The sequence below is a fragment of the Coffea eugenioides genome, chromosome 11, assembly GCF_003713205.1.
Source record: "Coffea eugenioides isolate CCC68of chromosome 11, Ceug_1.0, whole genome shotgun sequence".
In the NCBI taxonomy this organism is placed as follows: Eukaryota; Viridiplantae; Streptophyta; class Magnoliopsida; order Gentianales; family Rubiaceae; genus Coffea; species Coffea eugenioides.
In genome coordinates, this window is record NC_040045.1 from 25,742,692 (window position 1) to 25,812,884 (window position 70,193).

Sequence of the window (70,193 nt, forward strand, 5' to 3'; positions counted from 1 at the left end):
TGCCTGATTTCAATATGCAATAGCTTCATGACTAAAGGGCCAGAGAAGAAAATTGGATAAATGGAAGTCATAAGGTAAAACACTCTATGCTTAAAGGTCTCAACTGAATCAACAGCTCACCTCAGCACATGCCTTGGGAAGAACCAGACGACCAATCCGGCCAGCATCACTAGCACTGAGAACTTTCTCAAACAACGGTACAACAGTGGATTTCAAACTTCAACAGAAGAGTTAAAGTAAAACTACATGTCGCATGCATAATAGCAAGATAATAAGGAAGCTATCATCATTTTTACTTTCACTTCATAGAGGTGCTAATCGATTTCAGAGAGGAAAAACAGTGCATTAAATTAAAAGAAAAAGGATACTCCCCAGATATCTGCTGCAATTCTTGGTCTGTGATCCTGGGCCAATAGCGAGGAAGCAACTGACTGCGACCTCGCCCTTCAGCAGGAGGCCTGGCAATGCGTGTTTGAGAACCCATTCCTTTAGTGTTCTCAGAGCCTACACTGGAGCCAGGTTTGGGGGGTTTGGGCAGAATCTGGCGTGCCCTTTGTCCTTGCTGGGCGGTAGAAACTCTGTTCTGTTCGCTTCCTTCAACAATCCCTTCAGAAATGGGCAGGGCTGAGCCTGAAGCACATAGAGCGTTGCTCAATGAGAAATTTACAGATGGCTGAGCTAGAGATTCAGCCATGTCTTTAAACCCTTGATTTTGTCTACTGATCTCTGGTTTGACAAACATGGATGATCCAACAGATTGGGGGGTGAAATTGGGGGAGCTTGTGTTGACTTGCTCAAAAGGAAGCGCGGTTCCTTCACCTTTCTTCTGCCCAAGAGATGCATTAGTTCCAACTCTATGAGGCTTAAACATTTTTTTGGAACCATTTACTTCCACATTATTGCAGAGTTGGAGCAGACTGTCGAAACTTCTATGACCTATTGTACCATTGGGAATTTCATCTCCGAGGATCTATAAAACAAACAGTAGAAGCATCCACAAGTCAAAACATATATAAGAAAAACTTTCGCCTGCTTTCTCACTAAACTTTCTCATAGAAAGACTTTAAATGTATAGACAATAAAAGCTCACAGAGAGTAACCAAGCATCCAATGTCAGAAAAATTTATGCAAAAGAACAAAACTAAAATGAGACAAATCCACCTGAGGGAGAGAAAGATCAGCATTCTTTTTTAAGAGATTAAAAACATTGGGTCTACCTTGTCCTCACATATAATCATGCATGTTCAAATAAAATAAAAATCGCAACTCACCTATCATGATGGTTCAAAAAATGCCATTTTTGTAAGTCAAAATGGAGAAGCTTGTTCGAAAAATGCATGTTCAAACAAAATCATGCATGTTGATGCATGGAGAAGCTTAACTGACTGATACTTCTGATAACTTAGTACAACTGTTTTAGTCTCCTACGTTTTAGTGACCACAACTAGATAAGGATGAATTAAAAGACGTTTTTTGCATCTTGTCATGGTTACTACGTAGAAATGCTAAATACATTGCAAATCATTGAAAGGATGATAACTATCCAATTGTCATCAGGTTTTGCAAGTCAGTGAAAGAGCGAAAACTTGAAGATGGCATGTATTAAGCTTGCCTTTATCATGAAGGCATTCCAGAATAACTCGAAGTACAACAGAAGCAATTACTCTACCCAGGTTGTTTTCAGCAGATTCATCAGATGATGAATTACCTTAACCGTTCTCAATGAAGGAGTATCCATTTGCTTGACACACGTTATACAACCCACACCTCCGAAATCCAAGAACTCATGCAACATTTTTGAAGCGACACACCCACAATGGATTCGCTGCACATTACTGTCTTCTTAGCTAACAGTACTCAAGAAAAAACGAAGAAGAAGACGAAATAAGGGCAATAGACAGTTGTATCACCTTTCTGCATATTTTGCATTCCCTCCAACCATCCTCATCCAGGTGGAATTTCTCACAGAAAACTAGATTTTCATAAGCAGTTCTGCAGAGCGTGTGTCAGGCAAGCCACCACAACAACAACAACGTCGTTGTTAGTCCTCAATCAATAATTTAAGACAACACATAACATTCTAGATGGATCAAACAAGTCGTGGACAAAATACCAAAGAAACTGAAAATTCTAATTTTTACTTAAGATTGGAAGTATACGAGTTTTAGCAAAGACACCACAGAGCCAAGAAGCAATCCCTTTTGCCCTCATTTCTTCTGCGTAAGATTGTATACTTTTTATTTCATGAAAGACAAAATTAATGCCGAATTAATAACCAAGATAATGGATAGTCATCGCATTAATCTCATTCGGACTTGTATTCTTTGACCTATGCCAACTGAAAAAACCTAGTACCAGCTAGTGTAATTCGGCCCTCAGAACAAAAAACACGGGTGATTTAATTGGAGAAAAAAAGGCTTATTGGACGCCCAACTTTTACGTGTATGCATGCAAGAACTCTATGCCAATTATTAACCCCTGTACGGAAAAATCGTTTTTTGACATGAGCACGGCTGCATGAATGCCAATCTCACCAACACTCTTAATACAAATGGCAGTTGTAATTTTTGCATAATACATCTCCCAAGCCACATTGACAACATTTTGAAAAATAAAATTTAAAAAGAAAATAAGAAAGAAGTAATTAATGAGAATTTCGGATGTGTATCCCGGAAAAAATTGGATTGCGGAAAAATTGGCGAATAATTGGAAATCGAAGATATAGGGGAAAACATATCTAAAATGCCATCAAAACAGAGAATTAAGCGGCGGGGAGTTATTTTAGGGATCCCATAATCAGCATCCCCAAACTGCCCCTAAGAGAACAAAATCAAATCAAAAAAATTTTGAGAGATACAGGCGAAAATTGAAATCAAGAATTTACCAAGAAAAGGGATAGAATTGGGAATCAAGAAAAGATTTTTTTTTTTTTTACCCGCAGCTGGAGCAGAGCGTGGCGAATCCACCCGATTTCAATCCCCAACCTTGCTTCCACTCAGGCGACGTCGTTAAACGGCACGCCTCGTTCATGCAAATCTTGGACCCCATCTTTTTCTCTCTGCCCAAATGCTACGAATCAAAAATCCTACATCCCATGTACGAGGAACCAAAATCCTCGTCAAAAACAGAATTCAGACAGTCCAACAAAACCTAATAAACACACGAGGAAAACATTTTGACCCAGATCAAACACACGCAAAAGAAATCAACGACCAAAACAACCAAAACCAATACACCTCACCTAGTTTAAATAAATAAAATGCCACGTCCACATGTGACACTCGAAATTGAGCAGCTGAAAAACAACCCCAAGTAATTCGACCCAAAAAATCATGAACTAAATCTAAAATAAGAGAAGAAGGAAACTGGGTTGCGAGTCAAACAGGGGTGGGATGAAAGAGGTGGAATGAGATGGGTAACGGCGGATGCAGCGGTGGAGATGGATTGTTTGGATGAGGTAGCTAAGGGGGAATTCTACGAAATCAACAATAATATTATGTATGTTGGCATAGCAGCAGAGATCATATATATATATAGAGAGAGAGAGAGAGAGGGACAGAGAAGGGGGTGGGCGGGGTAGAGAGAAGAGAGAGAAAGCGTGTATGCATGCAAATGCAAAGGAAAACAGATGCACAAAATGCATGCACGACACTTGAAGCCACCGCGACCTCCTCTCTCTCTCTCTCTATCTCTAGTCTCTTTCTTGTATGTATCTAACACCTTGGCCAAATAGCACCTCACAGCCCCCAACCATTTTTTCTTAAATTTTGGCCCCAACTAAAGTTTGGACTTTGGGACTAGTGTCTTTAGTCATGGGTATCTTCCCTTTTTTTTATTTAATCTTTTTTCTATCTTGCTTCTGGCTTGCGGGTTTAGTTGTTTATTAGGACAGTAAAACTATCTGACTTTTTTTAAGTTAGCGGAGGCTGGAAACGATGAAATGAGAAAACTACCAGTACAGTAAAGCTAAAGCAGCTGCAGTAGTTTTTGGCGAAGGCTTTATTTAGCTACTAGAAGAATCCCACGAGGATGAGGGGAATTTGGAGTTTGAGGAATTTAAAGTTAAAAGTGGGTCATGTGAGAGGAGATGTCAAATTAGCGCCACCCAACCCCAAGTACCACACGTACGTACTACAAATACTACTACTACTAGTACCAAATTGTAGTGGAAGGAAGCGGTTAGTGTTAGATACTACTCTACTTCTTCCTAGATTTCATTTCACAGTTCACAACTGCTGTCTTCTTCACTTGTTTGCTAACTGTACACTTACACAAGTCAAAGCTTTTAGGATATCCCCTGCTGTTACTATTACATATGGTGCTACTTATCCAGATTTTTCTCTTCCCTTTTCTCGCCAAAACTCTCTTTTTTCCTTCTGCTTCCTCTTCGTTTTTTTTACAATCTGGCACTTCATGTCAAAATATAGTATAGTAGAAATTTTTATATGTGGATAATATCCACATACGTCTACGTTTTAGATAAATTAATAAGTTACACGCGTAAATGAGACGTGAGCCATGAGATTTTTTTTTTTTTTTGGTGGCATTGGTTAAATTACTGGGTTTTATCTCTCTCTCTATTTGCTCTTCTCAGAACAGTTAATATTATTCTTTAGCTTATCGTACGTTACATTTTTCTTAAACAACATGCATGCGTACAAATTTTTTACGTCTTAGAGTATAGCATAAAGGATATCAAAATTCCCCCCTCTTTGCGGCAGCGTATGTCGTATATCAATGGTGATATATATATATAGACACACACAGTGCCATATATGCTCCTTACCGCAAAGTTGTCAAATTTATTGTGCCTTTAACTGACTCCCAAAAAATTAATGGAAAATATTTTCTCCAAGTCCTGTCCAGGGAGGATGAAGGAGGATCCTAACCAGCTACCAAGTCAATGCATTAAATAGAAAAGATAGTGTAATAGCTAGCAATCCTACATATGCCACGTACTTTATCTTTATGAAAATTATTGCACCAAACGTGACATCATATCATGCATTTCCTCCCTACCAAAAACAAAACAAAAAAGACCTCATCTGCATGTTCATACTTGCTTACCAACAACCGTATACGTACGCTAATATCAGAATTGTATAATTTCTTATTATTACATAAAAATTAGGTCATAGAATATGCTTTTAAACGTCGAAAAAAGCAGAAGAGGAACAACGTCAACATGGACTTATAACCCGTTTTAATAAATTCAAAATCCGGGCATCATTAGTTCGTATTGCTATTTGTTAAGTCAACCTTATTGACTCGAAAATAAACGATCAAAAAAGTATTATATAATTTTCTGGGCCTTTTTTCCCTTGCTTTCTGGTGAAATTATAATGTAAGTGTATGCTGTCTGAAATCAAGCTGACGGCCTTCCCATGTGGATGGATCGATGTATGTGTGTGTGTATGTATATATCCACCTGTTCACACGCATATATATATATATATATATGTTTCAATTTGCAATAATTTTGGACTTTTGGGACAAAGACGATAAAGTAAATAAGCCTACAACCAGTGGATTGCTTGCGGGCATATTTTAGTTTTTACGTTAAATTAACCAGCAGTGAGAATTTAGAAGCCTGCGTTTTGCACGAACGACGCCTTTCAACCATATTAACCGAATCTTAGCCGGCCCCAAGCCCCGAGGATTTGGCTTCAAAATACGTACGAATACATTCCCCAACCTTTTGTAATACATTAGTGCTAATTAATTAACTAGGTAATTATTAAGTGACGAGGCTAACAATTAACTCCCACAACGTCAATAGTCTGAGCTTGATTCTTCTTCTATCAAGAAAAGCGTTTATTCAATTTCTAGCTAGTGGACGAATCGAAATTAAGATTTTTTTATGCAAAAAAAAAAAAAAAAAAAAGTTTTCCAGACTGACTACTTTCATTATCTACCTCAAATTCAGAACTTCCAATTCCTACTTCATGAACATGAGAAAAGAAAACAGAAGGACATCGAGTGCAAATCCTCCAAAATTTCTACCTTCATCCCCAAAGATAGTAGTGTTAAGAAATTAAGGCAGACTTACAAGTTTGTAATAATAATATCAACAACTAATCCTTCGTTGACAAAAAGAGAAAAAAAACCCATGGCCTACTATTCACCACAACTTGATCTCCAACAAAATCAAAAAAAAAAAAAAATTAGAAGAAAAAGGGAAGCATACAACAGTCAATACTGGACTCTAATGGACGAAACCCGTGGTCCTCCATTTCTGGGCCTACATCGACTTGAGCATATATCTGTAGAAACCATATCAACGGCAACTCGTATTTGGGAAGAACGTCGCGGATTGATAACCATATAGTATCATAGAGAACCATACATATAATAGGTCATCTTGAATGAGTAGATAATTAGTCAGATTGTGCTGCATTTCCCGTGTATGCCTCTAATGATGTGACAGATAAAATTTATTAGTGCTAGGCAAATATGTGTCAATGCAACATTACCGCTCTGGCTCGCCGCTGCTTATAAGCTTGAACATGGCTGATGAGGCTCATCTTCTTCTTTTTTTGTGATTTTCTTGACCTTGCATATATCAACAATGGCCCAGAAAACCAAGGCAAGCACACTAGTATCCGAAATGGCATCAGATTCCTGCAGCAGGTTTGCTATGTTAATTGATTAGCTTGAATAACTACAGATTTCCTGGTTCAGCTACAATAAAACTCGCTTTTCATCAAGAACTATCACATTATGTATCCCATTTTTCACGCTAGAGAGAACCTCCTAATTCTGCGACGTTCATTTGGTTTCTCTTTCATTAATAATGGATATGACCAGGAGGACTAGCTAGCGTGTAAATATAAGCAACAAACTATCCCCCTATCTGCGTATCTCTTTCAATTCCTAATATGTCGTTAATTACCTCAATACAAACCAAAGGCAGAAGACCACCTTATTAGAAAGACTGTTTGACCTGGAAGAAGAGACTACTATTTTCATTAGATCTAACCCTGTTCACAAACCAAATGAGCAATTATAAAATGCTAAGTTTTTTTGTTTATTTCAGACAAAACGAGTCAGATTTCCATATCCAGCCAAAAAAAAAAAGTAACGGCGCGACAGGTCAGAATAGCAATATTTATGAATTAAGCATAACTTTGGCGTAAAATTAGGGTATACGTGTATGAACTTCTTAGTTTAGATTGTGATGTGTAAAAATCGAACACAAAAAGGTTCTCGCTGAATTGTCGTCCCCAATCAAGCGAATACAAACTGACTCACAAGATGTAATCAATCAACGTCTTCTGAGGTATGCGTGACTGTTTCAAGAACTGTATTATGTACAATGTCTCCTACTTAAAGCGTAAACAATTAAATATATATACTTTCATTATGAGCACTGAGATCTGTATTAAAATCTTTCGGGTACATTCTCCTCAAGATATACATGCATGCGTTTAAATCTTCTTTTTTCAATTCTATTTTTTAAATTTCATTCCTCTCATGCTAAAAAAAGTATACATGCATGCCAATTTTTTTATACATAAAAGCATCTGATCAAAGTATGTATCCCAAAATTTCTTTTTCTAAAGTTTTGCGATATAACTAAGGTGGGAGAATTTAATTAACTCTTTGATCAAGTTAATTGAATTGGCTGGACAATATACTAATAGTATGATCCCTTTTTTTTTTTTATACTGAAAGCTAATTATTATGTCTTTCAAATCATAGTTATTAAACCCGACGAAAGAGGTGAGGTGAACTGGTTTCTGGTTCAACCAGTGGATGAGTGGTTCAACCGGTGGGTCACTAAATATATTTAAATGTTATGTTTCATAATTGTTGATATAGTTAAAACTATAATAAATTATGTCATAGTAATGCTCAATTAGTCTAATTTATTATAGTATCATTAATTATTATAAGAATTAACAAAACCTAAATTCAATTAGTAATCCATCAAATTTCAAGTATAAAATTTTATCTAAGTATAATTATCTAGTTTATTTATGAAATTTAAATGCAAAAGATTATTAGGAACGATATTTGCCTTTAGAATGAATTGTGTGATATGTTATTTTTTAAATTCATTTAATAATTTATAGAGTTTGGGGAGTAATAAATTTTATTAAAAGATTTCAAATAAATTTTGTTTACAAGTGAGTTGTTGGTGTAGCAGTTGTTGCATTTCCTTAAATACAAGAGGTCGCAAGTTCAAAGCGTCACTTTAGTATCTTTAACATTTTTAATATGCAAACCGGGTTGATCGGTCGAATCGCACGGACCGAATCGAGTTTAATAATTATGCTTCAAATACGAAATTTAATGTCGTACCTAAATTTCATCTCTTATATATATATATATATATATATCTATATATATACATTTAAATGCACACCTAGATTTCCCTATTCTTTTTTTTTCCAATTTCTCTTTGGTTAAACATGTAGATCGGGGCCGGGCTGCAGAATGAAATGATAGACCAAGATTTGATGGAGGCTTTTGCAGAAAGATAATGCATCAAAAGATTCTGGGCTCTGACTGGCGATACGTTTACCAATTTCCTATGGACCAGCAAATTAGACAGGGAACGCCAAGTTCGGCAGCCTCTATATGCCCCCCCTTCTTTATCGACTGCCCTTCTTTCAGCTGCCGCCCTTATGATTATGGGGCAGGCATCTTGCTCGGTGACTTACAGGTCAACGATTAGATTGACAAGTGCCTGCCTGCCTGGTTAATTGTTTAAGCATTTTGCAATTGTTAAATATTTTCTGCAGAAAGTTAAAAAGGATCCCTTTTTTCTTCAATTCTTTATCGAATGATCATGTCTTCTAAGGTTCATTCAGATTATTATTGTTGCCCAATTTGTGAAACTTCTTTTAAGTCCGGCAAAGAAATTTTAAGTCCCAATTTGTAAAACCTGACAAGTACCAATTCAATGCACTTGAGATTAGGGGCATTTGCTTTTTCGGATTGGTGAAGATAGGGGGGCGCCTCCAATTTTAAAACAAACAGGGTTAACAACAAATTGTCCACTAGAAAATTACTACATGTTCTTACTTTGCTCTCTTCTTGTCGAATTAAATCAATTTGCTCTATGGAAAATTGAGTTCCTTTTTTTCCTTCGATTCTATTAAATCAAGAGGATTTCGTAATGTAACATGTTTATGTTGAAGGAAAAGGACAAATATTCGATTAATTAATCAATAATGAGAGTAATTGTTCGTGTGGACAAATACACCTTAAACTTCACGTGTGTGTTTGTGTGCATATATATATATATATATTTTTGTCCTAGTTCACAATTTGCTGTGGGTGTATTTGGTCTTTCTACATGTGCGAAAAACACTTGTTTGCCCAATTGATTGAGCTCGTTGAAATTCCAAAGTGCACTTGACTTTTGTTCGTAACATGTCATGCATCACAAGACACAATGATGTTATATTAGATTTGATGTTGCATTTGTGGATTGCTTCCCATTTAACAATGAGGTAAGGATGTTAGATGTGTTGTTTGAGAGTACATTTTCAAATTAACCATACAAATACCCTCAGCATGTCAAGTCGCACGCAATTTTGAATCGACGAAAGTTTTGGTTGGTCTCAACTCTCATAGACACGGTGACATGAAAAAAAAAAAAAAAAAAAACAGCGAAAGAGCATCAAATTTGCAAGCAAAGATAAAATTCAGCAGTAAAACAGCTAGATTTCTGAATAGATAATTGCCTAGATATCCTCAGTAAACCAGGTGTTGCTGCATTTTATTGATTGCAGCAAGAATATATCATATACTATTGAGTTTGTGAACTAAAGAGTAAAAGCTCTCTTTACTCTTTGGCACAATTTCCATGTCAACCGTCCTAAAGAACTTCACAAGTTGTAGTATACTATCATCTGTTGAAAATAAAAAGCGTTACATTCTGGAGGAAATGTACGCTTCCACTAAAATAGTAGTGCTTGTTAAACGCTGATATGGATGGATGCACATTAAAGATTACCCACCGAAGAAAGACATGCACATGATATTGGTAGAATAATATATCAACATCTTGCAAATGCGAGTTTTATGCAACCCTTGAAATGTCAATTTCTCATTCATTTAGAGGCCAAGCCGCTCCATGCAGATTGAAGATATGGTAATAAATATATGCAGGGTTTTTGACAATCCAAAAGCCGCTGATATAATATTGTTGGTTTTCTGCTAGTATTACTTTTTTTTTTTTTTTTGCCAGCAAAAATACATTGTATAACCTACTCTGTCCTAATCTAGGGGGAGAGGGAGCCTAAGGAGACTTGTGTTAGGAGTTAGTAGGTGTACAGACCCAACTAAATCAAGAAAGTGTCATGACACTACCTTAGATTTTTTTTTTACTGTACGTAAGATTTGAACTCTCACTTACCGTCGTCCAAGGGGGGACTTAAGTCTCTTTTTGAGTGGATTTTCTGCTAGTATTACGGTTTATTGAATTTTGTTTTTCTTTTGGAACTCTGGGCTGATGTACACTCTGGATTAAGCAGTTGTTCGAATGTTGAGTTGCCACTGTACAAATTTTAGTAGTGTATGTTTCCTTGTTTACAGCTAGCATCTGATGCATTTTCATTCAATAATGTGAAGCGTAAAAAGTCAAGCCTACTATTTACAGGTTTTAGTCACCTTCTGTACTCGTACTGTACGTAGATGCGCATGCTAATTGTACTTGCGGTATCAATAAGACTGTCACGGAGGTATTAGTTTGCACCCATAATTTCACGTGCCACAATTCCGTCTCCTCTGTCATCATCGATTACAAGAGTCATATCAATATACAAATTTTAATGAAAAAATACACGAAGAATTATTACATACAATCGGATATATATATATATATATATATAAATAAATATGTGTGTGTGTAAAACGAAGATTCATATATCATAATCGATTGACAGACCTCAAATTATTTTTTTATTTTAAATTTTTACAAATAACAACGCCTATACTATACTTTTAAGGGACAACTGAATTATGTTATGATAGGAATTGGAAAAACAAGGCTTTGATTGAAGAGGGAAACCCAACTAAATTATATCTCCAATGAAAGGGAAAAATTCAATTAGACGATACAAAGAGTGTAATGATACATTTGCGATCAAATTATTATTATCTCTTTAACAAGTTGGTTAGTGACCCAAAAAAATCATACATACCATCTTCTTGTTTCGTATCTGCTCAAAATCAACGTGAAAAATTCATATCTCGTTTCAGACTTTTTCTTGCTGCAGGGCTGGTCAGATTCGTACAATCAAGCAAAATTTGCACAAGCAGATTCTCTAATTGCTCTTCTAACATAAGCATTAGGAAACTTCCAACTTTCTCCCCCTATTCTGAAAATTACGATGCCGTATTAGGCACATATTCGGACATGAATTGATGGTTCAGATCTATTCCACAGTCAACTTGGATTTCTCATTCTCCCATATGGTGACGTCTTTTTTCTGCCAAATCAAATATTCAAGCAAGGAAAGTATAATTATCATCTACCGCGTTTGTTCTGAAGGTCAACAAGATGAATAGCCATACAAATTCGACGTGATGCGAATTTAATCCCTTTTTTGGGTTCTTTTTTCTTAACAAAAGTTAATAAAAGAAAGGGAAATTTGTCAAATTGGTCCCTAACATTTACCAAAAACACTTTTTTAGTCCTTTACATATAAAATCAGCCAAAATGGTCCTTCACATTTAAATTGTGAGCCAATGTGGTCCTATTGCTCGTTTTTGCTCATTTCTCCGGCTAAAAATAGCACGCCTCTCTCACGTGGTCATATTTTTAGGGGCAAAACCGGAAACACATTTCATTACCTGTTAAAAGTAAAAGGTGTGGACAACCACCAAAATACACATTTCACCTTTGACCCTCAAAGTTTCAAGAAACCTGAATTGCATCCCCGAATGGTGGCGAAAATTATTTTGTAATTCTCCTGTATAAGTGATGTGCTTGATGAATCCATAGATCTGGTTCTTGTTTACTTATATCCGAAAGTCCTAACCTTTCCATTCTAAGTGAGAGTCTAACAAGTCCAGGACATTTGTGCAACATCGATCCCACAAATCCAATTTGGGCCTTAGCTGGAACCCTAAGCCTCAGCTCCTCCGCCGCCCGCCAAAGCCGCTTACTCGTGTCCCTCCATCCTTTGCAAACCCTGGCCGCCGACAACAGTGTTGGAGGCGGGAGCCTCCTCAACACCTCCCACAGACAACTCATCGGCAGCTTCTCGGACACGGCAAGATCCGATTCGGGGCTCCAGCTCGAGAAGCTCCTCCTCGTCCTCCTGGTGCTCTTCCTCATTCTCTCCCTCGTCTTGCGAGTCCCTCACATCAATATCATCGTCGAAGGAGAGAACTTGCCGGAGGTTGGAGAAATGCTGGCGATGAGGAGGGGGAGGGGGAGGACGGACAGTGGAGAGAGGAAAAGGGATAGCGAGGGAGGAGGCGGCTGAGTCAGTTGAGGGCGTGGCGGTGGGATGCAATTTAGGGTTTCTTGAAACTTTGAGGGCCAAAGGTGAAATGTGTATTTTGGTGGTTGTCCACACCTTTTACTTTTAACAGGTAATGAAATGTGTTTCCGGTTTTGCCCCTAAAAATATGACCACGTGAGAGAGGCGTGCTATTTTTAGCCGGAGAAATGAGCAAAAACGAGCAATAGGACCACATTGGCTCACAATTTAAATGTGAAGGACCATTTTGGCTGATTTTATATGTAAAGGACTAAAAAAGTGTTTTTGGTAAATGTTAGGGATCAATTTGGCAAATTTCCCTAAAAGAAACCAACAAATTCTCTGTTGATTTTGTTTGTTCACGTAATAATAGTCAGGAAAATAAGTAGTAGTACTAAAGTTGACGGGCTTTTTAACGCTGGCTTAGAGAATAATAAAGAATGGAAGAATAGAATACAGTAACATGACCAGTATTACACAGAATCAACCCACGGATGGGCCATGGGGCATGCCATGATGGAGTAGCCTTTTGCCAAAATGAGACAAATTCGTCCTTAATCCTCTACTCCCGTGTGAATGGAAGGGCATGCAGTGCATCTCGAGAACAAAAAAGGCAGGAATCAGTACTGAGCTGGAAGGATCTCTGTCTAAAGATGAAGAGGATATAATGGAAGAGGAAGATATATTACTGCTACCGCGTAGGATAGGAATCGGGAAGGGAGGAAATACTCTCTACTAAAAAGACTTTGAAAGAGGGACTCGAAAAAAGAAGACCGATGCATTTTCTCTTTGTTTTTCCTCTCTCTCCTCTGTTGCCATGTCTGCAACCTTGTCCCAGAAACCCAAAAAGATCACGTAATATCTGTGACTTGATTTTATCACGATTCCACAAGTTTTTCCCCTCCCTACATATGCATTTGCGTATCGAAAAGAGATTTAGTACCCACATTATTGTCTTAATAATAAGGGGATCCTCTTCTTTCCAGTTTCCCCTATAAGTATTAGTGGCAATTGCCATTCCCCTTTCCCCCCCACCATAAGTTAAAATCCTCTGCTCGTCAGTTGGTCGTTTAGCGTTCAGAAGAAGACATATAATTAATGAGTGTCTTGGTCCTCTCACAAGAGCCTTTGTCGGTTGCTTTTTGTTGGGTTCTATAGCTAGCAGCTATGGCATCTTCTTCAAGAGGTCGAGAATCGGATGAGAGACCCCATGTTTTAGCAGTGGACGATAGTTTAGTAGATCGCAGACTCATTGAGAAGCTCCTCACCAGCTCTGCATGCAAAGGTAATGAACCATTCATTTGTTCATTCCTTCCCCTTTTTTTTTTTCACAGGTTCTCAGGCTTCTTCTTGCTCTCTCTCTTTCTGTATAATTCACTCGCTCAAGCCACTACCCTTTTGAAAAAAAAAAAAGAAGATGTTTGGCAAGTGGCAACCAAGCCTAAAAATCTCTTCAAACCTCACAAGTAAAGTCAGTATAGAAACGAGGATGGACAATGGATCGTGGGCGACGTTGTCAGAGTAGTGTTTGTGGTTATCCTTTACTCACCATCCGACCCGACCCCAGCCCCAACCCCAACCCCAACCCCAACCCCACCAGTTACGCCGCTTAAATGATGCCATAGCTTCGGGAAGATTAGTCCGGGTGGCAGTAGTACGGTATATCTATCGCTTTTAACAACATCACGCCTTGTGCATGTTTCTAATCTGGCAGAAAATTGTGGGCTTGATTGAGGTGACGGCTTGCGTATCTTTAACCAACCATTTTTGACAAATTGACATCAGTCCTTCCTAATACTCTGCTTGGTTATTTACTGCTTGACATGTCACATGTAGTAGTAATTAATTGTTGGCTCATTTTCCTGTAATAGTAGATACTAGTAGTAGTAGTTTATGTCGAATGTCACGGGGTGTGATGCTTCCTAACCCCAATTTCTGGAAAGAACAATAATTTTGTTTTGGTTCACTGAAAAATCCTCCTCAACAAGATCTTCAAGATTCATGCCAACTAATCCTGAAAATCACAACTGCAAGGGCCGAAAATGGTTTATTGTTGGGCATCAAATGAGTTGAGGGCAAGAAGCGAGCTTAAAAAATGCCAATTTCTAGTAGAAAAAAATATACACTTGTATTTCAAATGCCAATTTCGCACCATGTAGATCGTACAATAATTCTGCGCTGAATTGGTCCCCGGTATTTTATGTGGTAGTTACGACTGCAGAGAACGGGCAAAGGGCTCTCGAGGTCTTAGGCTTGGGAGATGGACAACACGCCAACAACTGTGTAAGTAGAAAACTCCTATAACCTTGCTTTTAAGTTGATAAATAGGTGAATGAAATCTGCAGCTCTTAATAAGCAAGTTATACGCTTCAATCTTTTCGTCAATGCTACAACTTTTTTTTTTTGGTTGATATGGACTATTACTTTATATTTTTCTAGCTCATTTTTTTCTGATGACTGCAATTGATTGATACATTTTGCAGGTGTCAGAGATAAACTTGATAATTACCGATTACTGCATGCCAGGGATGACAGGGTATGAGCTATTGAAGAAGGTCAAGGTGAGCCATATTTCACTTTATGCATTTTCAAAGCAAGCAACCAGATAATTGGTTGCTCTCCTCTCGTTTTTATAGATTGGCAAATTCATGACGAATGTCTTAACATGTTTCGTTACTGAACAGGAATCATCCAGACTCAGAGAGATACCAGTTGTCATAGTATCATCTGAGAACGTCCCAACCCGGATTAAGGAGTAATAATCAGGCTGCAAATTCTACTAATTTTAATCTAAGTGGCACATGAGGCAAATTTAATAGCGTTAAAAGTTTATGCTTAGAAAGAAACCCAGAAATATACGTGAAATCAACTCTGACATGCCTCAATTCTTGTTAATTCAAATTAGGTGCTTGGAAGAAGGAGCTCAAGAATTCATGCTAAAGCCTCTCAATCAATCAGATGTAATGAAATTGAGATGTTATATGATGAAATTAAGCTACCCATCCAAAGGACAGCTCTGCATTGGGAGATAAAAGTTAGCAACTCTGAAATGATGGATTTGATAGAAAGAAAGGTATTAGGTAGGCAGAGATTTGTATCAACATCAAACTTGTTATCAGTTGAACAATCCTCTTTTGTATGTTCATATTTTGTTCCATTAATATCTAAAGAAATTTTAATTTAAGAAAATGTTCCAAAGCAATCTCATGAGGCCCCAAAAAAAAAGGGAAAAAGAAATAAATTCTGCTTGCGGCCCATTCCTTTTCCATTCACTTCACACTAATCAAAGAACTGCCAGTCAAGCAAGAGAGTAGTATTGTGGACAAAGCAAAGTCATGCCAAATAATCTGAGGTCTAATTGCTCGTAAATATCCCTTGACAAACTTTTAGCAGAAGAAAAAGTTGTAGGGGCAATGCAGGACAAGCCAAGGAATTCAATATGCTCAAAGCTTCAAGCCTTCTTCCCCGTTACCTTAGCAGATGCTTCCTTCAGTACCTGAATGCAAAGAAGTTGCAGGACACAGCTATCAAGCGTCATCACCTGGCATGTTGACTCAATACTACTTTTCTCCTCACTTCCTGTCCTTTCTTCATGCCCAAATCCTTCTTCCAGATTTGCTAGTTGGGAAGAACAAAAGACAGCTGATTAGCAGTCTCTGCAGATTCGACTCTTGCCAATAACACAACATACAATAATAAGTCAGTTCAAAGATAAAAAAAAAAATAGTAGATTTTACTTACCTCCGGATCCAGTTTGATGCAAAAAAGAGCTCTGAGCAGTAAGCTGACATCTAACCACAATGAAGAATTAATTAGGCTAATTTAACGTACTCTTTTTCCTGCGAAAGAACAAGATTCTGAAGGTACAAAACAGATTTTATGCTATTCACGTACTTAGCATCTACATGGGACGAATTGCCATCAATACTTGAAGTAGCCCCAGATGGTGATGCATCTTCATCTTGGAGACAATCCGTTTCTTTCACATTCTCTCCGGCTTTTGAAGTCCCATTAGTGAATTCCTTGCAATTATTAGACTTGTCTTCCTCATCAGGCGTACAAGTACACTTCCGACATCCTGAGGATAATTTTGAAGCCTCAGTAGTGGATTCCTTGCAATCACTAGACTTGTCTTCCACATCAGCTACATAGATAAACTTCCCACATCCTGAGAATAAGCTTTTTCTGCAGCGGGAACGTTCTCTCCAATGCTCCAGTTTTCCATGTTCAGATACAGGGAGATCAGAATGTTCATCTTCCTCCCTGGTAATGCTTTGCAGTTCTGATTCTGGAAAACTGTGACCATGCATTGACTTCTGAGGTTTATACCCCCTATTGCAGTGCTCAGAAAAATTTAGCATACTTGACACTGGCGTAACTTTTTCCAACTTACGTTGGTGGGAATCATGTTCTTCTGATGTCAGGTTGCAACAAGGTGAGCAATCAGCATGCACATTGGTACCTCCGGATGTGCCAAAGAGATCTTCAATCCAAAGTCTGGAGCTTGGATTTGTATCATATGTCCTGGGATAAGGATTATGACGTGAAATTGTCTTGCCAGGATCATATGCTCCCTCAAACAATCGGCCATTCTCTGATTTCAACCTCTTCTCAGAAGTCATTTTTGAGTTATCAGCTGGTTGCGATCTTGATGAATTTGAAATCCTTGTAAGCTTTCCTTGCTCATTTGTGTTGTCCCCTTGCTGGTTAATCTCCAACTTATTGCAGGTTTTTACTCTGCCATGCATAATGTTTTCACCACAGATGTTCTCTGAGCTACCAAAATCAGCACTTTTCGGTGTCTGTTTCTCAGTTGAGTTCAATGTGCCTTTCTTCGATACACCCCCCACTGAAAAGAGAATCAAAAGGTATGTATAGTGTATTTTGTAGGGTGATAATTAAGCCAAATATCTACTGCACCACTAAATATGACCTGCGCTCGACGAGCATGACTCCTCACTGTCAAGAAATTAATCGAGATGAAATTAGTTTATAGAGAAACAGAGGCATATATGACATTTCCAGACAAGAACAGCCAGGTATAATGACCTCAGCAAACTCAAATTGTCTCTTGTATCTTCAGTTTTGAAGCATGACCATGTGGGTTGGTAATCAATATCACCAACATCATGGTCTCTGTGAACTGGAGATCTCCTGCCAATATAAAAGTTATGGAGTTTAGTAGAAACGAGCATGCTGGTGGAGATGGGCTATGTTATTGAACTTTCTTACCATGTCATCTCCGGAATTGTGGAATCATGAAAGTTCTCTGAGTTCTGGCGCTTCACATATAGCTCAGGTGAATCTGAAAAAGAATAAATAAATAAAGAGAGTAATAAAGAAAAGAATAAAAAAGGACATAAAACATGGAGGGGCGATCACTAACTGATAAACATGCAAGTTTCTGGTATGATCTAAACAGTAGAGGAAATGAAGACAACAGAACAACAGACTCCAAAATCACTGAAGGAAGACTGAGAACAAAAATTAGAAAACTTGAGAATGAACTCCATAGCTGAGAATAATAAAGCACCTAATAAAGAAAAGCAGCCAGCAGCTGAGGAAGTGCAGAATAGCTAAATCAGAATTAACAAATACAATAAAGACAACCAAAGAATGGGACTGAAAAGCACCTCTATGTCCGAGTCTCTTTGATTTTCTCATTGTAGTCCTACACAAACGCAGTAAGACGATTAATCTATATCAGATGGTACTATATGCTTTAGTCAAATATAGGTCAATTCCTGTATGTAAAACCTGCTCTTCTGTCGATAAGAGCCTTGAAAAGTAAATTCTTCACTCCTGCAGTCCATGGTATAATAATCATCAGAAGCATCTTCTTGATCCATCCAAATGTTGCAAGATGAACCAAAAGCACTCTCGTCAAGAATTTTGCCAGTTACAGGCCTACAGGTTGCTGGATGACATTAAATAAATAGTAAATTAAAATTTATTACATTAGAAGAGCCTGAACATGAAGCAAATGGGGATGCCAAACAAACAATGAAGCGCATGGTACAGCATGTTCAATAAATATTTAGACCACAAACCCAATTTTTTTACTTCTGTATATAGGTGTTTCAAAACTCTAATCAAGACTAGCTAATACATCTCCCATCTCCCCCAAAAAAACAGTTTGCATTAAGAATGACAATGCTTCTTCAAACTGATGTTAATAGCTCCCAAACTAAAGATTGACCTTAAAGTCCTTCCAAAAAAAGATGCAGAAATATGCATTACCATCCCAACTGTGCCTATTTCTCTCTGTTTTGTGGAAGAATGGTTCATCATTCTGAAAAAGATCAGTAAAACCATTATCATTGTCATCAAATATTGAGAATTCTCTGGTGTCCAACAAATCTTGCTTTGGCTTGCTGAAAGAACCCAAAATAAATGTCCTTTGATAACAGAAAGAGGCTACCACAAACTTTTAATAAGGCACATTCAAACTTCCTTGCATCATAGGATCCTTAATTTATCCAAAATTCAAAATACTTACTCCATGATATCAATAATTACAAGGAATGCTGGAGTCAATAACAAACGAAACATCAAGAGCCATACATGTGGAGGCAGAATGCTGAAAAAAGCATGTAACTCCTTTTAGCAACAATTTTCAGAGCTACCATAATGTCATATCAAGGCACCTATATATAGCTCTTTGTTTTAAAATCAACAGGTATTAAATCACAAAGACCAACACAGATAGAAGTCAGCAACAAAGATCAAATGCAATAAAAGATGTTTATAAGTTTTTCTCTATTGTGATACTAGGCACAGATAGCACCCGTTAGTTTCACAGATAAGCAAGAGTACAACATAATAAGATGCTCCTTTTAGTTTCCTTACTGTAAAAGCATGATCATATGTAAAATTGAATAAAAGAAATCCCGTCCAGGCACTCTAATTGAGAATTGGTAAGAAAAGCTCCAGTAAAGAAATTTAAAACTGTTGATAAGATTTAGATTATATATTCACACAGATAAATTTAAATTTCAGACAAACATCACTGCTAAATTTAAGTTTCAGATGAACATCAAGAAAGAATAGAACATTAGAAACCTTTGCGAGGGATTAATGACTAGAACTTGACACTTCAAGAGGGAATTTGATATGAAAATGAAGCATTGACTCTTTTGACAACGAGATACCATGTTACTGAATATAGATTTCAATACATAGTTGACGAAGCAACCTTTTGACAGTAGAAATTAGGCATAAGCATTTGCCTTACCAATTCAAATTCAAGGTTAACCAGCTCGCTGTTAAGGTTGAACGAGTCAGCAGGCCTCATAGCTTTTGATGGTGGAGAGCAACCATGCAAGAAGTTTCTGCAGTCAAACAGCACAAACTCACTCTTCACACAATGCTTCAACTGTGGCTCTTGAGAGATTAACTATAAAAATGAGAATAAACCTATAACTCAATGATGCTTATGAAGAGGAAGTTCTGAATGCAGAGGCGGAAACTGAAGTATTTATGACAGCAAATGGTGAAACAGGAAGGGTTTTTCTAATGATGGATTTTGATAAGCAAGAATATATTTGATGGCATGACAATGGCATCCTCTACTAAAGAAACTATTATGAATGCAATTCCATTAACCATCCATAAGGGCTTGTGGATGCCTAAGCAAAGAGAAAGCATACAAAAGATAAACATCAAAGCAATACATTGATTTAAAATATCAAAGCATACATTAGTTGAAATCCTTAAGCAATGCTAGTTATATGAAAGCTACATGAGTTAAGCTCTGCCCCCTTTCTTTTCTTCTCTCTCCTCATTCACCACACTTTTTCAGAGTCTTCCCACCCCCTCCTCCAGTGCACCTCCCCCCTCTCCTATCCATCTTTCCTCTATTTGCTGCTATCATGTTTGGCGGTTGCTGATCAAGATGACCTCTGCATTGATGGGTTATTTGCCAGTGTTTACTGGGACTTGGCAGACAAGATAATGAAAAAGAAAATGAAGTATTGGAAGGAAAAGGTGGTCACATTGATGTGTTGTGTTAGCGTATATTCTACCAAGACTCTATATCATTTTTCTGATGATGAAATATTATCCTTAAAAATGAAGTAGATAAAAATAAGATTCTCCAAAAGCAAGATTATAGGAAGATACTGTAAACCATTGCATCACTTAACATGATTTGACCACATGACACATGACAAAACGAGGAATTTTAATACCTCAGGTATGTACTAGGGCCACATAAATACATTGGCTTAGTATTAAGAGTTGACTCAGAAGTACTCCACTTTAAGCTAAAGTATTTGATCTAATGATTGAGCTCCAACAAGCCACTAAGTTAGTACAATATCCAGGTTGTCAGAATTTGGCATAATATGTGGGAAGATATTCAACTGAATTAATGCCAAAAGTTTGTCAGACTTTGTTTGCATGGGATTTAGATCTAACACCACCACTACAAGTCAGATTAGTTTGTCACTGGGTCCAAATTTAGTCTGCACCAATTTTAGTCACTTCTCAAAAGATTGTTCTCTGTATCACACTAAAGATATCTTACCTGCCATGCACCTCTGGTGCACGAACTGGCGTATGAACTGGAGTCTCCATTTCCACTCTACCAACACCTGATAACCAAGTGCACATTCAGTTACATTGGTGCATCATGCATCATGTATGTTCATAGAGATCATAAATGCTCAATATGTGGATAAATCTATTGAACAAAGTAACGAGAGTGACACTGATCTCAAGTGACAGTGGGTAGTAAAAGATTAAAGCAAGCATTAATCCTTTCCAATTCTGAACTATCATTAATTTTAGCCAAAACACGCCTGTTTGCTGAGAAAATTTTCTTTTACTTCTAATCACATGCGTCTGCAAATACTCAACTAAGCCAGACACGTATAGAACTCAAAAGAAAATTTGACAAGCAGCACAAACTGGAAGCTTACAATCTTGGTACTGAAAAATGTAGTTTCTGTTTCCTTGTTGAACAATTAAACTTATTAGGGAATTGCATTTTCACAAATAAGGATAAGAGAAAAGTAGAATTATCTGATCAGGTTGTACATTGTACCTTCAATTGAAAATGCAGCATGAGCTTCACGTTCTAAACTTGAACCAGTATGGAGATTTGGTTCATCATCTCCAAGTATGTCCATCATACCTAGTTCTGTAAACAGTTCAGGAAAGGAAATTACATAATTAATGCAAAGATACGAGATCCATATAGCTCTTTACTTGAAAACAACGATTGGATGGTTTTGACTCCAAATTTTGCTTCTGGCATCCCTTCTTTCTTTTCTGACATTCAGTATACCAGTGCAGATTGTAAATGTAACTTCATAAAATGATATATATTCAACCAAACTTTTGTTACCTTGATACCCTGGGACCATTTTTATATGATTCATCTTGTCATCATCTGAGTTGAAAGTTCTTGCATCTTTACCAGAAGTGCTAACCAACATCCTGATAGCATTGCAGGTGTTAATTATGCTCAAGACTTTCCAAAAAAAAAAAATCAGCAAGCATGAAGATCAATAACTGCTTAAACTTGGCAGTCCAGAGTGGAGAACAAGTATATCAATGACTACTCAATAGCCAGCCAAGATTATTTTGTGATGCTGAATAATCACTTCAGAATACTACCAGTTGAAAGAATACTTGTGAATGCGAATTTTAAGATATAATTGACTATTTGTAGTTTTAATTACTAAACATTATTTTGTGAATATACTTACGTCTTTGCGTATGAACTGCCTGGTTGATAGCTTGATGAAAGTCCTATAACAACACAAATTTGGGTACTATTATCTCCAGCCCTCAGATTAGCAGACAAGCAGAGAAACTTGATCAAAAGAAAAAAAATTTAATTAATTTGAGCAGCATACTTGCTTCCTCAGCTTCAGAGGGGCCGGAAGGTGTGAATTTGTTAGCTTGAAAACATTGTATTGATTGTGGACACTTGAGTGCTTGATAGTTCAGAGCATGGTGCTCTGTTTCATCGTTTCCTTGCATGGTAAAGAAAGGACTCAGGAAGCATACACAGACATGTCAATTTCATCAAGGCATTAGGCAACTTAAGCATGAGACGTCCAGATCAGACACATAGGATGACCACAGCACCCAACAAGCAATAATGAAGTAGAGCACTCCTGAAGTTTTCAAGTCTAACAACTTTATATTCAATGATAGTAATTAACAGGTTCTAGATATAATGATGCAAATGATTTGCTGCTCTAGTAGATTCACTACCAACTGATGGACTTCAGTCATGCTAAGTCTCATCAGCAGAATTAAGTACAGGTGTAAGCACCCAAAGGGATAGAAGTCATTAGCTATACTCATTTAAAGTCACTAACCCAACTACTTCTCACAGTAGCACAAAAATTGTAGTTTACTAGCATGCAGTATTTTATATTTAAGGAGGAAAAGTAAAACAATAAAAAGATCTGTTGAAGTTTAACCGAATCTGACAGTTGACCAGGATCTCCTATCCTGGGAAATGGAACTGTTAGGTAAAAGAAATAAAAATGCAAGCATGCCCCATCATTGTTTCCCATAAAGTAGCTCAAAGGGAGAAAAAAAAAGGCAGCCCGTAACCCTTTAAGAGTTGGACTAGGAAAAAAAACAAACAAACCTAAAGGGTAATTTGACTTGTTCTGTTGCACAACAGTTGATAAGTTCTGAAAACTTAGAATATCCAGAGATCTACTATTTTCAGCATGCTGCCCATGGATATTGTGCTCCTCAGAATCTTTCCTCCCTCCGGTCGCTTGCTGTTGCCGCCTTTTCTGCTCAAAGTAGTGTTTTTGCCTGTAATATTAAAGAATATGTAGCCTATATTACTAATCACCCAATAAAATCCTTCAAAGTTCTTGACAAGCCATGACATGAGCAGAATGTACATTTGACAAGGGCTTAAAACTGTTTAAAAACAGTAAGAACCATAATTTCTAATTACCTTTTCTGCGTTGACATTCTTGTCTGAAATTTCAGCACGCCCCAGAATCAGAAGGTTTTATTCACCCATATATGAAATGGAGAGGAGGACAAAAAGATTAACATGTTGAACTGCACATAAAAAAGCTCAAAGATGTTCCACCTTGTCAATCTATATAAGTGATGTTATAGTACAATCATATAGGACTTTCAATATCTTAGATGCAAGCAATTGTTTCAAAAACTTTTCATCTTTTTAAATTTTTTGTTATTAAAAGTGCAAAGTTGTGGAATGGTTAACAAATTTTAAACGCAATCTGACTTGTTGAATGCAACTTCACTCGAAAGTGCAATATTTTTCAAGCAATACAGCTTCATGATCTTGTTTTACATGTTTGTGCTCATGCATGTCTCACCCTTTTTACTTTCTAGAAACAAAACTGAAATGATTTCCTAATCGAGAATTTTTAACAGGAAACAGTGGCAGAAATTTTGACCGTTTTTCAAGATTAATCTAACGTTTACAATTCAAAAAAATAAAGAAAAGAAATTTTCACTAAGAATTAACAAAATAAAATCTAATACGACATCAGACTTACGGAAGTCACTTTCCGCCGAGATCCGCCCATCCATTGCAACATTTTTGAATATTCAAATATCTTTCTAAAGCCACAACCTATACAAACACCCAAAAGCTGGAAAAAATAAGTAAACCAAGACAATGAGACTAGCTACGGGGAAATAACTTAATACCAGCAACTCTGGCAATAGCACCATATATAATTAAGCTCTGAGTTCAAATTCAAACACAAAGCTTGCCAAAATGTGAAATTAGTAATTTAAAAAAATTAGTCAGCTACACTAGCTTATTAACGAAAATAACAGATAGGCATCATTTCTACTTCTTGTGTTCACGAATCGAAATTCTGTATCAATGCAAGCAGTTGAAATCAAACGGGAACTAGTATACAGTAAATTTACTTGGGTCCTTGATTGTTACAATAACAAACTTGGTGATGTAAAATCAGGATATTCTCTAAAACCTAACGAATCACTGGTTAGCTATTTCGCTTTTAGGAACTTAATTACTTCAATTCCATAGGTATCGATCACAATCCGGAAGCAATCACGTAGACGCGAGTATGTAGCGGGGAAGGTCTCGGTAGTAGTTAAACAGAATTTGAGGGAGGTTTCCGGAGTCGTAAATTACCTAGGCGGTGATTTCACCGCCAAATAGAAACCGAAATGCAGGACAGCAGGAGATCGACCGGAGAGATTATGCCGCTTTCTATCAAAATGCCGGCGGAGAGAAGTATCAGTTTGTACTCCTTGTTTAAGTGAGAGGGGACGCGGGAGTTATTTCGTGCTGAACGTTTCCAATTACTATGACGTATTGAAGTGTTTTATTCTTTTGAGCAGCTACCACTCGACGTATTGTTTGCAACAAAAATAAAATAAAACTTCTAACAATTTCATTGATTAAAAAAAAAACTTTTTCCCCTTAATTTGTACATCCATAGGGTGTGCTTTTTCCATTAATATAAACTAAATTTTGTTAACTAATCACTTTACTTTAGCACAACTAAGTTATGATTATATTTTGTTTGATTAGTTAGTGAATTTTAAGGAGACAAACTTGGCTTCTTAAGTATTGAGTAACTTGGCATATATTTCAATTCCGCAGGTCAAGGATAAATAAGTCTTACAAATTCTATGATGTTTTTTTTTTTTGGAGAATAATTCTATGAAGTTCATTGTGTATGTCGATAGAGTTTCCATGAACCTTTTTTTGCCACATTTACCCATAAAATGGCCAAGCTATTCATGAACGATGTAAAATTTTGTGATCAAATTGTAATTCGTTATTAACTACTTGTATAGTTTCGTAACAATAATTGAATATCATTTATGGTATTCACATGAACAGTAATTGAATTCACACTACTATTGTGAAGTTGTGCAAATAAATAATAATGAATAATGAACTATAACTTGGTTCATAAATAGTTGTATTCTGCCATTTTTTCCAATTATACATGTTATGAGATTATTTTTCTTGCTAACAATTAGGATTGTTAATGAGGTCGGTGAGGATGGCCCTTTCGGCCGGGGTAGCCCGAAGGCTAACCTCGGCCGAAATCACCCCGGCTGTCCTCCGTGGGCTTGAAGCCCCACTATCTCATCACCTCGGTTAACATTATAGCCGAAGTGATCCCTAGATCTCCGATGTCAGTGCAAATGCTGGATGTGACCCCTGACACTTCTGACGCCTGGCAGAAAGCTGCCCTGACACGCCGCCTGGACCGGACGAACATCCCGTCATGTCTTGTCATAAAGACCGGTCAAGTCCACCAGATGCACTGACCATACCAGATCTCTAGGGACCTGTGATGGTGGTTCTTCTCTCCCATCTGTCCCCTATAAATATGGAACGCCTCTACTGACAAGGACGACGGCCAAATTTCTGGTAAAGGCATATTAGCTTTCTTTATATTCATTACTCTTTCATTCCCGAACTGATTTAAGCTTCGGAGTTACACCGGGGACTTTAGTCCCTCCTACAACTTGAGCAGGTGACCACGCCGCAGTGACTCATCTGAGATAGGAACTTCCCTCAATCCGGAGGACCCACTCCAGCAGGTCAGAATTTACCTCTTCAATTGGCGCCGTCTGTGGGAACGCAAAGACATTAGAAAATGAAGCCTGCGCGTTCTAAGAGCAGAAAAGCTCTCACTATAGAGGCTGAGCAAAGCAATGCAGCTCAACCAGAGAATATTTCTGAAGAACAGGGGCCCCCGAGGGCTCCGCCCGCGAACGAAGAAGCCATAACCCGTATAGCCGAGTTCGTAACTGAGAATCCCAATATTTTCGAGGAATTGGGAAGATACCTTAAGAGGCAAGGCAAGCAGAAGGTCGAATCCTCCAAAAGGAAGTCGGACGGATCTCCTGAAGACTCATCCGAAGAAGGGTCAGATGGGAGGCGCCTGAGCCGAAGCGCGTCGAAACGGGCTTTCTCTAAGGCCACCTCTAAGGTAGCCTCTATTACTAAGGCCTTCTCTCGAGGGCTCTTAGGGAGACGACCCGCGGAAGAGCCTCGGCCCTTGGGAAGACCTGGGGTGGATTACATGAGAGCCCCACCCTTCACTGACGATATTAATGAGGAAAGGCTTCCTCCAAATTTCAAACTTCCATCGATACAATCTTATGATGGCCGAGGTGATCCCGAGGATCACATTCATGCCTTTATCTCCGCCTTCCGTCTGTACTGCATTCCTGATCCCGTCATCTGCCGGGCTTTCCCCGTATTCCTTCAGGGCACGGCTCGAAAATGGTTCGCAAGTTTGGAACCTAGGAGCATTTCGACCCTGGGGGAATTAGTGGAGAGATTTCTTCACCGGTTCATCTCTTCTCGACCTACAACTAGGACCTCGGCCTACCTGTTGAGTATGCAGCAGAACCCCGGGGAGTCACTTCGGTCGTACGTCCAGAGGTTCAATGAGGAAAGTGTACAAATACCTGACCCTAGCGAGCAGGTTACCATAGCCGCCTTCACCCATGGGCTCGTGTCCGGGGTATTCAACACGGGAATTCATAAAAAATATCCCCGCACCCTTCACGAGCTGTGGTCAAAGGTGGAGAAGGGCATACAAGCCGAAGACCTCAACCGCATGAAGAAGGAGGTCCAAGCGGCGCGCCCGAGAGTTGACGCCAGGAAAGGGAATGACTTCGGCCGAAGTGACGCGAAAGCGGGAGGTGGTTTCCAAAGTCCTGGCCGGGACCGCCGCAGCGTGTTCGATAGGATCTCCAAGGGGAAAGCCCCCATCCCTGAGTCTGACCTGACCCCCTTGAACACCTCCCGGTCTCAGGTACTCTCCGTCATGGAGCAACACAACCTCAGGAAGGCACCTCCCAAGATGTACGGTAGCCGGGATAAGAGGAACTCGAACCTCTACTGCCTGTATCACCGGGACATCGGGCATGAGACTGAGGATTGTAACGACCTAAAGAGGGAGATCGAGAACCTCATCCGTCAAGGTCATTTAAAGCAGTTCATTCGCCGAGGTGACCAACGCCGAGACAACCGCCGTGACGGACGGGGTGACCAGCGCCGAGACGAACGGCGGACTTCACGGAGCAGTTGCCGACCTCCTGAGGATCTTAGGGAGGCCAAGAGGCCTCCCCGAGACGGATCATCAGGTCAGGGGTTGGGCTACGGACCAACTATCGCCGGGGTGATCAACACTATTGCCGGGGGTCCGACGGGGGGGGATAGTCAAAACTCCCGGAAGAGGACCTACAGGCAAGCCCATCCGGAACAGGCCGAGTCAAGCTCTCGCCTGGCCGAGGTTATTACCTACGGGCCTAGTGACCCCGTTCCAGCTGCCTCCAGTAGTCACGAGGCCTTGGTGATTGAAGTTCTCACCAACAACTATATTGTGAAAAAGGTCTACATTGACCCGGGGAGTTCAGTGGACGTCATGTACCTGCGCACCTTCGAGAGCCTCAAGTTGGCCAGGGAGAGTATGACCCCGGTGAGAACCCCCCTTGTAGGGTTCGGGGGACACATTGTGCACCCTGAAGGGATGGTGACGCTGACAGTAACTGTGGGGCGTCATCCCCGCTGCAGAACCATCCCCGTTAACTTCGTGATAGTTAAAGCTGATTCGCCTTACAACCTACTCTTGGGACGCCCTACACTTAATGTTTTGCGAGCAGTGTATTCCACCTATCACCTAAGCTTTAAATTTCTCACTCCTGCTGGGGTAGCCGAAGTCAGCAGCGACGTCTGCGCTGCCCGAGAATGCTACCTCGCCACCCTCCAGGCAGCTTCCCCATCAACTTCCGAAGTAGGGACTGAAAAGAGGTCAAATGTCCTCTCGATAGACAGCATCGATCCACGGCGAGCTGAGGAGGTGCCGAGGCTGGAGACGGGGGATGAGGTAGAAGAATTCTCTTTGGACCCCACAAAGCCGGAACAAACGGTTCGTGTCGGCACCCGATTACCCAGCCTTGTCAAGAAAGGCATGTTGGACCTTCTCAGAGATTTCCGGGACGTCTTTGCTTGGAACTCGGAGGAGGTCCAAGGGGTCCCACATCACCTCATAGTACATGAGCTGAATGTCGACCCCCAAATCCGCCCGGTCAAACAGAAAAGAAGGCACCTCGGCCCTGAGCGTAGCCGAGCTGTTAGTGAAGAGGTGGACAAGCTCCTCCCGGCGAAGATTATTCGGGAGGTCCAGTATCCAACCTGGCTGTCCAACCCGGTCATGGTAAAGAAGGACACTGGGGCCTGGAGAATGTGTGTCGACTTCACTGACCTCAACAAAGCCTGTCCTAAGGACTGCTATCCATTACCCAAGGTGGACACCTTAGTGGACTCAGCAATGGGTTTTGAGATCCTCTGCTTTTTTGATGCCTTTAAGGGGTATCACCAGATTGGAATGAGCCCGGAGGATCAGGAGAAGACTGCCTTTTACACCGATCAAGGCACGTACTGTTACACTACCATGCCTTTCGGATTGAAGAACGCCGGAGCCACGTATCAGCGCTTGGTTAACCAAGCTTTCAAATCTCAGATCGGCCGGACTGTCGAGGCTTACGTGGATGATATCCTTCTCAAAAGTCGAACCACCTCCACATTCCTTGCCGACCTGAAAGAAGTTCTGGAAGTCCTTCGGAGGACACGAATGATGTTAAACCCCAAGAAGTGTGTCCTGGGGGTCACATCGGGGAAGTTTTTGGGCTACCTCGTCTCTAGGCGAGGCATTGAAGCGAATCCAGATAAGGTGAAAGCAATTCAAGAAATGTCTCCACCTCGGTGTGTTCGCGATGTTCAAAGACTGACCGGTCGGTTGGCCGCCCTAAACCGGTTCCTATCCCAGTCGGCCTCTAAGGCCCTGCCCTTCTTTAAAGTCCTCAAAAAGGCCGACAGCTTCTCCTGGACTGAAGAGTGTAAGCGGGCGTTCGAGCAGCTCAAGGAATACCTTAACCACCTCCCAACACTCACCTCACCTCGCCCCGGGGACAAATTATTTTTGTACTTGTCCGCTGCAGCCGAAGCAGTGAGTGCTGTGCTAATAAGGGAAGAAGGTGTCCAAACACCTGTGTACTATGTCAGTCGGGTTCTCCGAGGTCCGGAAACCAGATACACTCAAGCAGAGAAGCTTGTGCTGGCCTTGATCCACGCGGCTCGAAGGCTCAAGCCCTACTTCTTGGCTCACCACGTCTGCTTGAGGACAGACCAGCCACTCCGGCAAGTCTTGTCGCGACCGGAAGCCTCTGGGCGCCTCACCAAGTGGGCCATTGAGCTGGGAGAATACGACTTATCATATGAACCGCGTAAGGCGATCAAGGCTCAGGCCCTCGCAGATTTCCTGGCTGAGCTTACTTTCGACGAGGTGCACGTGGCCACCTCGGCTACTACCCAGGCGCCCACTCCGACCACCCCCGAGATTCAGCGCTGGACCTTACATGTGGACGGCTCGTCCAATAGTGGGGGAAGTGGAGCCGGGCTGCTCCTCGAAGATCCCCAGGGAGAGGTATGCTCGTACGCCCTCAGATTCGACTTCGCAGCCTCAAATAACGAGGCTGAGTATGAAGCGGTCATAGCCGGGCTGCAGTTGGCTCGTAGGCTCGGGGCTGCACACATCCTGGTCTACAGTGATTCTCAGCTCGTCGTGTGCCAAATACTAGGCGAGTACGGAGCCAAGGAAGAGGTAATGCAACGTTACCTCTCTAAGGTCCTCCAGCTAGTGGCATACTTTGAGTCCTTCGAGATCCAAAGAATCCCGCGGTCGCAAAACAGGAGAGCTGACGCTCTCTCCCGGCTCGCTTCAACCTCTTTCGCCGACCTAAACAAGACGGTTCTCGTGGAAGTCTTGGCCGAGCCGGGGTATAGAGAAGACATGGTATACCCCATTTGCCCTGGAGACACCTGGATGGGACCATTAGTCCGATTTCTTAACCAAGGTGAGCTCCCTGAAGACCGTGCCGAGTCACGAAAGCTTCAACGTAAAGCAGCCCGGTATACCCTCCGACAGGGCCTCCTGTACAAAAGGTCCTACCTCGGCCCCTGGCTACGGTGCATTACTCCGGAAGAAGGCAACAGAATTCTTCAGGACATTCACGAGGGACTCTGTGGTGCTCACGTCGGCTTCAGGATGCTCGTGAAAAAAGCTCTCCTACTCGGGTATTTCTGGCCCACTATGAGGATGGATGCCCAAGTTATGGTTCTCTGTTGCCCTTCTTGTCAACATCACGCCCCCGAGCACCACCAACCGACTAATCTAATGATCCCGATTACCTCGCCATGGCCATTTGAGCAGTGGGGAACTGACATAATCGGTCCATTCCCCAGGGCTCCGGGCAATTATGCCTATGTGGTGGTAGCGGTGGATTACTTCACCAAGTGGGTCGAAGCCGAGCCTCTGAAAAATATCACTGGTTCGGCGGTCCAAAAATTCTTCTGGAAGAATGTGGTTTGTCGCTTCGGCCTACCCCGGGTGGTCATCTCAGATAACGGCCGGCAGTTCGCCGACAATCCTTTTAAGGCCTGGTGTGAAGAGCTCGGGATCAAACAACATTTCACCTCGGTCGGACACCCCCAAGCTAACGGACAAGCCGAAAATTTCAATCGAACCCTCCTCCATGGCCTTAAGACCAGGCTCCACCGGGCTGGATCGTCGTGGATGGAAGAGCTTCCTAGTGTGCTGTGGTCATACAGAACCACGCCGAGGTCAGCCACCCAAGAAACTCCCTTTTCCCTGACTTATGGATCTGAGGCTGTCGTTCCGGCTGAGTTTATTACACCCAGCCCACGGATGGCCGCGTACGCTGCTGAAGTCAACGAGGAGGAGCGACGAGTTGACCTCGATCTTGCCGAAGAAAAACGCGATGTGACCGCAGCCAAGGTTGCTACCTATAAAAATATCCTAGCCAGCTATTACAACGCTCGGGTCAAACACCTAAGGTTCAGCCCGGGAGACCTCGTACTCCGGAAGAACTCGGTTAGCCGAGCTGAGCCCCTGGGAAAACTCAATCCCAAGTGGGAGGGACCCTACCGTGTTGTTGAGTCCAGCCAAAATGGATATTGTAAGTTAGCTTACCGAGACGGTTCGCGGGTGCCCCGAACTTGGCACGCTGAGAATCTTAAATTGTATTTCCCTTGAAGGGGTATGTATTGTTGAATCTCATCCCATTGTTATTCCTCACTTATTCTCCTTTATCTTAAGTGAAAAATAAGGGGACAAAAACAATAGTCAAAGGAAGAAAAACAAGAGAAAACCAAGCTTGAATTAGCAAAAAGATATAAGAAAAGCCAAGGTCGTGTATGACCCCGGCTCAGAGAACAAAAGTGAGGGGCCGAGGTCATGAAGCCAAAGTCATTCATGACCTCGGCCCATCTATTACAAAAATGAGTGCTTCTAAGCACTCCCTACCCTGGCACTCTGCCCTGCGGTCTCGCCCCCGGTCTCGGCATCTTGTTGCGCCTTAGCTCCTTCGCCGGTCTGACCTCCTTCAGCTCCCTTACTGGTTTGGCTCGCTTCAGCACTATCATCATCCAGCTCAAATTCCAAAAGCCACTTGTTGAACTCAGCCCGGACTTCGGCTAGGTTCTTCCCGGTTTGAATGCCTTCGGCGATGCGGTCACAAAGTTCCTTGGCATCCTCATTGTAGTGTTGGGTACCCTGGAAGGACTCTAGCTGCTCAGAGGAGAGGAAGGGTCTTGCCTCGGTGATAGCCGAGGTGTATCCAAACATGAAACTCGGTCGGCTGAGCTCGCTGAGGTCACGGGTGAAGGATTCTGACTTGCGGAACGCCTCCACGGCCGTGGTCCCGGCTGTGTTGATGGCCTCCTTGGACGATTGCGCTTCTTGAGCCCTTCTCTCTTTCTCCTCGTCAAGCGCGGTGATCAGAGAATTGTTCGCGACTACGGCTCTCTCCCTCGCTGCCTCGGCTTTATCTCGTTCCTGCTCAGTGGCCTTCAGCTTCTCCTCCAGGTCGGCAATTTTCTTCTGAAGCTCGGATGGTGACTCGTAAGTCTCTACAAAGTCCCCGAAGCGCTGATACATCTCAGCAAGGAACGCAGTGGCAGAAGCCCAGGAAACTGCGGCGCCCTGCATCAGCTCGTCTGGCTTGAGCTTCCTGGTGTAAGTGTTATCCCGCGGAAGGACTGTGTTCACCAGGAGCTCGTGCGCCACCTGGGGATTTTTGCATCGGTCATTCACATTGACCTCCCACTCCGGGCAAAATTGTACCCCGGAGTGCCTTTTGTCTTCCCCGGCTGCGACAGAGGGCACGTTGTGGAGGTTGAATAATGATGACCCCGAGAGGGGATCACCCTGGAGAATAGTCGTACCACGACCTCGCCCCCGAGGCGGAGTGACCACTGTGACTCCCTGGGAGGGAATCCCCACCGGGATGGAGGAAGTCTTGGATCTGCCAGGTGTGCCCGAGGTGTGCGAGCCCTCGCCTACGATCACCACGGCGGGCTCGCGAGTGCCTGCTGCCGAAGCAGTCTTCTTGGCCGTCCTGGAAGAGGTCTCAGCAGTGTCCTTGCGTTTCTTCGATGGCCTCTTCGCCACCTCGACCTCCCCCGAAGTGATCAGGTCGGAGAGTTTTGTCACTACAAAGAGGGAAACAAAGTCAGTTAGAATTCAAAAAGAATAAATAAAGAAGGGCAATGGGAAAGTACAAGGTATCTTGAGCCTAGAAGATAATAGAATAGGGTGATCTGGGCTGATCAAGGCTCGACTGAGCCCTCCCTCCACGAGCACGTTCTCAGGGAAGTCCCAACAGTTAATCTTGAGGCCCGACCCCACCAGTTTTTGGAAGTTGCGTTCTTCTAATTTGCCTGGGGAAGTCTCTTTGACTGAGGTGGGAGGCCTCCACCAGAATCCTCTAGGGAAGTCCTCAGCCGGGACGAACATGAAGTTGTTCTTCCACTCCTTTATCGAGCTCGGGGCATCGTATACTAACCTCGGGACCTTGTTCCCGAAGTAAAACCAACCCTTTTCACTCCCGCTATTCTTAAGTGAATAGCAGCGGCGAAAGAGGTTGACGGTGGGCTCGACCTTCTGGTGTCGGCAGAGCAGCTGAAAGCCGACTAAGACGCGGATAGCGTTCGGGGTGAGTTGAGTGATCCTCACCCCCCAGTACCTCAAGCAATCCCGAAGGAACCTCGTAGTGGGCACTCTGAGCCCGGCCTCCAACTGCTCCACATATATCGCCACCCTTCCCTTTGGTGGCAACGCGGCGGATTGGTCCGGCTGTGGAATGTAAATGCCGTAGTCCTTTCTCCAGGGGTATTTACGAATCACCCCGGATACAGAGGCTTGCGACATAGCACTGCGGAAGGCTGGCATATGGCCATAATTCATTGTGGCCACGTTGGGGGGAGTGGAAGGCTCCTGCACACCTTCGTCCCTGGGGACCTCATTCCCGAGGTCATCATCGTACAAGACCTCAGGGTCCACTTCGATCTCCTCGGCCTCTTCTTCCACAGCCCCAGTTCGGTGGGATGCCTCAGCTCCTCCCCCGGTGTCGGCTGTAGTCCTTACCTCGGACGGGCCGAGCCTCCCTGCCTCCGCACCTCCGCCATCGGACCCAGTCCCTTCCTTGGAGGGGTCGGGCCTCTCTGCTTCGGTGAAATCTGGCCTCACTGTCTCTTTGTGCGTCCGAGCTGTTCTAGCCATTGTAATAGAGGGAGAAGATGTGAACTTACTTAGGAACTGTGAGGTGAAAAGACTGCTGAAGAAAATTTAGGGATGATCTTGCCGAAGTGAAAAGACGAAGTGACGAAGCTCTGGAGTGATTTCTGATTTTCGATAAAGCAGGGAGCGATAAAAAGGAGCCCTATTTATAGGCAACAGGGGGAAGCTGGAGGGGCGCGATCCTTGGGATCCCCTGAGGTCCTCTTTCTCTCCCCTCATTAATGAGGAGACTGTTCACCTGACGCTCGATTTTCGGACCCGACGTTAAAGCTGACAGCCGTCCTTTCACTCCTTTCTCAGTCCCATCCCCACTGCATCGACGTGTCACTACAGCATTCCGTGCCCCACACGCTCGTCAACTTCGGAAAGATCTGACCCCGGATGATGGCGACCTCGCCCTTCCCGAAGCTTGGGGGGCTTAGTGAGGATGGCCCTTTCGGCCGGGGTAGCCCGAAGGCTAACCTCGGCCGAAATCACCCCGGCTGTCCTCCGTGGGCTTGAAGCCCCACTATCTCATCACCTCGGTTAACATTATAGCCGAAGTGATCCCTAGATCTCCGATGTCAGTGCAAATGCTGGATGTGACCCCTGACACTTCTGACGCCTGGCAGAAAGCTGCCCTGACACGCCGCCTGGACCGGACGAACATCCCGTCATGTCTTGTCATAAAGACCGGTCAAGTCCACCAGATGCACTGACCATACCAGATCTCTAGGGACCTATGATGGTGGTTCTTCTCTCCCATCTGTCCCCTATAAATATGGAACGCCTCTACTGAAAAGGACGACGGCCAAATTTCTGGTAAAGGCATATTAGCCTTCTTTATACTCATTACTCTTTCATTCCCGAACTGATTTAAGCTTCGGAGTTACACCGGGGACTTTAGTCCCTCCTACAACTTGAGCAGGTGACCTCACCGCGGTGAATCATCCGAGATAGGAACTTCCCTCAATCCGGAGGACCCACTCCAGCAGGTCAGAATTTACCTCTTCAGAAATCTTTGCCAAATTCCGTGCACAAAGTGAATTGACATAATCAAAACACTACTACTGCACACAAGCTCTCATTGTCTTGTTTGATTTTAACACTTGGAACAAGTACTTCTTTCTTCACCTTGGCAAATAAAAGATTAGAAAAAGAAAGTAGAGCCTGCTTTATTTTTTCCACCATGGCAAATAAAAAATTCGAAAAGCAATAAAATTTGAAATTAGATTAGTTTGGGTATATTTTGCAAAACAAGATAATTTGGAAAATAGACTTAAAAAAGCATCATTGGAGATAAATTTTGGAATTGAATCACTTTGGGAATATTTTTTGAAAAGAGTATTATTTTGGGGAAAAAAAAACTTAGTTAGTTGTTATTGCTATATTCTCGTGTTTTGGTTTGAAACGTTTTTGAATAGATATTATAATGTTACAAAACTTTATCCAACTTCGGATTTGATTTTAAAGCAAGACAAATTACTATAATACTTTTGGTCCTTCACTGCAAAGCTACATAATTAGTCATTATCTTGGCCACCATGCCATGAGACATTGATTTAGCGATTAGAGTTTAAAACTGAGTGCAAGAGATCCTGGGTTGAAGTGTCATTATATTTGAATTGTTGATTTTTGATTTAGCAATTAGAGTTTATAACTGTGAGTGCAAGAGATCCTGAGTTGAGTGTCAGTGTATACACTATCAGCATTGGATGAATGATAACTATACAAAATTTGAATTTGAAATTTAATTTTTGCGCACATGTCATAAATCCAACGATGATAGTGTATATACTGTCAGTGTAGGAAAGATTTACTCTTAAAGTTAAAGTAACTAAAGTAAATATCCTTTAATTAAATGTGAGACCATCAATTGACCAAACCATTTACCCATAGATTAAGTTAGGTGGAATAGGCGCAATTTTATGGTAGTTTGATTACCAATTTGTAATGGGAAAAAAATGAATAACCAAAATACAATGACGACTATACGAAAGTCAAGCGACCTTAATTCACGTTGCCAAAAAGAGAATGCATTGTACCTTAACGATTAATCAATAAATAATAACCAAAAAGAAATGTGCTTAGGGATCAAATTATTTTCATGAGTGCCTCAAGAATCCATATAGAAATTAACTTCCACCGCTGTGGAACCATTGGCCAAGTAGTGTCCTTTAGGCGAATGAGCGTGTTTGAATTACTATTTTTTTTGGAGTTTTTATAAAAATTTGTACTTCAACAATTTGATGTATATGAAAGTGAAAAGGCGATTGGAAAATATAATCATAGAAAACGTAAAAAAATTTTTAAGAAAAATTGAAATCAAATGAACTTTAAATTTTACTTGGACATGAACTATCCTTTCTAAAAAACTTGAACTTGGCAAGGAGCTCGAGCTGGGGAGTATGTGCCTAGCAACAATTGAATTCAAATTCAGATGATGGATTAAAATCTAAGACCCAATTTAGGTGGACTAATCGGAAAAACAATTAGGGTTTTAATGTATTATGATTAGCTTTACAAAACACAACGATTATGAAAGTAAAGTATAAATAGGTTGAGAAAATGACCTTATTTTTTATTTTAATTCTTTTCTTTCCCTTCATTTGATATATTTTAATTCTTTTCTTTCCCTTCATTTGATATATTTCACAACAATAATATCACACAAAATAATCTTTCTATTTCCTCTTGCACCATTTAGCAATACCATTTTTGTAATTTTCGTCTATTATCGTGAAAATTTTTAGCTGTTAATTCTTAAATATTTTACAATTTTTAAGATATACAAAGAGCTAGAGTTGATTGTAGATTTTAGTTTTAATTTGACTTTTTTTTTTAATTTTTGCATTGGACTAGCAATAATGCGAGATAATGTTCATACGCAAAGCCAAAGAATTTTTCTTTTGTTTGTTACCTTATTGCGGAGGGGGAATAGAATATAGCAAAAGTTGTTTATATGCAAAGCCAAAGAATTTTTCTTTGCTTGTTCCCTTCTCGTAGACGAGGAATTTTTTTGTAGAGGTGGAATTAAAAAGGCAAAATTTGTCTCTCTTTGGTAGAGGAGGAATAAAATAAAGCACAAGTAGATAACATGTCCTTGTCTTCACATAAATCAGTTTCGAATAACTGCCATCAGCAGAAAACACTCTTAACAACACCAATCCTGTTAAGCTTTTGCTATGTAAGAGTAAAACCATCATTTTGTGCTAGTGAATTCCACCCATTACAGAAAATATACATCAATCTCATCCAAAATGGCCGAAGCAATCCTATCCTCAATCCTGTCCTCTGCAGTAGAAAATATAGGTAAATTGCTTATTGAGGAAGGAAACTTTCTACAAGGCGTTAGCGACCAAGTTAGACTCCTTCGTGACGATCTCGAATGGATACAAATGTTCTTAAGATATGCAGATACGAAACAGAATGCAAGGGACACTATACAACAGTGCGTTCCGAAATTTAGAGCGGTCGCTTATGAAGCAAGTGATTTGGTTGAAGATTATGCTTTGAGGCTTTCAATTTCAAGAAATGGAGGCTTTACAAGTACTCTAAAGAGGATTGCTTGCATCGCCACAGAGGGTTATACCCGCCACGGTTTGGGCTTAGAGATTCAAAGTCTTAGAACTAGGATCTCTAATCTCACCAAAAATTTTGGCGAGTATGGAAATGTAATGGCCAGAATGGAGGAAGGAGAGTCGAGTGCTCCATCCAGGCAGCAACAATTAAGGCGGACTCGCTCCTTTGTGGCTGAGGAGGATGTGGTTGAACTACCTAATGACGTTCAGGTGCTAGTTAAATATTTGCTGAATGAGGATGAAAGTACAGAGCGCAAAATAAGTGTGGCTTCGATTTTCGGCATGGGAGGCATAGGCAAAACCACTCTTGCTAGAAAGATATATCACCATGAAAGATTGAAGGATTATTTTGAAGGTTTTGCATGGGTTTGTGTGTCACAACAATGGCAACCAAACGATCTCTTGCAAGGCATTTTGCTCAAGCTTATTCCTGATCAAAGAAATGTGATTGTGACGAGCAAAGAAGATGAGCTAGAAAGGCTGCTTCAACAGCACTTGCGAGCTAGGAGATGTTTGATAGTCGTCGATGACATTTGGTCAACGGAAACTTGGGATTGTCTAAAAGACGCAATCCCAGTTTCGGAGCATGGATCCAAAATTTTGCTCACAACTCGTAATAGAGATGTGGCAGCACATGTTGATCCAAATGGTTATCACCATCAACTGCGTTGTTTGACCGCCGAAGAAAGTTGGGAGTTGCTACGAAAGAAATCATTGTGGGAGAGTAATGGTGCAGGTAAACATATTCCCCTTTTGAATTGTCACCATTTACTTAAACAACTTGATCTTTTTTTTTAAAGTTTTTAATTTCAGATTCATACAATCCAGTAGATTAAAAAAAAAAACTAAAATGCGCCTTAAGATATCCTTTTCCCAAGACTATTGATAGGTCTCAAGCCTTTGTATTGGGAGACTTACCAGTTAACAGACTATCAAGGTTTTCGTATAGTTGTTGAATGATAACATGATGCCTATCAATGATAGATGCGTCGTAGTTGATATTAATTTAATCTGGTTAATGCCACACAGGTTGTGAAGATTTGGACAAGATGGAAGAGTTAGGAAAGAAAATGTTGAAAAAACTGTGGGGGTCTTCCATTGGCCGTGGTGGTTCTAGGGAATTTTAGAACTAAAAAAACCCTCAAAGAATGGAATGAAGTGCATGAGAATATCAAATCCTATCTGGATAAGGGATAAAAAATTGGAAAAGAAGGAGAGGTGCCAAAGATTTTTTAGCTTACAGTTACTTACCTCCTTGGCAACTAAAACCATGCTTTCTTTACTTGGGTAAATTCAGGGAAGATTCTATAATTGGAGCAGAGAGTTTATATCGGATGTGGATAGGAGAAGGTATGATATTTGAGAATGATAGAAGGGAGCAAGAAACAATGATGGATGTTGCAGAGCGTTACTTGAAAGAATTAGCAATAAGATGCATGGTTGAAATTAAAGCATATGAGGAGGGGAAGCATGCAGTAACAAAGTTGGAGTCATGTTGGCTTCATGATCTGATGAGAGATCTGTGCTTAGCCAAGGCAAAAGAGGAGAATTTATATAAGCTGGTCGATCGAAGTACTTCACGAGATTCTCCTCCTGCAGCTGAAGCACAATATGGTTTAGTCCTTCATTTGCTTCCAGAGGATATCTCTCAATACAACTTTCCGCCAAAAGAACAAACTAAGCATCTTCGCTCATTCTTGTGTGATTCGTTGGTAGCTGAATGGGAATATTCTAATCCAGGGGTGAGAATAATGTCCCAAGTCAAGAATTTGAAGATGCTCAGATTTTTGGCAATTTTATCCTTCCATATGGCCTCCCAAAGTTGTTATCTCAAATCACCTCTAGGATATGTCGGTAAGTTTATCCATTTGAGATGTTTAAGATTGAGGGGTCAGGGCATAAACTTGCCATATTCCTTGGGCAATTTAAAGTACTTGGAAACTCTTGATTTATCTGGTAGTTATGATTGTAGAATACCGAACGTGCTATGGAAATTGGAACGTTTGAGGTATCTTTATCTTCCGGATTGGTGGATGGCCCCTCAGCCTAAGTGGGGCCCTCACCCTAAGTTGCGGTTGAGCAAGCAGCTGGAGATACTTGAATCATTCGATAACAAAATTTGCTATCCTGAAGATGTATGCAAATTGTTGAATCTCAGAGCTTTCAAAGCAATAGTGCATACAAATCTTGAGGACCTGGAACACATCATCAATCATATATCAAACTCGGACTGCTTGTGCATTAGCTCGCTCACAATCAGTGACTGTGATTTTGGCTGGACCAACTCCAACAATTCGAATGACAACAACAAGTCTTTGGATGTTCTTTCAAGGGTGTTGTTTAGTAGGAATATTCATGAATTAGAGATTAACGACAGTTTATGCGAGAAGTTACCGGACTACCAATCCCATACGGTTCCTAACCCAGCAGGACTTACTCAATTACTGTTGTATGATACTAATATTGAGGAAGACCCAATGGCAACACTCGAGAAGCTTCCTAACCTAAGAATACTAGAACTTGGGCCAAATTCTTTTCTGGGCCAAGAAATGATCTGCCACTTGATGGGATTTCCCAAACTAAAACGTCTCGGGCTTGATGGTTTGGGCAACTTGAAGCACTGGAAAGTGGAAGAAGGGGCCATGCCTGAGCTCTCAAGTTTACGGATTGTGGATTGTCAAAAATTGGAAATGATTCCAGATGGGTTGAGATATGTAACCACCCTAAAAGAGATATATCTTGTGCAAATGCCTGAAGAATTCAACAACAGAGTTACGAGAGTGAATGGTCAACAAGGAGAAGATTATGATAAAATAAGCCACGTGCCTTCGGTTAATATCTACAGGTATTTTTTTTCTCCTTACTTTTTCATTCTCCAATTTTTTTCTTTTTAATATTCAATTTATGGTTCTTGAAATTCCCTTTTTCTTAGCATCTAGTTCAATTCTCGATTTTGATAAGCTTCACCAACATCATTCAATATTTCTTTTGTGTTTTTAATGACTATTGTGTTTTTTAAACTTTTTTCCCTCTTCGGAAGAAACAGGATCGTAGTATTTGCTCTGTCAAATGCTTTTTAATTTTATCTTCCAAATATTTGTTTTTGTTTATCTAAGACATCATTTAATGCAATTCTTTTTCATGACCAGTTAACGAATTTGGGGAAGAGGAAGTAAGATCATATTTGAATGCATTGTGTTCCATCCTGTAAGGTAAAATCAAAAGATTTTGCCTATTTCCTCATCTGAGGAAATGGGTTGACATAATCTGTCACAAATTGAATTTAATGGATTAGTATGTATTATCGTCATATAATGTGACAAAATGTTCCATGGCATAAAAAGTGCCTATCAACTGCTTAAACTATTTGTTCTTTCCATTTAATTGTTTTAGATTAACATCCCTATTTAATCGAATATCTTGGATTAAACTTAAATCTGTTTAGATAGAGAAGGATCAGGTTCCCTCCAAGTCTTATTGATATCAAAATCAACAATAAGAACTCGCGTTAATTCAATCAAGACTATTTACTTTAATTTCTAGTACAAATGACATGACATGTTTGTTGAGTGATAATGCACTTTGATTCATTCTCAATTACATTATCACTAGTTCCTAGCCACCAAGTCGACTAGGGCTAGGTAGAGTTAGGATCTTTTTTCACTTGGAAAGTTATTGGATTTCTTACATAATTTAATACACACACATAACTTTTTATACGTATAAATTTATGCGTGTAGACCAATTCCTGTATATAAATATACATCAAACATTGAAAGAAATAAAATAACCATACAATCAGATTAATCCTACCCCAATCCCCCATTGAACTACAAAGTTAGTGTTTCAAAGTGGTATAGTCATTGCTGCAAATAACTATGTATAGTCAGATATTACACTTGTAACTGTTGCAAGAGAAAGACCTAATCTAATGGAAACAGATTAATGGACATAGTTGAGCTGAGCATTAATGCTTACATAATTTGAGGGCTGAGCCATCCATTATATTTATCTTGGAGTGCTTGAGGAAGATCCCAATGGTAGATTGTCACATATGGTTCGATTCCTGCAACATGACAGCCAGTTCTCGAGTTTATTACAGGAAAGCTGGGAATCAGACATCTTGTGTCTTGAAAGACATTAAAGCATATAAATTAGCAGTACCGTTGGCTAGTAAAGTGTTAATCAGTGTGTTATAGTGATCAACTCCAGCCTGATTGAGTTCCCCAGTTCCATCTGAACAACAAAATCGATAGAATGAGAACACGTAACTCTTCAAGCCAAACACAAAAATCATTTTCTAGTTATCTATTCTCGAATTTTATGAGACTACGTACTAATATGGGGAGAAAAAACATAGGATTCTCTTGCCCAAGTGTGTTTTAAGTTCTCCCTTAGACATGTTTGTATGCATATCAATTTGTCATTTTACTCTTTCTTTATTCTCTGTTTTTTCTCAAAACATTTTTAGTTGTCACTCCTATTTTTCCTAATATATATATATATATAATTTTTTTGCAGAAAATGAAGCAGTTGATCAACTCCCACCTTCAAGTGATCCTCTCATTGCGTAATTATAGTTATAGTAGTTTTTTTTTTTTACCGGATTGCTACATTTGGGTTGAGTCCTTTTTCTTTTATTGGTGTGATTTTTTGTCATAATGCTGCTGAGTTAACATTTTACACCATTCACAACTGTCTTGTAAGAAAACAAAATTACCATGATGTGCTTTTCTCCCTCTCACATCAAATTACTGATGTTAATGGAAAAACTAAAACTTCTCCTAAACTTCTTTTGGCTAAAGTAGTGAAAAATCAAGGATGATGAAAATAAAAAGAAAAGAGAAGCATTAACTGTCTTGTCTTTTAAAGTTGACGAGGAGGTCCTTGTTTAGTAGATCTCATAAAATACAGGTTTTGGATTCAAATTCTTCTTTTCTCTCCTCTCTTCTTAAATCCCATCTATCTCCTTTTATGTAAATCATTTGCACGTATAACATATTACTTACTACTTGAATTAGGTTTTACTCTAGCCTACAACTCCGGTTACATCCAATGTTAGTGTTGTGGAGCTGATATTAGGTTGATAAACCTATTAAATCATGTCAGGCTTTTAGATTTAAGGCCTTCAAAGAATTAGGTCATATATAATATGGAATGCCATAGCATGAAACGTGAATGCATTTCCTCTAAAGTCTGAAACTTCTTCCAGCTTAGAAAAAAGAAATGTCATTTATGATGTGGAATCTTTATGTTGCACGAACTAATCATGACTTATTGTAGTGACATGACAAAATTTTTGTCCGAAGAGAATCCATCTTCAATAAATACAGAAGTAATTGTTCCCAAGTCTTAAATCAAACAAAGGCAAAGAGGGGCTGGTGGAGTAAAATTGCTCAAGCATTTGATGGATTCTTGATGACTTCCTAGTGGATCCTCTATTTGCTTAATTGAATTGGTAGTGCTTTTGTTATATGAACTCGCTTCTGTGCACTGCTACATTTTAGTGAGTTGCTTTTGCTTATTCTCATGTAATGTTTTGATACCGTTTGAGTAGAAATACAACTGTCTTCGTACACAGCTTTATCCAATTTCAATTTGTTTTTCAAGCAACAGGCTCTGTTTGGATTCCTCAATTTTTGAAAAATAATTTTTTCATATACAATGCTACAGCAATACATAAATAAAAATAACTTCAAAAACACTATATCCATACAATATATCAAAAATAATTTCAAATATACAAAAAAAAATACACCATTACTCATCACTCTCGCCACCACCTTGCCGCCACCACCCCCACACCCACGATCTTTTCTTTTCTCCCTTCTCTATTTGCAGAAAAAAAAACCCAAACAAATTAGGTATCTCTACGATTTAAACTTCTCATGTTTCTGAAAAATTCTATGGTAGACTTAAGAGAGAAGAGCTGCCGCTCTAGCTAAAAATTTCCAAGAAATTTTATTGGGACTAGAAGCAGCCAAACAAGGAAAAGAACGACTTAAATTCTTAATACTTTCAGCTAAAAAAAATCTGGTTTTGGATTAATTATTGGCTAATTAACTAGGTAATAAATTCTATTATCATGAAAAAAGGGTTTTAGTGGAAAACTGTGGGTTGAATTTTGATAAGATTTGACCCCTTTTTGCCCAACTGTGGTCCCTATCCTATAAGTTCAGTTGGGTGGCATATAAAGCTCCATGCATTGAACAATCAAAATTGTTCCAACCTATGAAAAAATTGAAGCCGTTCCCTAAGCAACTAGTGACTTTAAGGGTATTATTTTCAACTGCAAGACGTGAACAGTGGAGGAGCCAGGACCCTAAATTAGAGAGTGCAATATGTGAATGTCTTGTTTCGACATAATTCAACATATGTTCTTGGTTCGATTCTGGCCTCCATTGCAATTTTACGGAAGCCATAATTCTTCTCCTAATCCCGCTCGCACGGATGGGGTGTTCATCGATTAATTGCAGAAAATTAGACTAATGTGACCTCTGTAGATCCACGCAAATTGAGTAAAATATAGTGAAAAGTCCTATATTGGAAATATAAAACTTATTCAAGGGCTAAATTCATAAAATAATTTATTAAGGATGAAATTTGTTTCAGTGAAAATGTTCAGGGATCAAATTGGCAAAATTCTCTCCATGGCAAATCACATATTCAATTCTTGAGACACTCACCATTGGATTTGCAGCAGGAAACACACACTAAAGCGTCATAATCTAGAATTCCCAAATCACCAAAAGTACAGAACAGTTTAACAAGTTGCTCCCAAAAAAAAAATATTCTTCATCAAAATTCCACCAAACAACATATCCATTGCAACTCTTTCCATTCATCAATGCTGCAAATCAACAAACATTCCCGATAACAAAAACAAACAAAACATGTTCTATAAGGATTGCTAAATTCATGCGCAAAAACAAGTTTGTCTTCAACTAACATTTCATGAATGTTCAAAATTTTACACATTATCTAGGCAAAGAGCCTTCAATTTCTATTTTAAGTAAACAATCTACTAGCCATCCTATCCAAAATTCATATTACAAGGTAAAAATAAAAGCTATAACTAATCTAGAACTATCGCAAACTGAAGGAAAAAAAGATTAAAAATAAAAAATTAATTTATCAAAATAAAAAAGGACAGAGGTTAAAATATATATAAAATAAAACAATGAAGACATTAATTCCTTGATATACTTACCTGCGAGGCTGGAGATTTGGAGGCAAGAATCTAAAAGTATCTACAACCAAAAAAATTGCCAAAATAGAAATATTCAATAACAATAGATAAAGTATGGATAGTGAAAAAAATTGAAAAAAAAAAGGACATAGGAGGAGAGCAAAACAATGGCCATCCTTTTGGTAATCTTCCTTGATCGTTGAATGTTGGCTGCTGAACGTTACTCATCTGTGTTTTCAGAGAGAGAAAAATGGAAAGGCATGGAGGAGGTTGAGCGGTGACTTGGTGGTGACATTTGACGAGTGAAAAAACGTAGGTGAAGATGCTAATGAATAAGGGATGGAAAGGGAGGATGGAAATGAATGAAACGAGGCTTTTGCCTCGGGCCTCTTGAAGCATTATTCCTCTTTTTTGCTTTTTATATAGACATACTAATTTCTTTTGATTCCTAAGACACACGAAAAAAAAAGCTTTTTATACTTTTTTTTTTTTTGGAGTTCAAAGCCACATAAGAATTGTACCTAAAAACAATATGCATGTGCACTGCATATGGAGGATGACCATATTTTGGCAAACTCCACCCTTGAGCCAATTGGGCGGATGACCAAAGCTGACGTGGAGGGGCCATTTGCTCTTATACAATATGGTTAATAATGCGTTTTGATTCCATCCTCATTACATTTATCCTTAGTTCCTAGCCATTAAGTGGACTGGAGCAATTTTACAAGCTATTGGATTTCTTACATAATTTAGTATACGCACAAATATATCTTTATTATATGTATAATTTTATTCATGTAGACCAATTTAATATATAAATACAATTGTGTACATGAAAATATATCAAACATTGGAAGAAGCATAATAACTATACACAACCATAGTAACCCTACGGCAATCCCCCGGTTAGACTGCAAAATTAGTGTTTCAGAGTGGTATAGTCTAGTTATCTATTCTTGAATTTTATGACACTACATAATAATATGGGCAGCAGAAACATTGGATACTCTTGTTCAAGTCTCGCTAACAGTTCTCCCTTAAACATGGTTGTATGCATATCAATTTGCCGTCTTATTCTAACTTTATTCTTTGTTTTCTTTCAAGACCTTTTTAGTTGTCACTCCTATTTTTCCTAAAATATATATTTATACTTGTTTTGAAGTAAATGAAGGGCGAATTGCTTAGAATGTCGATGTTATGAGGAAAATCTGTCAAATATGATTGTCTAAAATAGGTGTTCTTGTTCTATGGCCATTGTGCGTGGCTGGATTTTTTTTTTTCCCCCGAAACTACCGGCTAGCAGTGTTTTGAAAAAAATTGGACCGGCCGGTTCAACCGGTTGGACTGCGAACCGGCCATGGCTCCGGTCCGGTTCTATGCTATAGTTGACCAGGTTAGAAAACCGGTTAAAACCGTGGAAACCACCAGACCGGATTGAACCGGCGGTTTCCGATTTTCGAGATTTTTTTTTTTTTTTTTTTATGTTTTGCAAAATGCAACTATCAAGATTCGAACTCAAGACCTTTGTAATAAAAGACCAATGTAGTAACCATTGCACCATCACATCTTATTAGTTTTTTTTGATAACTTATTTATATAAAACAAAAACTCATATTTCTTTTTGTCATTTTTTTTACAAAATCTAATTCTCTCATGGCTCTTTCTTTTTAATCTCCAACACACACACACACACACTCTCTCTCTCACTCTCTCCTCTTTTTTTTTGTCACTCTCTTTTTAATCAAACCACTTTATTTTTAATTTATTGATGTTTTCTTCCATCTTTTAATTTTATTTTTGTCCATTAAATTGAAAAAGGTTAAAAAAGAATTATTTTTCTTTAACCCAAATTATTTAATGCCACAACCACTCACTTTTATCTCATTTTTTATTTCTTATCAAGTTTGCATTTCTATTTTCGATTCTCTTGACTTCTTTCGAACTCCAAAATTCCTTTTTTAAATTGCAATCTCTAAATCCCAAAACGTAAATTAAAATTTAAGTTCACAAAATCTAAATTCTCATAGACATGAATTTTGTATAATTTTAAAATATTATGATATTTTTGGGTTAGATCTAAGATTTTTTTGGTAGATATAATTGAAATTGAAATGAAATTTATTTGTTTTAACTTATAATTTAAATTTTTTATTTTTAAAAAATCAAGTTATTCAAAAATAGTAAACTTTTCATCATATAATGTATTAAATTAGTCCATTACATGTCTTATTTTGTGCATAAATATTTATATAAATTATTTTTTTTAAATTCATTGAACCAAGGTTAAACCGATCCGACCGGTTGAATCTCGACCCTTTCACGTCACCGGTTCAATTAATGGTCCGATTTTTAAAACATTGCCGGCTAGTCGTCGCGCCTAGTGCTCTTTGTTCGAAATGCAAACTGGCTCGTTGCGCCTGGTACGCACGACAAGCCAGAAAGGACAATCTTAAAAAAAGTCTGGTAGCAGTAGCAGTACTATTTGCTAGAGAGAGTAGAGGTTAAGTGCCAATATAGCACCGCTTTCGATTGGCTATAGCTTAAAGCCTGCAAAGGAATATGATTAGATATATTACCAAATATATATATATATATATATATACTGTCTCATTCACACAAAAATTTCTCCCTTTCACTACACTTGTATGGATAGAGAATTATTGAACCCCGTTTGAACCCTCTTGTCTCTAGATTTTTGTCTTGCTTTCTTCTTCGTATTTTCCTTGTAATTTTTCTGAATATTATTTGGGATCAGATAGCCGACTAGTAGCATTTTTGCATTGGATGGTGGCATATCTTATATGAATATCTCTGCTATACTGGCAGTTGGACCGGTTGATATTGGATCTTCATTTAAATAGGTTATATTCAACTCGTCCAATTTTAGAGTGGGTTAATTTTGAGTTGGATCATCTCAAATCCATTATCCAAATATGACCTAATATATTAATTAATATATTTTGATACATAAATTCTCTGATACATTATTTTTATACATTAAAATATATACTAATATACTTTCACAAATACACACACGCACTAATTGTTTAAATTATTTGGATGAACTTATTATTATTTTATAAAAGTAAGGATTTTCAAACTGGATAGTGAATATAACTTTGATCCAAACTAAGAGGCCGAAACAACAATTTTAGTCCAAATTGGTTATAGCATGAAAAAATGGTATACCAATATATGGTTTTTCTCTATCTTAAGTATTATTACTTGATTTAGCATTAGTTGTACCAAACATATTTCTAGTTTTATAAAAGATCCAATCACGCCTTAATTAAACTGAAATTTTGATGAGAGAGATACAATTCTCAACCAATTAGTTCAAATATCCTTGTCCAATTCATTTGAAAATTCTTGGGAAAATGAAAGTAGCATTAAAACAGGTCAAATAACAACTCAACCATCCACCAATCATCAATAAAGCACATTCTAATCCTTCAACGACTCACTGAGAAAAGATAAACAATTACTGAACATCCCGAAAATGCTAGAATTCAAAGCTGAAACTAATTTGCTTTATGGCACTTGGGCAGGATTCAACTCCAATGATATAACAAATGGACAGGTACTGCATCACATGTAATTCAACCGCAAAATATCATTCAACACATAAAAGCAATGTTTTGAAAACCGGACCGGACCGGCCGGTTCGATCGGTTGAACCGCGAACCGGATTGAACCGGCGATTTTCCGGTTTTCAGCTTTCCCTTTTTTTTTTTTTTTTTTTTTTTAAGTTTTGCAAAATGCAGCAATCAAGATTCGAACCCAAGACCTTTGTAATAAAAGACCAATGTATTAACCGTTGCACCATCACATCTTATTAGTTTTTTTTGATAACTTATTTATATAAAACAAACACTCATATTTCTTTTTTCCATTTTTCTTACAAAATCTCATCTCCTCATAGCTCTTTCTTTTTAATTTTCAACTCTCTCTCTCTCTATCATCTTTTCTTTTGTCACTCCCTTTTTAATCAAACCTCTTTATTTTTAATTTATTGATGTTTTCTTCCATCTTTTAATTTTGTTTTTGTCCATTAAATTGAAAAAAGTTAAAAAAGAATTTTTTTTAACTCAAATTATTTAATGCCACAACCACTCACTTTTATCTTATTTTTTGTTTCTTATCAAGTTTACATTTCTATTTTCGATTTTCTTGATTTCCTTTGAACTCCAAATTTTCTTTTTTAAATTGCAATCTCTAAATCCAAAACGTAAATTAAAATTTAAATTCATAATATCTAAATTCTCAGAGACATGAATTTTGTATAATTTCAAAATATTGTGATATTTTGGGGTTGGATTTAGATATAATTGAAATTGAGATGAAATTTATTTGTTTTAACTTATAATTTAAAAAGTTTATTTTTAAAAATCCAAGTTATTAAAAAATAGTAAACTTTTCATCATATAAAATATTAAATTAGTCCATTACATGTCTTATTTTGTACATATATATATTTATATAAATTATTTTTAAAAAAATTCATTGAACCGAGGTTGAACCGGTCCGACCGGTTGAACCTCGACTCTTTCACTTCACCGGTTCAATTAACGGTCCGGTTTTTAAAACATTGCATAAAAGCTACCATGAGGGCTGGGCATCAAATGGAACATCTGCAGCAAAAATAAGATGGCAAGCATTAGCGACCAACAAATAAGCAGAAGCAATGGAAGAATTGGATACACAAAAGACAACCATATCTAGAATAAATACATAGAACTCATGTTACTGCTTTCCGTGTAACTAGAAAGCACAACAATCATAACCTTAAACAAGAACTATTCTCTCCGGCAGAAGACAAAAGTAGTGAAACAATCAACAATTCATAACATTCGCAGCTATGAATGGGAAAGTAGTTCGTTGATACCAAAATATTGAGTAAACAATTAATGAAGTTGCCAACATCAACATGGTACAATTGAACATATATAGATTGTTAGAATTAAGAAAGCAGCAATGAATACCAAGGATTAAGACTGAAACTGGCACGCGAAACCAGTGCCATACATTCTCAAACGATCACAAGATAATCCTCCATTATACTATATAACGTTGCCCACATAAAACTTGAAAGGGGTCATGTCAGGCCTTTACATAAAGGTTCAATGAAAGCACAGGATGTTGCTATCGCACATTGTTTAGCAACTGGTACTAAACAATAATCGCATTTTCAATCATCATCAATCTCAAGGGACGCAACTAAAGCTAGGCATCAACAATCATTTGATTAAAGCAATATCAAGTATTCTAAAAGATCGAGTTCACGTGACTTACTTATTAAGTATCAACATTGGAAGATGCATCTTGTTCAGCAATAAATTTACTAATATCAATTCCAAGATCTTGCTCCTTGTCTTCTTGCTCAACTTCAAAATCTCTGCATTTAGCCGTTTCGTAATATGGTGCCTATAACATTCCCAATTTGAATTTTTCTTCCTTTGATTGTGCCATGGACCTTCATCCAAAGACAAATACACATACGTATGAAATTCGTTGTGAAGCTTTTGGGTTCAAGGGCCTCAAAAGATCAACTCCTGTATAGTAGGGTATGTTAAAACCATGTTATAGCACGAAAGAGCTATTAAATCATGGGCGCCTTTTGAGTTTAAGGGCTCCAAAACTGGGTAGTTTGATTTCAATCAATCAAAATTGTTTCATTTGGATTGATATTTTTTGAAATTTTTATAGAAAAATATACTATATTGATATGATGTATGTGCGGTAGAAAAATGTAAAATTTTTTCAAATATAAACTAACTACAATCCGAACAACGTCTAATAATTTTTAACAAAAGAGAAGCCATGTTAAATGAAGAAGGAAGTAATTGTTCCAACCGTTAAAACCAAACAAGACGATGAGAGGCTACGTGCAGTAATACTAATGGCCCAGCAACTTGATGGATTCTTTATTAGTTCCTGTTAATTCTCCATTTGCCTAATTGAATTTGTAGTGTTTTGGTCATGTCAATACGCTTTTACGCACAGAATTTGGCAAAGATTTCCCAGTTCATAACACTTCATCCAACTTTAGATTTGATTTTGGAACAAGATAAATTAGCTTAATCCTTTTGGTCCTTCACTGCGAAGCTACATAATTATCTTGACCACTATGCCATGAGATATTGATTTAGTGATTAGAATTAAAGGAGCAGCTACAAGAGATCCTAGATTAAAGTGTCAACATATGTGAATTTCTAATTTTTTCTTCCATTATTTGTATGTTTATTTATATTAATATTATTTAGTTGTGTGTTACTCCGATCATTATATAAATCTTGCTAAAGCAAAAAGAAATTGGATTAGTTGTTTTTTAAGGTGTTTTTGAAAAATTTTATTATAGCAATGTATTTAAAAATTTTTTACTATAAAATTTTTTTGAATTATCTAATATATTATATGGATGAAATGCTTTTTTAAACTATTATATGTTATTATAGTATTATATTTGAAAATTTTATTTTTGAAAAAATGACCAATCCAAACAAGGAACGAAGAAATGCATCTATTGGTTTCTACGCGCTCTCTAACTCACTGATTCACCGCTATGAAACTCCAAAAGACTTCTTACAGTTGTCATGGAATCACACATATCAGTTGCAAGCTTTTCCATCAGGCTGTCTCTAAGAAAAGTTGCATTATCACCGCAATAAATGCACCGCGTGGGGACGGAACGAGCTGGCCAGCAACATGTGGGGCCCAACAATAGTAATCTACATCGTCCTCTTTTTCCAAAGGAAAGCACATGAAGAAATTCAAATAGGATACAAAATTAGGTGTTTGGACGGGGTGTTATTTAAAATAATTATTAAAATATTTTTATTATGTGATATATGTAAGATAAAAAGATAATTAAAAATATAAAAAGATGAATTAAAAATTGTGTTTGTTTGGATAGAGATTTATTAGCCAAAATTTATTTGCTTACATCATCATTACAATTTTCAACGCACCTTTTTATCTCACAGACATCACATCACAAAAAGTACTACAGTAAAAATATCTCAAATAATTTACAATCCAAACAGAGCTATGTGAAATAATTCAACAATTGAAACACACAAGTGAAATATTACGTGAAACACAATCCAAACACATTGTTGAATTAATTGTTTGTATTTGGATTGTTGAATTATTTCACATAATATTTCGCTTGTATCATAAACACATTTCTTAATTCACTTTTTTTATATTTTCAACTACTTTTTTATCTTACATACATCGCATCACAAAAAATATTACAATAATTATTTCAAATAATACTCTATCCAAATCCTTATAATAAATTTGGGCACTCTCATTTTTAAACTTGGACACAATTGTATCCAAATCCTTATGATAAATTAAAATAAATTACCCATTTGAAAAGGTTCAAAATTCTCATCAGACTATATAATTATTCATCTAAAATCCAATATTACAGCTAAAGCCCATCCTATTGTGTAGAAAATATAATTTAGAGCATCTAAATTGTAAGTGATTAATGACAGTTCACATGTAGATGTACGTAAAAAGATGCTTAACATAAAAAGGAAAAAGATAAAAATCTTAAAATATATATAAAAAAAAAGATGCTTAGCACAACTCATGCCGGCTCATTAAAATTGAAGAAATGTTGATCCTAAGAATATTAGATATGAACATTATATTTATCTTAATTAATTGAAATACTGACCTAAATATTGTTATTATTTGCTGTTCCTTTTTCTTTTTATGTTTAAAAATTTTTTAAACAAGATTTTTTAGAGTAGAGCTAAAAAGAAATCTGATATTAGAGATTCTTGTAGAAAATTTTATTAAGTTCAATGATTTTGTGGTATAACTAGAGAACTTTTGTGGATTGCTTGCATCATTGACATTTCAAGTGGTAAACAAAGCATGCCTTCGGAATTATTCATGCGTTTACTGGCAAGATGCGGAAAAAATTAAGTGCATAAATTATTCCTTTCTAGCAGTAGCGTCTCTCCAATGAAAATTAAAAGATCCTATACTAATTGCATCGGTAAATGTTCAACCAATGAGAGTAAGAATAAAGAAGCAAAGGTAGAATCTTACTTCTTAAATGAAATTACATAATATTCTTAAATTTATAAAGATTCCATTTAAAAAGAATAAATTCATACACATTTACAATGAAGATACCAGTTTCGACGGATTACATATATTTATTCACCTTCTACATTGAATATTTTTTTTTTTACACGAAAGAAAAGGAACATTTGTATAACAGAGAAGAAAATGTAAAAATGGCTTTCAGTAGAATGATATTGCTGCCATCTCAGCTAACCATCTGTAAAACAGAGAACGAAGAACATAAATGGCTTTCTTACAAAAGCATTGATTTCTATAATCATAAACAATAGCCTCAATACTACATGCATAAAGTTCATACATGAAGAATAGATAGGAATAAGCATCTTCGTTGCATGCAAATAAAAGAACCATAAGTTAAGGAAATTTTTTGGAACCAAAGGCAAAGTTGAGCTACATGTCATCAATTGCGGATTTGTACGCCAAAGAATTTTCAACCTTCAAGTTCATCATCATCACACTTACCTTTTTACCTTTATGGTGGGAACCTGCCTATGGTAGGAAGACGGAGACGTTAAATTGTTGTACAGCATGTGGAGAGGAAATATACCAGAATCGTCTGCGAATGCCAAAAAGCACACTGACTTCCGTACAAGTTGAAACAGGAAGTCTTTTTGCATGTTAAAACCAGAGGCATTTATGTATTTGTAAATGTACCCATTACGATTGGAAATATGTTGCAAATACCTTGGACAAAAAATGTGCATAAAGAAGGTACCGAAATTTTAAGAAATAATAAATGATTATCGCACACGCGTGGGGGATAATAATTTGGAAGAAGAAAAAGTGGAGGTAAACCAAAGGATTCAAACCTTTATTATATTTATATACATATATAAATTTAGTGATATTTATATACATATATAAATTTAGTGACCAAGTGTTCAGCTTAAGCATCCGGGAAAATGGTCCCATGACTATCGTTATGGTAAAAAAACTTATTATAATAGATTATAATAAATTTAGCAACCATTTGATTACCTGTTGGACTTATCCACTTGAATAGGATTATGCGTAAAAATAAGGACGTAAGTTTGTCATCTAAAATAGTAAGTTAACGTAATAAACTAGTAATTTTTGCAGCCCAAAACGTGAATTGAAAGTATTACGAAACATACTTTTTAAAGAGATAAATTACAATTTTTATCCTCAATATACTTTTGAGGGAGTAAGTTTATTTGAAGTAATAGTATGTTTTTATACATAAATAATCATTTTTACTTATAATATAGTAAATTTGATTAATGACAAAAACATGCTAATTTATGGCAAAAATTCTCTATTATGCTTAAAAAACTTATGCCAAGCCCATATTTTATTATTATTTAAAATAACACTAAAATGTTTTATTAATGATTAAAACTGAGTACCTTACTTAGTAAGTAATGTTAATATACTTGTATAAATACTTGATCGTATGTGAAAAAATTAGTATTTTTGAAATTTATACATAATTAAATTTTTTCTGTTGCAGTTTAAAAAAAAAAGTAAGCGAAATTTTTTTTTGCGCAGAGCACCAAAATTCACAAGTGAAAATAGTTTGTCTGAAAAGGAAAGATACAGCTGAATAACATTGTTTAAAGTACCAAATAAATAGATGTAAAATGCAGGTTAAAAACTGGTAGTTTGACATATAATAAAGGAAAGTCATAAAAATCAGGCCATTTATGGAAAAAGTTTTCATTAATAAAAATTCCAGCTCTTCACGGCTTTCTTACCAGTCCTCCAAAGCATGAGCAAAGTGCCAATAATTGAAATAGTAATCTTTTCGATTTATACAGAATTAATTTATTTTTTGCAAATTAAAAAAATAATTGAAAATTTTTATCAGAAAGCACATAAGTCAAAAGGATTGGTCTAAAAGGGAAAGGAATAGCAGATATGTACAGTACTTGTATTTCACGTTCGAAGGACTACAGTGATGTTTTTGACAATACCCCGAAAAATATGCAATGCAAACGGAACCGATTCTTCATTATTTAAAATACCAAATCTGTGATTGTGTTTTAACTGTTATCTATTGGTATTCTAAAGTATCATTTTTTCATCCAATACCACCTCTTTAACACCCGTTTTCCCTTAAAAAAATTATTTATTGGATGAAAAAAATAAACCTTTTATGCAATAAAATACTAGCTCTTTATGCCTTTCCTCCATTATAAGAACAGAGTACTCATTTTTCCCTAGAAAAATTAATGGATAAAATAAAATAAAATAAAACCGATTTTAGGTTAAAACACTAGCTCTTTATGACTTTTCTCCATTATAAGAGCACAGTACCCATTTTCCTCATCAAAAATTTTATTTATCGGATAAAATAAAAATAAACCTGTTTTCTCATAAAACACTAGTTCTTTATGACACTTCTCCATTATAAGAATAAAGTACCCATTTTCTCACAAAAATTTATTTATCGCCTAAACTTAAAATAAACCCATTTTTTAATAAAATACTAACTCTTTAGCACTTTCCTCCATTATAAGAATACAGTACCGATTTTTACATAAACAAAATTTATTTATCGACTAAACTAAAATGAAATCCGTTTTCCAATAAAACACTAGTTCTTTATAACTTTTCTCCATTATAAGAACAAAGTACCCATTTTGTCATTAAAAAATTTATTTATCGGCTAAACTAAAAATAAACCCATTTTTCAATAAAATACTACCTCTTTATCACGTTCCTCCGTTATAAAAACACAGTACCCATTTTTGCATATAAAAATTTTATTTATCGGATAAAATAAAATTAAATCTGTTTTCCAATAAAACACTAGCTTTATGGCTTTCCTCCATTATGAGAATAGAGTACCCATTTTTCATAAACAAATTTATTTATTGGATAAAATAAAAATAAATCAATATTTCAATAAAGCACCAGCTACTTATGGCTTTCCTCCATAAATTATCTATTTTCATACGTTAATTTATTAGTTAGATAAAATCAGAATGAAATTAGGTTGAACAATAAATTACCCTTTACGATGAAATTAAAATACAGAAAAGTAACCCATAGCAAGTTTTTACTCCATTTCCAATACAAAAATATGCTACAAATTCTTTTGGCAACCGCAAGACACCTCATTCATAAAGTCTCAAGAAAACTTTCCAACCATTATGCAAAAGCAACTTATTCATTCTAAATTTTTAGCATCAATTTGATTATTAGTTGGACGTATCCACCTAAATAGGATAATATGTATTTTCTGGGACATAAGACATAATAGGAATTAAACTTGCATTAATGTAGACCTAACAAAATGAGAGAAATAGCATAACAATTAATACAATAATAAGAATAACAGAGTTGGTATAACAAAATTAGTTTAGTCTACAAATTTATTTTTTTCTGCAGATAGTTCGCGAATATGACATTCAACCACCAAAAAAAAAAGACATCTATATCTGTCTATATGTATTGCAGAGAGAATTTTAGATAAAGAGCTTTTCAAATTGTGAAAAGTTCGAATACTATTTTATTACAATTTTACATTTCTAAAATTAAGAAATGTTTATCTCACAACTAATCCTTTAATTGCTCGTACAAATCCTATAATCATGCTCATGTTTTTCCCATATTTCCCTCACATTTTCCCCACTAACTAATAAAATTAAAACTCCCGAATTTTAACTAACAGATAATAACCAACCATGTCAAATTAATATATGCAAATTCCAATTAACATCTCACATTTACGGCTGACTTTACTGATAGTATTAACTAACAGTTATTACTGACATTCACAACTCACACTTACCACATTACTCATAGTAATAACTAACTGTTAATTTAAGATATTCGCAACAGCGAAAGTCACATATCCAAAATTTAGGAGCATGTAGAAATAATAATTTTCACAATTCAATGTATTTTATTGCCATAATATAGTTTACTCTCAGAATCATTCACAAAACTGCTGCACACTAATCCAATTGACCCATTTAATTGGCCATCATATAAATTCAATACAGTGAAAAAATTACGTATCATACATTTTTTCACTAAGGATAAATCTCAGTTACAAACATTTCAGTCAGTGACAAAGTCAAGATTTTTTTTCTAAAGAGGCTAAAATGGATACTCAGTTTTTATAATGGAGAAATGCCATAAAGAGTTAGTGTTTTATTGAACAATGGATTTATTTTAATTTCATTCGATAAATAGATTTGTTTATGCAAAAATGGGTACTCTGTTCTTATAATGGCGGAAAGCCATAAAGAGCTAGTGTTTTATTGAAAAATTGAATTTTCATGTATTTTATCCGACAAATAAATTGATTTATGGGAAAATTGGTGTTAAAGAGGTGAAATTTTTGTAGAGGGGCTGAAATGGGTGCTCTGTTTTTATATCAGAGGAAAGGCATAAAGAATTAGTGTTTTATTGAACAATGAATTTATTTTTATTTCATCCGATAAATAAATTTGTTTATGCAAAAATGGGTACTCTGTTCATATAATAGAGGAAAGCCATAAACAGCTACTGTTTTATTCAAAACTGAATTTTCATGTATTTTATCCGATAAATGAATTGGTTTATGAGAAAATTGGTGTTAAAGAGGTGAAATTTGACGGGAAAATGATACTTTACGATACCAATGGATAACATTTACAACACAATCACAGATTTGATATTTTAAATAGTGAAGAATCGGTTCCATTTCGATTACATATTTTTTGGGATATTTTTCAAAAATAGCACTACAGTTCTTCGAACATAAACTATAGGTACTGTACGTATATGCTATTCTTTTCCCTTTTACACCATTCCTTTGACTTATGTGCTTTCTCATAAAAGATTCTCATTCATTTTTTAAATGGAAAAAAATTAATGAAATATGTATAATTCGAATTAAATACTATTTTTATTATTGCCATTTTGTTCATACGTTGCAAGACTGATAAAAAAAATCGTAAAGCGTTGCTATTTTTATGAATGACAACTTTTTTCTGTAAATGGCCCGCTCTTTATGTCTTTTTCTTTATTATATGTCAATGCACCTACTTTTAACGAGCATTTTACATCTAATTTATTTAGTACTATAAACAATGATATTCAGAATGTTTCTTTCCCCTTTAGACCAACAATTTTGACTTGTGGATTTTTGTGCTCTAAGAAAAAAGATTTTCTCTTACCTTTTTTTTAAACTGCAAAAGAAAAAATCAATTTTTCCCCATAAATCTAAAAAATGCTTATTTATACACATACCATCAAGTATGTATACAAGTATAATAACTGTACTGACTAAGTAACGTACTCAGTTTTAATCATTAATAATACATTTTTTATGTTATTTTAAATAACTCTAAAATATGGGCTACGTATAAGTTTTTTAAGCATAATACAATATTATGGCCATAAATTAGCATGTTTTTGTCATTAATCAAATTTACTATGTTATAACTAAAACTCACTATTTCTGTATAAAAACATATTTTTACTTCAAAATAAACTTACTCCCTCAAAAGTATATTTGGGATATACTATTATAATTTATCTCTTTAAAAAAAAATATGTTTCATATTAATTACAATTTACCTTTTCGACTGCAAAAGTTACTAATTTATTACGTTAATTTACTATTTTGAATGACAAATTTACTCCCTTATTTTTACCCGTAATCCTATTCAAGTGGATAGGTCTAACGGATAATCAAATGGTCACTAAAATTTTTAGAACCTATTATATCATGTCTAAAACTGTGTTGTTTACCATATCGATAGTTATGGAACCATTTTCTCGGATGCTTAAGCTGAACACTTGGGTACTAAATTTATATATGTATATAAATATAATGAAGGCTTGAATCCTTTCGTTTACCTCCACTTTTCCTTCTTCCAAATTATTATCTTCCACGTGTATTCGATAATCATTTATTATTTCTTAAAATTTCGGTACCTTCTTTATGCACATTTTTTGTCCAAGGCATTTGCAACATTTTTCCATTGGTAATGGGTATATTTGCAAATACATAAATGCCTCTGATTTTAACATGCAATAACACTTTCTGGCCCAACTCGTACGGAAGTCAGTGCTTTATGGTTGCATCCGCAGACGATTCTCGTATATTTCCTCTTCACGCGTTGTGCAACAATTAAACGTCTCTGTTTGGACTGTATATAACGTCAACACGTGTCACTCTCTGCCAGCCTTCCTACCATAGGCATGTTCCCACCATAAAGGTTTCCGGATGTAAACATAATTAATCAAAATCAATTATAATCCAATGATGAAGTGGCCAAAACTATTCTGATGTATAAGAGAGGATTACTTTTTTGCAAGTGCAGAGCGAGAGCTCTTTAGAAATGATACGAAACTGGGAGGAAAATCAGCAAGAAGCTCTCTTCCACTTAGGATTATGTGTGGCTTCTCAGTTGCCTCGCCAAGATGTGGCCTGAATCCAATTAGTATCAAATCCTAAATTACAACTGACAAAATCCATACTGTATCATCACATTCAAATTTGAGAGTAAAATAAATTCTCTTTTTGTCATAATCGTGAATCCTTAAGAGAAACTTTAGCTCCACTCTTGAAATTGTATTATTCCATAAAAAAATGAAAAAGGGTATAAGATGTCACTGTGAAGGCAACGAGCTGGCCAGCACCATGTGGGCCGAACAATAATAATGCACCTCGTGGACATTTCAAAAGGGCAGCAGGTATAGAAATTCAATAGCATTCCTACAAAGGTTTTCAGACTTTCCAGAGCCAAGATGTGAAAGTCTACTGGCATTTGTCAATATCTGAGTCAGATAAATTGCTCTTCTTGCTATGTAAGAGTAAAGCCATCATTATGTGCTAGTGAATTCCATCCATTAGAGAAAATATAAATCAATCTCATCCAAGATGGCAGACGCAATCCTATCCTTTGCAGTAGAAAATATAGGCAAATTGGTTATTGAAGAAGGCAAGTTTCTACAAGGCGTTGGTGAGCAAGTCAGACTCCTCCATGACGATCTCAAACGGATACAAAGGTTCTTAAGATATGCAGATACGAAACAGACTGCAAGGGACAGTATACAACAGTGGGTTCCGGAGTTTAGAGCTGTCGCTTATGAAGCTAGTGATTTGGTTGAAGATTATGCTTTGAGGGTTTCAATTTCAAGCAACGGGGGCTTTACAATTACTCTAAAGAGGATTGCTTGCATCGCCATAGAAGGTTATGCCCGTCACAATTTGGGTGTGGAGATTCAAAGCCTCAGAACTAGGATCTCTAATCTCACCAAAAATTTTGGCGAGTATGGGCATGTAATGACCAGAACGGGGGAAGGAGAGTCGAGTGATACATCCAGGCAGCAGCAACTGAGGCACAATTACTCCTTTGTGGCTGACGAGGATGTGGTTGAACTGCCTAATGATGTTCAGGTGCTGGTTAAATATTTGCTGAGTGAGGTTGAAACAGAGCACAAAATAAGTGTGGCTTCGATATTCGGCATGGGAGGTATTGGCAAAACGACTCTTGCTAGAAAGGTATATCACCATGGAAGATTGAAGGATTATTTTAAAGGTTTTGCTTGGGTTTGTGTGTCACAACAATGGCAACCAAACGACCTCTTGCAAGGCATTCTATTCAAGCTTACTCCTGAAAACAGAAATGTGATTGTGACGAGCAAACAAGATGAGCTAGCAAGGCTGCTTCAACAGCACTTGCGAGCTAGGAGGTGTTTGATAGTCCTCGACGACCTTTGGTCAACGGAAGCTTGGGATTGTCTAAAAGATGCAATCCCAGTTTCGGAGCATGGATCCAAAATTTTGCTTACGACACGTAATGAAGACGTGGCAGCATATGTTGGTCCAAATGGTTATCACCACAAACTGCGTTGCTTGACCGAGGAAGAAAGTTGGGAGTTGCTACGAAAGAAATCATTGTGGGAGAGTCACGGTGCAGGTAAACATTTTTTCCTTTATTCATTTCACGTACAAGGATATGTGTATCTGTGTGTATGCGTGAGACTGATGGTCCGCATGACGAAAAATTTTAAGTACATTTTTTACTTGCTAACCAAGACATATAACATGTTTCGTGTATATCAGTGCCAATTTTTTTCTTATAGCCTTTCTGAAATTTTTAACAATTGAAATAGTACAATGGAAACATCCTTTTGTATTGTCACCATTACTTAAACACCTTGATCTTTTTTTCAGATTCATATAGTCCAGTAGATTTTTTTTAAAAAAAAAACTAAAAATGCGTCTTAAGATAGCCTTTTTCCAAGACTATTGATAGGTCTCAAATCTTTGGATTGGGAGACTTATCGGTTAACAGACTATCAAATTTTTCGTATAGTTGTTGAATGATAACATGATGCTTCGTTGTAGTTGATATTAATTCAGTTTGTGTAACGCTACACAGGTTGTGAAGATTTGGGCAAGATGGAAGATTTAGGAAAGAAAATGTTGAATAACTGTGGGGGTCTTCCATTGGCAGTGGTGGTTTTGGGTGGAATTCTTAGAACTAAAAAAACCCTCAAGGAATGGAATGAAGTGCATGAGAATATCAAATCCTATCTGGATAGGGGAGAAAAAATTGGGAAAGAAGGAGAGGTGCAAAAGGTTTTAGCTTACAGTTACTATGACCTCCCTTGGCAACTAAAACCATGCTTCCTTTACCTGGGTAAATTCAGGGAAGATTCCGACATTGGAGTAGAGAGTTTGTATCAGATGTGGATTGGAGAAGGTATGATTTTTGAGAATGATAGAAGGGAGCAAGAAACGATGATGAATGTTGCAGAGCGTTACTTGAAAGAATTAGCAATAAGATGCATGGTTGAAATTAAAGCTTATGAGGAGGGGAAGCATGCAGTAACAGAGTTGGAGTCATGTCGGCTTCATGATCTTATGAGAGATCTGTGCTTAGCCAAGGCAAAAGAGGAGAATTTGTATAAGCTGGTCGATCGAAGTACTTCACGAGATTCTCCTCCCGCAACTGAAGCACAGCATGGTTTAGTCCTCCATTTGCTTCGAGAGGATATCTCTCGATACAACTTACCGCCAAAAGAACAAACTAAGCATCTTAGCTCATTCTTGTGTGAGGCAGCCGATTGGAGATATTTTAATCTAGGGGTGAGAATAATGTCCCAAGTCAAGAATTTGAAGATGCTTAGGGTTTTGGCAATTTTATCCTTCAATATGGCCTCCCAAAGTTGTCATCTCAAATCACCTCTGGGATATGTCGGTAATCTTATCCATTTGAGATGTTTGAGATTGAGGGGTCGGGATATCAACTTGCCATATTCTTTGGGCAATTTAAAGTACTTGGAAACTCTTGATTTATCTGATAGTGATTATGATTGTAAAATACCGAACGTCCTATGGAAATTGGAACGTTTGAGATATCTTTATCTTCCGTATTGGTGGAAGGGCCCTCAGCCTAAGTGGGGCCCTCAGCCTAAGCTGCGGTTGAGCAAGAAGCTGGAGATACTTGAATCATTCAATAACAGACTTTGCTATCCTGAAGATGTATGCAAATTATCGAATCTCAGAGCTTTTAAAGCAACAGTGTATAAAAATCTTGAGGACCTGGAACACATCATCAATCATATATCAAACTTGGACTACATACACATTAGCTCACTTAGAATCGTTGACTTTGATTTTGGAAGTAACAGGGGTTTGGATGTTCTTTCAAGGGTGTTGTTTAGTAGGAATATTCATGAATTAGAGATCAGGAATAGTTTATGCAAGAAGTTACCGGATTACCAATCCCATGTGTTTCCTGACCCTGCAGAACTTACTCAATTAAAGTTGCGTCATACTAGAATTGAGGAAGACCCAATGGGAACACTTGAGAAGCTTCCTAACTTAAGAATACTGAAGCTTGGGTATTATTCTTTTGTGGGCCAAGAAATGATCTGCCACTCGATGGGATTTCCCCGACTTAAACATCTCAACCTTCGTGGGCTGGGTAACCTGAAGCAATGGAAAGTGGATGAGGGGGCCATGCCTAGGCTCTCAGGTTTACGGATTAAGTACTGTCCAAAGTTGGAAATGATTCCGGATGGGTTGAGATGTTTGACCACCCTAGAAGAGGTAACTCTAATGGAAATGCCTGAAGAATTTAGCAACAGAGTTAGGATAGAGAATGGTCAACAAGGACAAGATTATGATAAAATAAGCCACGTACCTTCAGTTAAAATTCACAGGTACTCTTTTTCTCCTTTTACTTTTTTCTCCTTCATTTTTTCTCTTTTTAATATTCTCTTTACGGTTCTTGGAATTCCCTTTTTCTTAGCATCTAGTTCCAATCTCAATTTCGATAAGCTTCACCAACAACATTCAATATTTTCTTTTGTTTTTTTTAATGACTATTGTGCCTTTTTTAATCTTTTTTTCCTCTTCGGAAGAAACGGGATCATAGTACTTGCTCTGTGAGATTCTTTTTAGTTTTAGCTTTCAAATATTTATTTTTGTTTATCTGAAACATCACCTAATGTAATTCCTGTTCCTTGACTGATTAAGGAATTTGGTGATGAGGAAGTAAGTTTATATTTGAAAGCATTGCCTTCCATATTGTAAGCTGAAATCAAAATATTTTCCTTATTTCCTCGTCTTTGGAAATGGGTTGACATACTCTCTCATAAATAAATTTAATAGATCAGTATGTGTTACCATCATATCATGTACTCATAAAAAAAAATGTTGCATGGCTTAAAAAATGCCTAATAACTATTTAAACTATTTGTGCTTCCCATTTAATTGTTTTAGATTACCATCTTTATTTAATCAAATATCTTGGATTAGACTTAAAATCTGTTTAGGATTTGGTGATAAAGAATCGTCATGTTGCCTTCAAGTCTTATTGATATCAAAACCAACAATCAGAGTGTATGCACAAATTTCGTTGCCTAAAATAAAAGACAAGAAAACTTGCACAAATATCAAATTTATTAAATCAAATGATAAGTGGGTTACAATCTCTGAAAGTTCTAGAATCAAAGAAATTAATCCCTTGATTCTTCTTCTCGAATGGCTTCAATTGAAGGGCCGAAAAGGCTTGTTCTCCAATCAAAAGAGTATTTCCTACAACTTTGGCGTAGCAAAACGAATGATTTGATGACGGCGTCAAATATTTGGAACTTTAAGTCTTCAACACCGATAACAGAAGGATTTGTTCGATTTGATTTGGACTTGGATTTGAGAGAGAAAACTCTTAAGAGAATTTGATAGAGTTTATTCGAAATTTAGGAATTTTCTTTCTATATCACATCTTGAGAGAAGACCTTTTATTTATAGCCAAAATATGTAAACTAAGTCTTCAAGAAAACCCTCAGAACCTTCCTGCATTTTGAATCACTTGTCACTTAAGAAATCCATTTAACTTAGGCTTAAATAATGGGCCAATCTAAGTAGTCCCTTGTGAACTAATAAATTAGTTAATTCACTCCAATTTAAATGGGCATTACAAATTTAATTTGATTTAATAGCCTATATAATATTGGCCCAATATGTCTGTCCAAAACATGATGGACTTCTATAATTTAATTTAATTTAATGAAGATCAATTTAATTTAAATAAATCTTGACTAAATAAATTAAATAAAATTTCTTTGTCTACACAGAGCTTGTGTTAATTCAATCAAATACTATTTACTTTAATTCGTAGTACAAAATGATATGACATGTTTGTTGAGTGATGATGCACTTTATTCCATTCTCAGTTACTAGAATTGTTTCCCATGCAAGTGGTGCCTGTGGAGGATTGGGAGGACAAAATGTTGGTGGAAAATTTCTTTTTTTTTTTGAGATTTTTTTGGTATGGGTTTAGTATTTTTTTTTTTTTTGCAGAAATGTTATCAATTTTTTTCTTAAAGATGAATGAATTTACTATAAATATTTATAGAAAAATTTTAAGATCATTATTTTTTATTACTAATTGGACAGAACCATATATATATATATAAAGGGTTGTTAAATATAAGATGCCAAAGAATTACAATTGAATAGAATGAAATATATAAGTTAAGTAGGAAAAGATGCAAGACAATTTTTTATTGGTTATAAATTTATAAGTTTAGTTGGCAGACTTTACATTTGTTTGCATTGCTTGTCCTGTTTATATTTGTTTATTATCTTGTTTCCTTTTTATTTTTAAATTACAAATAGGAATCCGTATCAAGTTCAGCTTGCAACTTCAACTAGATCGCCCCAATATATAATATTGTTTGCACGAAAAAAAATCCTTAATTTCATAAGCAACTCCCGAATTTCCGTTTTAAGTATCACTTTCGCCAAATTTTTTAAGTTTAAAGGACCAAATTAGTTTGCCACAGTACTAAGCGACCATATTGGTCAAAAACTTAAAAGCTAAGAGGACAAAATTGGTCATTTATTTGTAGTTTTAACAGTGATTTCTTCGTTAATTTTTTTTCTTCTTAATCTTCTGTCAAAAATTCTAAATTGCAACTTCATATCAAGATAAGAGACTATATTAGTACGTAGTAGTAAATGAGGAATCATTTAGCCATGACTCCAAACATATGTGATAAAATAGTAAATTTTTTTTTTAGCTGTTTTTTGGGAATTTGCCGTGGAGTCAGATTTGTTTTGCTGTTTAGCTGCTTGTGCCTTAAATACTATCTGATATACATCAAATTTAAATGACAACACCTCGTGACAACATCTAATTTTGTCATAAATAAATTAAATTTAATGACAATAGTGCTTATTATCCCATAATGTTAATTTTTTGGTGAGGATTTGTGTTATTTTCATTAATAAAACACATATTTTTGCTATGAGAAAAATCACTAAAATATTGTCATAACATGAATTTTTTGGCTATGATAACACACTTTTGTTGCCATTCCCCTGTTTCGTGAAAAAACAGATCCACTTCCAAAAGGTGAAGAAATTTTGTAAGATTTAATAGCAGATTTAGCTCAATTCTGTGGCTATTTATCTGTTGTCCTTCTGTTTAATCTTTTTCTTGTCTTTCTCAGAGTTTTCACTTTTGTATCAGCTTTTTGAAGGAAATTTGTAATTGTAGATTGAGCTCAATTTTGTGGTTATTTCTCTTCATTTTCGTGTCGTTGTGCAGATGGGTTGAACGAACACTAGTAGTAGAAACTGTTTGTCCAAGCAACCCTGTTTGACCAAAACCTTGGGCGTTGTCTTAAGAAAATTCTACACTGAATCTCCTTGCTTTCCCTGATCTCATCCCACTCAAATGTGAGGTAATTAAACTTACTTAATCTCTTTTCTTTTTTCCTCCAATTTTTAATTTATATGGAAATTTTAATGCATAGAGGGATATTATTTGAAAAACTTGGAATAATTGATTTGTAACATGGATGCTTACAGTGTTTTCACATTTTTTTTTTGCTAAATTTAATATGATTTGAAGTGGAATTATAGAAAAAAAAAAGTGGAATTATAGAATTCTGGTTTCAAAATTTAATCTGTGATGTCTTTTGATTCACAAATATGTGATTTTCGTCCACTCTTCTAGGTTCTAAAATTAAAGTTCGTTCATTTTTGTGATTTTTTTTTTGGTGTAAAAGCTGGCGCTATGTTAGTCTGTATTAACATTTATATGAAAATTTTCTCTGCTAATTGTCCCAAAAAAGGTACAAAGGCAGAGTATTGTATTCTTAATAAAGCTTGTTTTACATACAAATTAATCTTATTGTTAAAGCTTGGTATATTGCAATTTTATCTTATGGTTAGACATAAAAGAAAGTTAGTTAAAACTCTGAAACATTTGTTAAACTATTAAGGTTTATTGCAGGAAATTCTGAGCCTCAGGTTTCTTAAGAAACCAATACTTGCCTCTATTACCAATATTCTGTATTGAAAACTCTTGCCTAAAGTCTTCCGCCATCTTTCATTTGCATGTTGCAGCTTCTGTGTGGTAAGTTTCTTTGCAAATAGCAGCTGTTATGGGACTCCAAATGATCTGAAACCAGCATGACAAGGGCCAACAAGATTGCAAGTTGGTTAGGTCTTCTTATGTAGCTAGCATTTGATCCTTCACTTTACTTAGCTATTATTTGATCCTTCACTTTGGTGTTTGATTAACAAGGAGATAATGTGTGATTATTTTTAGCTTTTGGTTTGGTTAGTCTCACTTTGTTTAGCTGCTCAAACTTTTCTTGTGCTCACAAGCTGTTGGCAAAGAGCTAGATTAAGTGCAAGATTCACCAATGCAGTTGGAGGACGGCATCTATGCTCTTGTGTTCTTAAGAAGAGAGGGTTAAATTAATAAGAAACTTTCCCAATTCCCTTAACTTTTTTATTAACCTTAATTAAAAATAGGATGATCATCTAAATAAGTACAACACCAAACTAAGAAACATCCTTGGGTTGGCCAACCGGAAAACTTATTGTGTTCGAACATTGAAGAAACATTACCATAACCAATCTAAACTTTTCCTAATAAGATCCATCATTCTCCCAGAAAAGAACAATTCGACCACAACCGAATGCAAGTTTCTTGATTCCATCTCTTTTTCTGCAATTCACAGCTTTTACTCGTATTGAATTTGAAATCTATCAATAATTTTCAATAAAGGACAATAAACAGCTACATGCATGTAGACAAATCAAATCAAATCAGTTTTTTTTTTTTTTTTTGCCTTTTTCTTGTATCAACAAATGACTTTCGTTCCTCGTTTTTCAATTTGCTTAAATTTTGTTTTATTTCTTTAAAACTTCCTATGCAGTTAGAAATTTTCTTTGAATTTAAATCTTTTCTCTTTTTTTTTATTTAAATCTTTCTAGCACCTTTTTTTTTATTTAAAGCTTCTCTCTCTCTCTCTCTCTCTCTCTTCTACATATCAATAACACTTTCTACATCCCCTACCATCCTCCTCTTTTGGCCTTCCCACTTGATTTAACTGAAATTCAATGTTTCAGAAAAATACCCAACTTGGGACATTTGAGATATCTTTCATCTCCTGAGCTCTTTCTCTAACCCTAAGCTTTGGTAAATGGGTTGGGCAAGCAGTTGGAGATACTTAGATTCATTCAATAACAGGTCTTACAATTCTAGAGACTTATCCAAATTAATGAATCTCAGTTCTTTTAGAGGAATAGTGTATCACAATCTTGAGGATCTCAAACAAATCGCCAACTTAAATATTGTCACGCCCTAAATTCAGGTCCCTGTATCGGATTTGCAAAGTGGCACGCTGTATCTACGAGACTTTACTCTCATAAATACAAGACATCATGTTCATAACTTACAAAATTTGAATAAAGTTTAAATCTTACAAATATCAATTAAATACATATACTTCACTAAATTGCATCTACAAAATGCATTACTTTAACTTTCTAAAATTTAAACATTTTTCTATTTACCTCTCTCACTTATCTTCTAAATTTACACGAGCTGATTTTCTTGAACTACAAGAAAAAAAAAGACATGGGTTGAGTGACGAATCATGTAGCTATATACATATTATATACATTTGCAAATTCAGTCATACCATATCACATGCATACATCAATTAAAAATATTTGTCATCCCATTTCATATATTGCATAAATATATTTCATTGAAGGTGAGTGGCATGCACATAAGTGGCCTCGATCCAACGTGATACTTAATCCCACAGGTTCTAATGGTGGCCACCCCCAAACATGGCATAGAAACACACATAATATGGCATGATTGTATTCATTGAACACACTTGTAAATCATAAAACATATCAATCATGTCATCTCATTTCATAAATATATCTCGTAGACATGTGTAATATTCGGTTTCTGAGTAGTTAGCCTAAAGATTGAACCTCTTTTAAGAGGGCGATCAAAAGGTTTTGCGATTACCCCTTGATCACATAACATAACATAAGTCAATCGGTTAGAATCTATACCCGATCTCATGACTAACATAACATAACATGTTAGGATTAAAGTCCCTACCGTCTATTTTAGACCATTTAGAGCTTTCTGTAACATAAAATTATTCACAATTCGTATGCACATTTTTTTCATTTCATGAAAATATATCACTCATTTCATAAAACATTGCATAGAAAAATATTTCAAATAGGCATATATGATCAATTTTACATATATCAAAATCAAGCATTTAATTGAGGAAATTCATATTTAACATTTCAAAAAACTCAGAGGCGTAAGTACCACTTACCTTAAACTGCTCTCTTGAAGATATTCTTAGCACGCCCTTAAACTTACTTCAAAGTTCATGAATGTCCAATGTGTGTTCTCTTTTTTCCAACGTGAATTAAGGTTGCTTGACTTTTATATATGATGTGAACCCCCGATCTAGACAACCAAAACACCATGGCTTAGGCAGCGGAAATTTAACCCAACTAATCCCTAGAAGTCACAAAAAATTTTGATATTATCTCAACCCGTCACTACTCGAATTAACGAACCAAATGGGAGGTAGTAGAACGCCACAATCAAGGAGATACTCGATTGATAAGTTCAAGCGAATAACTTGAGAAGATTCTCAAGTATTCAAAGGAAACTCTCTTGCCAAAGAGAAAGTGAAAACTCACTAATTGTATTTAATAGTAAAAAATTGATGCAAAATAAAGAGGAAGTGGGGCTATTTATAGCCCTTACAAGCATTAACCCTAATCCAAAAATTGACCAAACTACCCTACATACTTAAGGAAGATTTTGGGCCTCACTTACTAACAAATGGGCCGCAACCAAAAATCAACGAGGAAAATCAAATAATCCTACTAAACTCAAGTATTCGTGCAACCAACTAGTCTTCACTTGAATCTTCCAATTTCCCATGTGCTTGAATGGGCCTTGGTCTTTATATTCTCATCATTCCCCTCCTCTTAAAGGCGATTTGACCCCAAATCATGACTCTCTTACAAAACAAAAGTGATGAGAGCATGTGTATAGTCACCAAGCAGCCTGCATGTCGCCTTCTTAAGCGAAGAATGATCATGACATCCTTGTGTGGAATAAGGACAACTCGTGGTGGTGGTAGATACATGTCGCGGACAGCAAGATTTCCATGACAATGGTCACACCAGCGACGTCTCAACCCTATGGGTGGATCGTGAGCGGACACCCGGTGAACCAAGGTTTGGTTGGGCTGCGAGTTGTACGAGTCAAGACGTGCAAAAACTGCATCAAAGGCCAATGTAACTCGACTAGTGTTGGTTGAAATTACTTGACCAGCACTCTCTTCGCAGATCTCTATGGTTGCTGGTATTGCACACTTCAAGATGAAGGATATCTGACCACCAACAACCTGCACAAATGAAAACACGTTAAACACCACAAAGGTGGAACAATCCAGCTCCCAGTGCCCGATGTTAGCAGCGATGAAT

The 70,193-nt window shown here is 37.2% G+C and overlaps 5 protein-coding genes and 1 pseudogene across 6 annotated transcripts in view; 4 read left to right on the plus strand and 2 right to left on the minus strand.

Moving 5' to 3' along the window:
* The window catches only part of LOC113752133 (B3 domain-containing protein Os07g0679700-like), a 22,873-nt gene extending 19,319 nt beyond the window's left edge, over window positions 1-3,554 (minus strand). Inside the window, exons 1-6 of the mRNA XM_027296265.1 lie at window positions 3,242-3,554; window positions 2,936-3,058; window positions 1,911-1,992; window positions 1,709-1,825; window positions 369-970; window positions 121-217 (exon numbers count right to left, since the gene is read on the minus strand). Coding sequence (XP_027152066.1) covers window positions 121-217; window positions 369-970; window positions 1,709-1,825; window positions 1,911-1,992; window positions 2,936-3,048 — 1,011 coding nt within the window. The 5' untranslated portion in view covers window positions 3,049-3,058; window positions 3,242-3,554. The remainder of the gene's footprint in view (window positions 1-120; window positions 218-368; window positions 971-1,708; window positions 1,826-1,910; window positions 1,993-2,935; window positions 3,059-3,241) is intronic.
* A 9,935-nt stretch (window positions 3,555-13,489) lies between these two features.
* On the plus strand, window positions 13,490-15,636 carry LOC113753705 (two-component response regulator ARR17-like). 2 transcript variants are annotated; one of them, XM_027297929.1, is made up of 5 exons: window positions 13,490-13,728; window positions 14,653-14,726; window positions 14,927-15,004; window positions 15,128-15,198; window positions 15,349-15,636. In XM_027297929.1, the coding sequence occupies exons 1-5, from the start codon at window positions 13,611-13,613 to the stop codon at window positions 15,473-15,475; spliced, it is 468 nt and encodes a 155-aa protein (XP_027153730.1). In that variant the 5' UTR covers window positions 13,490-13,610; the 3' UTR covers window positions 15,476-15,636. The 2 variants fall into 2 exon arrangements, with proteins under 2 accessions (XP_027153730.1, XP_027153731.1); XM_027297930.1 differs by having other exon boundaries at window positions 14,665-14,726.
* A 9-nt stretch (window positions 15,637-15,645) lies between these two features.
* On the minus strand, window positions 15,646-24,686 carry LOC113752134. Its single transcript, XM_027296267.1, has 20 exons — window positions 24,568-24,686; window positions 23,957-24,033; window positions 23,380-23,402; window positions 23,056-23,231; window positions 22,307-22,426; window positions 22,157-22,199; window positions 21,793-21,884; window positions 21,490-21,585; window positions 20,971-21,037; window positions 19,678-19,774; window positions 18,943-19,043; window positions 18,684-18,817; window positions 18,201-18,360; window positions 18,077-18,114; window positions 17,676-17,748; window positions 17,493-17,597; window positions 17,377-17,402; window positions 16,338-17,292; window positions 16,185-16,234; window positions 15,646-16,061 (listed from the first exon to the last, which is right to left on the minus strand). The coding sequence occupies exons 2-20, from the start codon at window positions 23,996-23,998 to the stop codon at window positions 15,895-15,897; spliced, it is 2,565 nt and encodes an 854-aa protein (XP_027152068.1). The 5' UTR covers window positions 23,999-24,033; window positions 24,568-24,686; the 3' UTR covers window positions 15,646-15,894.
* A 1,367-nt stretch (window positions 24,687-26,053) lies between these two features.
* Window positions 26,054-31,525, plus strand: LOC113752135. The gene has a single exon (XM_027296268.1). The coding sequence runs from the start codon at window positions 26,054-26,056 to the stop codon at window positions 31,523-31,525; it is 5,472 nt and encodes a 1,823-aa protein (XP_027152069.1).
* Window positions 31,526-37,308: 5,783 nt separating this feature from the next.
* LOC113752136 lies at window positions 37,309-45,124 on the plus strand (annotated as a pseudogene).
* Window positions 45,125-59,771: 14,647 nt separating this feature from the next.
* Window positions 59,772-70,193, plus strand: part of LOC113752137 (putative disease resistance protein At1g50180) — a 19,267-nt gene continuing 8,845 nt past the window's right edge. Inside the window, exons 1-2 of the mRNA XM_027296269.1 lie at window positions 59,772-60,813; window positions 61,279-63,067. Coding sequence (XP_027152070.1) covers window positions 59,772-60,813; window positions 61,279-63,067 — 2,831 coding nt within the window. The remainder of the gene's footprint in view (window positions 60,814-61,278; window positions 63,068-70,193) is intronic.

Bases quoted from the DNA above. Each gene is read 5' to 3' on its own strand.
- LOC113753705 (XM_027297929.1), top strand. From the start codon at position 13,611: ATGGCATCTTCTTCAAGAGGTCGAGAATCGGATGAGAGACCCCATGTT. The intron at 13,729-14,652 runs GTAATGAACCAT...TTTATGTGGTAG, and splicing joins CACCAGCTCTGCATGCAAAG to TTACGACTGCAGAGAACGGG. The intron at 15,005-15,127 runs GTGAGCCATATT...GTTACTGAACAG, and splicing joins AGCTATTGAAGAAGGTCAAG to GAATCATCCAGACTCAGAGA.
- LOC113752134 (XM_027296267.1), bottom strand. From the start codon at position 23,998: ATGTTGCAATGGATGGGCGGATCTCGGCGGAAAGTGACTTCC. The intron at 17,403-17,492 runs GTCATTATACCT...ATTTCTTGACAG, and splicing joins GACAATTTGAGTTTGCTGAG to TGAGGAGTCATGCTCGTCGA. The intron at 16,062-16,184 runs GTAAGTAAAATC...CTTCCCAACTAG, and splicing joins GCATCAAACTGGATCCGGAG to CAAATCTGGAAGAAGGATTT.
- LOC113752135 (XM_027296268.1), top strand. From the start codon at position 26,054: ATGAAGCCTGCGCGTTCTAAGAGCAGAAAAGCTCTCACTATAGAGGCT.